General features: G+C 41.0%; 1 protein-coding gene across 1 annotated transcript; it reads left to right on the plus strand.

Annotated features, from left to right (window-relative positions):
- Positions 1–32210: 32210 nt before the first annotated feature.
- On the plus strand, positions 32211–59615 carry parp4 (poly (ADP-ribose) polymerase family, member 4). The gene is made up of 35 exons (XM_030429177.1): positions 32211–32352; positions 32784–32911; positions 33564–33798; positions 35775–35889; positions 36896–36974; positions 37070–37174; positions 37907–38065; positions 38666–38803; positions 38957–39121; positions 39933–40084; positions 40936–41067; positions 41454–41552; positions 41696–41879; positions 42291–42432; positions 43257–43399; positions 43622–43753; positions 44102–44188; positions 45974–46138; positions 46732–46778; positions 47041–47122; positions 47402–47539; positions 47655–47844; positions 48739–48809; positions 49936–50123; positions 50734–50833; positions 51318–51488; positions 51901–51981; positions 52110–52190; positions 52293–52388; positions 52532–52891; positions 55588–56690; positions 56940–57000; positions 57447–57549; positions 58645–58777; positions 59180–59615. The coding sequence occupies exons 2-35, from the start codon at positions 32786–32788 to the stop codon at positions 59385–59387; spliced, it is 5571 nt and encodes a 1856-aa protein (XP_030285037.1). The 5' UTR covers positions 32211–32352; positions 32784–32785; the 3' UTR covers positions 59388–59615.
- Positions 59616–67286: the final 7671 nt, after the last annotated feature.

The following is a 67286-nucleotide window of genomic DNA, read 5'->3' on the forward strand; positions in this document are numbered from 1 at the left end:
CTCTGTAGGGAGATTTAACTGAGATTTGTAGGTAATATTTGCTGTAAAGGCAAATCAAAGTTACAGACATAATAGCGTCTGCACACAGAGACCCTGGGGATCCACGGCTCCCAGATCAGTTTGTACCACTTTGATACCACTAGAAGAAGACAACCTGATTGTGTTTAGTCTGAGAATTTAGCCCAGTGTGTTCACTTTGAAGAGAAAGCAGACACCGAAATCGGAGAGGTTTCATGTTATGTACTGTGTATTTGTTAAACAGCGACAATCTATTTCCTTGTAAAACATACAGAAAGAAATGAGATTCCTTTGCCTTGACACTGATGAATCCAAAGTGTAATACAGTTTATTTTTATTTTATTATCTGAATGGTTTGTGAAATTATCAGAGGATTTGTAGTATGAGCCACGCTAACGGCAATGTGAAACGTCTCTACTATTACGGATGGATTGCTTTGAGATTTGGCACTGCTCTCCATGGTGCCCAGCCAGGAGAGGAATTCTAATGACTCTGGTGATCTCCTGACTTTTCTTTTAGCACCACCAGAAGGCCAGACGTTTTTTTTTTCATCCAGTGATAAAACCTCTCCAGATATCTAAACATCTAATCGATGATGATTTAGTCCACAAATTAATGCTTCCTTGACTACAATCCTGCCAGACACCTTCTTAAACTAATACCATTCCCATCATCCTCAGCTGCACTTGACTTTAGTGCAAATTAGCAAATGTAAGCATGTTACACCACAGGTGAAGAACATACTAAACAATTATGCTTGCTTAACCTCAGCATGTTAGCATCAGTGTACTGATGTTAGCACTTAGTTTACAGCACCTCTGTGCTCAGTCACATGTTGTATTCCGCATTCATTCCTCTGTATTCTGTAATGACTTTTATAAAAGCTTACAGAGGTGAATGAAATGGAGAAGTGCCACATCACACCATGCAGTGTAGGCAATAGTTCAAGCAATATGACCATGAAGTGTACTGAAGAAGTTTGAAAAATGTCTGTTGATATTTTAATATATTTTATTGGTCAAATGAAATAATATTTGTTCATGTTCATTAAGTCCATAAACAGAGGCTCCATGTTGCTATGGTGAACATCATAGTTCATATGTTGAGCTAACCTGTTGTGTCACTATGATCCCTTAAAGCCCCTGTACAGACTTTTCATTTAGTGTTGATTTTGGCGGCCCCGCTGGACGAAAGCGGTAGTGTTTTGCCGGAATGAAGACTGCATTTCCCATGAGCTCTAGCGCCCACTGTCGTGAAGACGTTTGTCTGGCCAGCGCCTGTAGATTTGTTTTGGAAACGTCGGAAAGACGACGGGACTTGCTTGGAAAACTTTTTTTTTTTTTTTTAGCAGCTATCTGCAGCGTGCATATGGAGGAGGTATTTATTATTAGGTATTATTTGTATTTCTACTTAATATAATATTCCGCCGGTGAAACAAAGTAATGCTGCTGTTGCGCTGCAATTTCCCAGCTATATATATTACCCACGGTGCTACAGAGCTAGCGTTACAGCAAAGTCACAGTGATTGTGATGGATGTTTTGTTCCAAGTAAGAAACTGAATCATTTATAATGACAGAGGATATTACTGATGCATCGTTGCAGGTCGGTTGGGCTGATACACACAGCTGAAATGGATGCGTGATCTAAGACGTTTGTTGTCGTTTTCATGAGTGTAGTATCAAGAGCTAATCTAGTGGTAACGTTAGCCAGCTTTGTTGTAACAACATAAATTCATGTATTGCTGTAAACTACGTCCCGCATTACATTTCATAAATTAAATAAAAATTACAAACCCGTCTAGGAGGAATCGGGCGAATTCTGGATCCGACTTGAATCCCTTCAAGCCCCGCAACTCTCTCCCCCTCTCGAAGGAATCGCCAATGTTTATCCGTGTTTTAGCCCTAGCTCGATCAGATTCCCTCTTGGCCTTTCGTTGGTCTTCGGTTCGAATTCTTTTCTTTTCTTTGTCTCATTATCAGCCATGAAAAAAGTTTTAGCTCGGTTAGCACTGGCTAGCGTAGCAACAAAACAGCTATGCCGTATCCTGAATGTCGTCAGTTCCGGTCTGACTGCCGTAAATCGTTTCGTCAGTGGTCCGACCCGACCAAGGCCTTTCAGAGGTATAGAATTAGACTACTTAGAAAAAGCGTATCTTCACGCTGATGGGCTCATTTGCTGTTGTAGGTAACAGAGACACATCAGCAGAAACCAGAGACTTTTCTATATCCAGTTAAAAACTCCGTACAGGGGCTTTAATGACACAAATATAGTACACAAAACTAAAGACAGAAATCAGGCAACAAACACAAACAAAACAGGGTCTCCAGAAACCCGAGCATGCCTGCAGCTGTCCAAGTAAGCCTTGCTGCTATAAGCAGTTGCATGGTAGATACACATCCATAGCTGCAGGGTAAAAAGGGATTTTTGTGGAAGTGTGTAGGAGGGCTGTTTAAAGGAGGTATGCTCTCGAGGTGAGGGGGTCGTGAAAGGCTGCAGTATTTCTTCTTTTAGCACGTTCTTTTTAAAGCTTATGAAAAGGGACAGATCAGTGAAATGCTGAACACCACTCTCCAACATGCTGGATTTATCTCTGCTTCATCTCATCAGCCTGAGAGCGTCTGCGTGGTAAAGGCCGATATATATAAAAAGGACAGAGCTCTTCTCCGAGGTTCTGGTACTGAAAATAAATATTTCTAATATGGTTTAGTTTAATTCCCCATTTGCTGACCATATAATACACTTTGGTATGATATATTTCTTATCACCTCAGCTGTCATTGTGATTTATAAATAATATACTGTAGTTCTAAGTCAGCAAGGCGCTGCTGGTCTGGTTTGGAAAATACTGACCTTGGTATTTGATATTAACACCACATCAGTGCTGTATATAAGGGCCTAATAGGGCCCTGTCTGATGATGAATAGCACTCACTGTTCACTGGGCTGACCTATAACATGTTGGACACACTGGGGAGTCCAGAGAAGAGAAAGCTAACCTCCCAGCTCATTTACTGTAGCCTTAGGTTGCCTTCACACCTAACCTGTTTCGGTAAGCTTCAACTGAACTCTTACATTTCTCCATAGAGTTTTATTCAGTCTGATGTGTGTGACAACTCTGGTGTCGTTCGTTTGCGGTGTGAAAACAGAGAAGTAGTGTTGTGACGTTCACAAAGGAACCGTTTCTATTGAACGGCTCGTTAACATGAACGATGTGATCTGAGTCGCAGCTGGGAATCGTTCTTTTTTTAAATTTATTTATTTTTTTTTTTTATATATCACTGTGTGCTCCTCCTTTGCTCCTCCCCTGAGTGGGACAGAGAAGTTATATGGGGAGGGGTGCAGCCCAGCTGCAAGGTGCTTATTAGATATGCAAATGTAGCATGACGCCACCTGAGTTGTGCACGCTGCCTTTGCAAAAAAAAACAAAAAACAAACAAACACGTGACTGCCCTGCTCTAGAGCAGAGCAGCTGCAGCGGTCTTAATTAGGAGGAGGACAGTTTTGTTCCAAATCTCACCCCATCATACCTCCCAGTGATATTTCCAAGATAAAATGAGTTACCACCAGGCCGGCTTCTTAAAACTTAATACATTTAAAAATCAGTCAAATGAGCCAGTTTTTTGAACGGCTCTTTGAAAGGAACAGCTCACCAAGATCCGGCTCACCTCAAAGAGCCATAAATCCCATCTCTACAGAGAAGTACAACCACAACGCAGTGTGTATGATAATGGATGACTGTGCATGTTTACCCCTTGTGGTTCATTTGTGATAAGTCAGACGAATTTAAAGGCAACACTGCATCATTTTCTTTCCTTGGTTGAGCACAAGTGACCCAAACTACAGGTGTGAAAGGCCCATTTAACCACCATCGCTCAGGATTAATTGGATCGACTTCGTTCAGAACATTAGAACCACTGACAGGTAAAGTGAGTAACATTGATCATCTTGTTACAATCAGCTGTTCTGCTGGGAAATCTTGGGTCCTGGCTTTAATTTGAATGCCACTTGATGTGCATCACCCACACAAACTCCGTCACAAGCACATCCACATGTGGCAACGACACTCTGATGGTGGTGGCTCCCCCATAAAAGGCCCAGGAATGGCCAAAGAAACGTGACAAAGAGCTATAGTTGTCGACACGTCTTCCTAATTCCCCAATCCTAATCTGAATTAGCATCTGTAGGATGTGCCCCAGCCAGTCCGATCCACTGCCATGGGGGAGTTCTGTTGCCATGAGGGGATGTACTGGGTCTGTTTGGATGGGTGGTGCATGTCACCCCAAGGTTTCCCAGGAGAACATTACATTGTACATATTTGATCAATATTATTCACTTCACTGTGACGTCAGTGGTTTTAATGTTCTAGCTCAACAGTGTTCATTTCTTATTATTTGCCCACTGATCATTTAAGCAGACATGTTGCTCCCTGATCACAGCCGAAGAAAAAGTAAAAGCTACCCGTAAAAAATCCAGCCACCTGAGGTAGACTTTAAATTGATGATATTTGGGGGCACCATGAGGTTAAACTAAACCTGTCATTTATATTTACTCTGAGTGAGAATGTTCTTTACGAAACAGGAGGGACACACCAGTGAGTGCTTTGGTTTGAAAGAGATAAAAAAAAATCAGAGTGCTCTAATGTGTTCTACAGAGAAATCCAGGCTTAATCGATTCGACTGAACTGAAACACTGGGCGGCTTTCACACCAAACCACTGGGCTTTTTTTAGGGTCTGTTTATACAGTCTGGGCAGTGGAAGAACAAAAACAACTTGGTCAGGAGTGTTGCTTTTATTTCAGCCCGAGTTCAGATGAACTAAATATCTTGTGGTAATCAATGCATATCGATCAATCCCCTGAAATGCTTTTATTTCAGGCGTAGTGTGGGCTAAATTGAACAGCGGTGTGTCATTAATGGAGAGAAAGGGGGGTGAATAGGACACTGAGCTGCACGAAGCTGCTTTGTTTTGCTACCTGACCTCTCTGAACTCATAGTGCTGTTCTGCTTAATGAAACCGGGAATGCAAGAGGGCATGTTTTTAAGGCTTACGGCTTGTGGTTCAATAACATTTTTCAAAACTGAACTCGGTATTGAGTTCACATATCAAGATTGAATCCCGCTGTTATTCGTTATTGTTGGCGGCGAGGCCACCAGCCAGGTTTGCTGTGGTTGTATTTTTGCCAAATCAAAGCTGATTTTGAAAAAAAGAAAAGGAAAAAAAGAAAACTCATGGCATTGGCATCAACTTATCAATTTCTTATATACAACAGAGTTTAGTCCTTCAGTGATCACACCCCTCGAACGCCACACACTCAAAAAAATAATCAAGCCTAAAACGGTGACTTTATGTATTTTAATTACATGTAAATTTTCCATCTAATTGTATTACATAAGTTCAGTGTAAAGTGTTGCATTAAATGCAGTGTTTTTATATCACATTGAGTTAATGTAAAATAAATTTAATAACTTGGTGAGATTTGATTAAATTGAATTAATGCAAACTTACACATAAACCTTATGTGTTTATTCAGTTACCGTTAAGGGGAACTTATACATAAAAGTGAACCACGCCTGGTTACTCAGTATTGGATAGCATTACAAGCATATATATATATATATATATATATATACATATATACATACATATATATATACATATATATATATACATATACATATATATATATATATATATATATATATATATGCTTGTTTAAAAGTATATAAATAAATATATATAATAATTGTATTGGATGAAACCACTACTTTTAAACAAGCATATATATCTCATCAAACACATGAATGAATTTATTGAGGAAAGGACAATTTGCCAGGAAGGTGCTATTCATTCAAAGACAGAGCTTTATTAGCACAAACACACAACTATGTACAAAGCATCGGAGCTGTGGGTAACTGCCGGCCTCCTGTATGAATTCGGTCCGTTTTGCAGACGTCTGTGGTGCGTCGCTCTGTACTTCGGAATCGCCTCTAATCTCGACTGCAGCGCGGCACAAATCTCGGTGAGCTCCTGGCTCCATCCAGACACCCCGCCGTCTTACTCCTCGGACATCAGGTCCATGGGTCGCACTTCCAAAGGTCCACCTCATCCTCAGCTAGCACTCTGTCTCGCTTCCAGCAGCTGTAAAAACAATCAATAAAGACGATCAGTACTGCGCGATGCACTGCCTATGGACACATCACATCTTTTAATGCACCTGAAAAATAGTCACATTGACCAAAAACGGATCTAATCTAATAAATCTTACCCTCTTTGAACTCCTCACAGCTTCCGCCTGCGATGCAAGATCTGGTTGTTTGTACCTGAAGCTCCTGCGTACTGTCTCTGAATGTCTTACAGGCAGCTGGAAAACAATTAAAAAAGAAAGGTATATATATTAAAAAAAATTTTTAAAAAAAACATGAGTCACAGTAAAATTAAACAAGGAAGGAGAAAACAGTAAACGTTACTTACACACGATGGCGTCATTATCGGCATCATGTAAATCTGGACCTCCGAACTAATAGGAGGTCACGGCCTCGTTGTGATGCGAGGTTAGTCTGTGAGAACAAAATGCACGCAGCGATAAACCTCCGTGTCCCTCGGCGGCAGCGAAGCGCCTCCGTCGGCGACACTCTCTGTGGCGACCCGACAAAGCTCCTCCCGTCAGCGCAGGCCTCCTCTCGACAATGGCCGGGCCGATAGCTTAGCTCCTAGTAGCCTAGCCTAGCTCCTGCTAACTAGCTTAGCCGAACTTGCTTCGTGTCCAATAAAACACTTCGACTGCGATGGAGAGTCCAATTCACACACTCACAGCACGTCGTCCGACAACAGCTCACAGTCCGTTAGTGATAAAACACGACACTGACGAAACACACAGTCCACTGTTAGCTGCTCAACGCCATTAACTCTCCGCTCCTTCTTCCTCGTCACTCACGCTCCGGTCTACACGGAAGTCTAAAAATTCTTACAGGTCATGAACTCTCACACGTAATAACAATTACTTTAACTTCTTTTTAACATTCAGAACCCATGAAATTTAAATTCACACATTTTAAACAGAAATTATTTATACATTTTAATATCTTATTTATCTCAAAATATTTCATGCAAATTTGAACTTATTAACAACTGGTGTTTTGCCTTTAACTTATTCCCAGGAGAGAAAGAAAAAACTAAATGTGTGTATCCTTTTTACACAACATTGGCCGTTGCTAATGACATACACAGTAATTAATGTAGTACACTTTCATTAAATAAATCAATTCAAGCAAAAATGTAGTCTATAATTAGGCTATACTGAGCCTCATCTATTTATACCAGAGATTTTCTTAAAATCAAGTTAATACCTTTTGGAAAAAGGTCACCTGGGGTAAAACTCCCCCTGCTACCCTGATTTGCATTTGTATAGCTCATAGCATCTTCATTTACATGTTAAAGCGTCCCCTAGAATCAGGGGGAGGGGGGTCATGGGGGGACAACTGCCAAGCAAGGCCCACGTCAATTTCCAACAATTCACGGAATTTTTCGGTGTTGCCTGAAAATTGCCGCGTGCAGTCGTAAACCTGAACTTCCACGACAATCTACAGTGCCGCACAGTGACGAAAATCCCACTTTTCATGCAGTGTGTTGTGTCCTTGGCCAAGACACTTCACCCCCCTTGCCTCGTGTGAATGTGTATGACTGCTGTATGTCTGAGGTGGTGGTCGGAGGCGCTGAATGGCAGCCATGCTTCCGTCAGTCTGCCCCAGGGCCCAAGTACTAGCTGTGGCTACTATCGTAGTTTACCACCACTAGTATGACTGTGGGTAAATGAATGGAACCTGGAACCCTGTCAGGCGCTTTGGGTGTCTTGAAAAGTGCCATACAAATCCAATCCATTATTAGTAAGTCCCAAATTATGAACACTTTAAATGCAATTGTTCCATTAACAATTCCAACAGGGTGCACACATCCCAAAAAAACCTGTTGGATCAAAAAATAAATAAAAAGGGTAATGTGAATTTGAGTTTTTGCGGATAGCTTAGGTTGAGTGTGTAAATCAGGCTGAAAAGCATGGCACATCCAAAAGAGACACTTTGCAGATTGTGTAGCAGTTCCACACCCTCGATGACCATTCCAAAATCCTCTGGCTTGTCCACTGCATCAGCACCATCTTTGCTAATCACATAAAGCCCCATGGTGGTCTGTGCAATCCCTCTCTCAGCTTCCTCATGATTGGCAGTCTAATGGTGAAAAACATATTTACCAGTCTGAAACTGAAAACATTACAAGTTAATTACTGAAAGCTCACAGTAAAATGCCATTACTAACCAAGTACTCTTTAATGACAGTGTCGCTGTCTTCATTGAGGTAGACACACAGACCTCTAAGGATGCAGTCAAGGTCCTCACTCTGCAAAAGAAGGCATAATATAAAAGGCCCCACTTTTCAAAACATTTTCCAGGACATTGTTCATAGCCCTCTTATTTTCACCCCTGTAGTTACTTTATTGACACTTCACTAAAGATTGCCCCATACAAGATGTGAGCTACTTTGTTGATTTGGCCTTATGATGTTGTACCTGGAAGTAATGGAAATATATTACAAGGTTAGTTTCCAACCAGAATGAGAAACAGGGATGTGTGTGTGATTGTGTAACTGTCTTAATATGATATTAAGTTAACATTAAGTTCTTACATTTACTATATTAAAGAAATTCTAACGTTGTCATAGTCTGGACATAGTTTGGCTTGCCTGCTGTAGAACAAGCCAGCGAGTGAAGTACATTTACTCTAGTATTGTACTTAAATACAAATTTGAGGTACTTGTACATATTTATATACTTATTGTCTGCTACTTTATACTTCTACTCTACTATATCTTAGTAGGAAGTATTGCTTTAGTTCAAGTTACTTTGCAGATTCAGATTAACAATACAAAATATGATTAATAAATATTCTAAAGACATTATTGGTCCCCAGGAGTAAATTCACAAGCTACCCAGCAGTGTCTTAAGTAAAGTATAATATATATATATATATATATGTGTATGTATACATATATATATATATACACATTTCTAATTAGCTCCACATTTACCAGCTGCAACATTTAAGCGATGATCACATTAATACATCAGTACATGCACTGCTATAAGTCCCCGCGGGTAACGTTAACCTGCTAACGTTTCACAACTAGCATGACTAACGTTATGTTCACCAGTGTCGAAGCAGTGCTGCTAGCTTCGTCTTCATCACATTTAAACTTAGCATACTTCATAAATAACATTACTTACCTTCTAGCTTTCACTCCACATTTGTCCCGCTCAGACCCGCTGAATGTGTTCTGGTCCTGCTCAGTATGCCAAGTCCGGGGTCAGGGTTCAGACTCAGAGTAGCCTTCACATCTGTTGACTACTGTGACGAAATGACATTTCCTTTTACTCTCGCACATGCGCATAGCTGCCTTTTGGGATCGAGTCCATACATCCGTGATCAAGTCAAATAAGGTTTACTCAATTTGTTAACATTCAGTTTAAACTAACCATTTTTACTTTATGTTTATTTGTTTGAATAAATAAACTTTACATTTTCATATTTCAGTTACATTTTAATTAAACGTATTGCTTTATGTTTATTGGGGGCAAGAATAATTTTTTTGAGTGCAGGAGGCCTCCTGTAAACCACAAGCTGAGGAAGACTCTTGCCCTCTGAACTCACTGATGTACCCCTTTACTACTTTGTATCAAAAGCGATCATCTCAAATCTCATCCACTGTTCAACTGGCTACGTCAGGCTGTAACTGGCCAACAGTACACATGGACTTGTATTATTATATCATATTGCTAGATTATGTGTTCATTATAATTAATATCTAATGGGAGACAATGACATGTCTGGTCAGCTAGCTTGTCTTGTTCTTAACAAAAGGCTCTATAAGCTGAGCGGAGTAGTTCATCAGCTGTTGAACGACTAAGGTTCATCCTTTTTTACTTGAGTTGTGAAAGTTTCCATTGCGTAAGAACCTAATAGGATGGTAATGATTGTTCAAGCTATTAGTCAAACCCTTAGCTGTTCCCAGGCAAACAGCGTCATAGCTTGAAAACTTTACATTTTAATCACAAAACGTACAAAAAGAAGATCAGATGGTCTTAATTTCAGCTTCTTTGGTAAAAGCGAGTTAATGCTGTGTGAGGTGATGTGGAGACAACCGCCTCCGCTCTGGGCTCCACATCATCCAATAATTCCTGATAACAGACACCTCATCAGACATTATCCTTTATACATTTATTTTTTTTTGTCAAGTTCTTCAAAGAAATGGAATTGGTACACAATTACGCTATATTGATATTTTTTTCCAATATTTATGGTGGTTGCTATGGAGAAATAAGTTGATACAACAAATGCTAAATGTTCTTTAACATCTTTAACTTGTTTTGTGTTTTGTCTAACCTTGTCAAATGATTAACACTGCGAGACTAGGAAGCTGGAGAAAGAGTCTGTGTAAACATAACTGTGCAAGAGTGTCCAAAGAGAACAGTTTCACTTAATGAATATAGAAAAGGTAACCAGATGAAGTGATACAAAAAGAGCTTAAAGCCCAAACATCTGCCATAAATACAATGTCAGCTGAAACACAACCACTTGCTGGGAGCAGGGCACAGGGAGTCTGTGTGTGAGACAACTAACCACTCTGATGTCTGACTAGCACACCACTGACTCAAACAGTGTTAGCCCCTGATCACACACAGACATGTCGCTGTAGGCGCAGCCGCTTCAAAGACACCTTGGAAAAGCGTGTTTTGGGCAGAACAGCGTGGTGCGCCTGTGGAGCCAGGCTGCATGTGCACCTGGGAAACTGTATGGTAATTAACAGAAAAAGCAAGTTTAGTCCGGTCAAAGTCCAGGCGTTTTTATGTCATCTGCACAGTTAAAGAAACAAGTTTCCCTGTACAACGATATTGTTCCAGTGATTTCCACTCTGAATGCTGTTTTACAATGAAAAACATAAGTTATAAGTTATAAAAAAGGATAAAAACTATAAGAATTTATACATACCAGTGTTTCCCACAGAATCACACTTTAATAGTGGTGGTCGCTGTCCAGCTGGGGTGCCATAGAGTTTTAGCGCCGAGCTAACCTGGATGATGATAAAAAAATTAAACGGGCGGCTCTTCTAGACTCTCCAAATGTGATTGGACCAAGATGCCCAAATTCTGACAGTAAAACGGGTAATTTCAGGGGTTTTGTGAGGCTTTTATTACAGTTTTACAGACATGTCTTTCACAATGTTAGCTTTTTGGAAAAAGTCCCCAGTGCATCACATGACGATGTAGTTACTCTGCTTGGCCACGCCCAAAACTAGCTTCAAGGCCTGGCGCTCTTTGCAGGGGAAGTTACGGTAAAGCTGACTGCATTAAATAGTCCTCCTCATCTTCTTTGTTGGTTTTCCGGGTGCTGGTTGGGTGTCTCGTCTGGTCTATAGGCTCTGACATGACTTTGCGATGCATTAATGAATTATGCAACGTAGCCACACACTGTGGTATTAGCTAGCTAGCTAACTGTTACTGCGTTGTGTTCTTGTTTCTGTTGTATGGCAGGTGGCGACCAGAATCAAGGTGCAAGGTTGATGTGTTTTTTTACAAAATGTCACTATTTATTCTTTTTAAATATCAACATTTTTGTCAATACCAGCTTTTTTGCAACACCCTAAACTGATACATTCAGTATTTTGCAGTTGGGTAGATTTGTTAATTACTAACACCTCCATGCCATTGTATTTTGATTTTAGATCTATTTCCTGTTGCATATGAATCTTATTTCTAGTAAACAGGGTTGACCCTGAAGGCGAGTTCTGACAGACAGTGAACCGGATTAGCTATAAGCTAGCTGGAAACATTCACACCTACTGTGTGTCTGGTTGTTTGTTTTCTCCCCAGTTTTTCTCCATACGTTTATGAAGCAGATTCCAAAACCCCTAGGATAAGAGCTCAAGGTATATCATTTCACAGACACGTTTTTCATATCAGTTTGCCTAGCCTGGGGAAATCCACATCTAATCGCATCTTTCCATTGAATTTGTATGCAGTCACGCCACTGGTGAAATCGGCTTCGCGTTTTGTCTGAACAGCAAGTATAAATGGGACATGGATGGCATCTTTTAAGACAACTTAGATTTACAATTATTCATCCTCTCAAATCAAAAAAAGTGGCACAAACAAGCTTAAAAAGTCACTTATTAAGTAAGCACAATAGAAAAAAGAGAAATGAAAACAAACGTAGTGATGTGAAGCAGTTGATACAAAGTCGAGCCAGTTTCAGAATAATTTGTCACTTTAAGAAAACCTTCTGAGTGTGTGTTGGTCAGTCTGGTTTGTACAGTGCAGTGGCATGTGGTCAAGTCCGAGCCAAACTGTTCTAAGACATGGATATGCAGCATGCAAGTTCACTTATAACATTAAAAGACTGCCATATTAACAAAGAAGCATTCCAAATAGAAGCTGTGGAAATGTAAATCAATCTAACGGCTGAGAAATTGCATCAGTGGCGTGACCACAGGATGGTGCATGGTGAGAGCAGCATGAAATTAGATTTCATGGAGGCAGCGCCAGTGAAAGTGACCGACTTCAGTCAGAATATCTGGCAGAAAAATACGAGAAACATTCACCTTACAGGACATCTTTTGGAGGCTTCTGCGTCACGGGCTGTTAGTCATGAAAGGAAACAGGAATGTACAAAAGTGCTCATGTATTAAAGTTCAGTACTCAAAATTGACCTTAAGTACTGTGGAAGAAAAGAAAGTATCCCCAGTATATCGTACTGTTAAAGCTTGTCACTGGAAGGAAAGACAGACAGAAAACAGAAAGAAAGAAAGAAAGAAAGAAAAAGAGAAAGAGCGTGTGCATATAGGTCTTAAATTACACTTAGTTAGGTCTCAAATATGTGCGTTTATTTACCACTTCCTTCATCACCTTTTTTTGTTTTTGTTTTAGGGAAATGTGTTGGTGAGATTCACAGTCAGCTCCGTGTGTTGTTCTTCTTTCTGAGGTATCCAGGAACATAAGTGGCAGTTTGCCAACAGCCCAGTCGGAAATTATCGCTGCACACTTTGCCAGTTCCGGAAAGACGTCGACAGCGGAATCTGCTACAACTATGGGAAAGTGTAAATTTAACAAGTGTTGGTGTCACACACAAAATTGGAAAAACACCAGTTTGCTTCTAAAAGTCTCCTGCGAAGTCACGCTATCACACAATTTTGTACGCCTTTGTCACAAGTTTTGCTCGACCCAAACTCTGCGCTGCCTCTGCCGTCTCGCAGTCAGGCGACATTCAAACCATCTTCGGCTGAACTCCGACGTTGACAGCAGAGGTGCTTTGGATGTTGAACACCGTTGCCGAACATTTTGGCAACAGATATGGATGTAAAACGTCGTACCCCTCTCTCCTCCAGTTTGATGTGAGGGGAGGTGACAACCCCTCCTTTCCTTTCCTTTCCTTTCCTGCAGTCTCTCGTCTTCCACTGTTGAATAAACTGAGTGGAACTTCTCACACACACACACACACACACACACGCATACCAGGGTTATTACAGTTAACTAAATTAAATTAAATTCCCAGATAAAAACTAAACTAAAACTACTTAATCACTTGTTAAATTAATTAAAACTAAACTGAAATAAATAAAAACTGAAAAACTAAATTTAAATAAAAATAAATGAAATTTAAAAACTCTAATAACCCTGACACACGCTCACTCACTCACTCACTCACTCCATTCTTCATTGTTTGAGTTGCTCTGTGAATGGCAATAAATTTGGTTATTTTTGAAAGTAGTTCTGGGACCGCATTTTTTCCTCACCTTTTCGTACTCCGTGTAGGTCTTGAATTTAGATAAAAATTATCCTAAAAAGGTCTTAAAATGTGTTAAATTTGACTTGTTCAAACCTGCAGAAACTCTGGAGAGAAGAGGGGAAAGGCAGAGAGAGAACCAGAGTCTGCTGGGTGCTGAGTGTAGTGAGAGGCTCAACTGAAATCAAACGCACAGATACAGACCCTCTCAGAGCTTAGGGCTAATGTGCAGTAAATCAACTGGCTGTATGGGGCGAGTAAACACTCGTAACATGAGCAAGATGAAAAGAAGACAAATGTTGCCATGGTCAACTCGTGCTAGTAACAGGAAGCAAAAATGAGCTTCCCGGGTGGTAAATACACAACTAAACAGCCACCATTGCTGATGAAAATCTGTCTGACTAATAAAACACACTGTTGGTTGCACTGTGAGTTAACTTGTGTATTTCACTGGTTTGTACATTATTGGAAACATTTGGGTTAATGTAAGTACACAACTCAACAAAACACATAACAAAACAAAAGGTTTTCAAAGAAGAAATCTTACATTTTAAATCTTCAGACTCTTCATGACCTGACTCTACCCTTATGAACCTCGGCGCAGTTCCTCTGCAGCGCTGTTCTGTCTCCTGCAGAGTCAGACTGAAAACTAAAGGGGACAGAGCTTTTGCTATCAGAGGCCCGAAGCTGTGGAACGACATGCCTGAGGAAATAAGGCTGCCTGAGCCAGCGTCTACTTTCATGTCTGTTATATAAACATACATTTAATGAAAAGCATAATGTGGATTTTATTTGAGCTCCCTTTTTATTTTATTGGTTTCTCGTTTATTATTTAAATTTTGTTATTTTTTTCCCTTCATTTATTTTTACGTAGATTCTATTATTTCATTTCATTTCATTACTCTGTCTGTGAAGCACTTTGCACTTTGTTTTGATAAGTGTTCAGTAAATAGATGTATGTCTACTATTTTCAATTGAAAGAACGTATCAGTTAAATCAATAATTCCTCGCTGAGGTTTCAAGGCGGGGTGGGGGGTAGTTTCCTCCTCAACACCTCAAGGCGAGATTATCTGGTCATGCAGCTATTCAAGGTCCATTTAGGTTTCAACAACATGATGTAGTCTCTTCATGCTGCACACAAAAAAAAGGAGAGGTGTTGAGGATGAGTTCAGGAGCCCGACAGCCTGAGGAAAGACGCTGCCCCATCGTCTGGTGATACGGCGGTGTAACTTCTGTATCTTTTGCTCACTTTTAATGGAGGTAGATCACCATGATAACCCATTCTGCTCGGCCAACCTGCTCCAGGCCAGGTTAACGTCACATGGTCAAAGCAGAATAGCCAATAGCCCTACTACTTACTGATCAGATCACTGGAATAACATTCGTACAGGGACAGAAGAGTTTGAAATAAAGCTGCAAAGAATAAAGAGAATTGCATGCTTGTATTTTGGTTGGATCGATTTGCTCTTTCCCGACTGTTCATGTGTCACTCTGGTTTTAAAACAGTGTCTAACAGAATGATACTTTATCCTACTTAGTACATATTGATGATAATTGCTGCATTTTAACGGCACTAACTCGTTTTCCTTCTAGACAGGAAGTCTGACAGTGTCTCTGCTTACATAATCTTATTCCATCACTGCAGCTCTAAATAAGACATTAGGCAACTTTGTGATGATAATTGGAAATACAAAGTATGCTCTCTGTAGTCTTTTATTAGAAAAAGAAACACACACACTGTTAATGAGCTCCTATGATTCTGAATCAAGCATTTGGATCAGATAGACCTCATCAGACATGAACTACTTTTCGTCTCCCCTCTCCTCGTTTCTGCGTTGGCAGCAGAAACGCTCTTTTAACTTTAATGTTCGCATCACATGTTCATAATTTATTCATCATCAATCAAAAAAAGAACTCACCCTATATACATGTATATTAACTACCCTACTTAATTAAAACCTTAGCCTTACTTTAAAGGTCCAATCTGTAGACAGTTGGTTATTGAGTTTCACGCCCAGCTGGTCAGATGTTGGCGCATTTGGCGGGTTGGTCGGGAGGGCCACCTACCCAAAGCGTGACTATTTGACAAGATGAGAATGAGACTCATTAATCAACTCTCTACAAATTGGACCTACAGTATTTCCACAGCTTCGTATTCTATTTTAGTTATGTGGATCTGTTGCTGACATTTCACCTTAAACACTTTTTACTGTCACTAGAAGGAGTAGAAGCTAACAGTCAGAATGACACAGACACTGTCTGATTTCTTTGTGGTTCCCTGAGATGTAAATCATGTGCTTGCAGGTGCTAGCAGCAGATGTTTGTGAACACAGTGTCTTCAACCAACTACTGAACAAGTAGCTTCAATATCCCCTGTCTCCTTAAACAAATCGCGTTGTCTGTCAGGAGAAACGTATCATAAAATGTATCTCTGCAAATGGCCACAGCAAATTTTAAATCATCCTTGCCTTCTTGTAAATTCGGAATTAAATGCTATACACAAATCATTTTATTTTCTTGTAAAAAGTTTCAGTTTGTACCTTTTTGTCTTTCAAGTGCATCTCACACAGCTTACCACACTGATTCAACTGATTTCACCATTTAAACTAAATCTATGGAAGAAAACTTTGTACTTTACATGTCACATTTTACAAATGCTTTGCATAGTTACTTATCCAGGCTAATTCTGTGTTGCCTATGGAGAAAGTGTCCAGACTCCCTTTAAACATCATTAAATTTAAGAGTTGTTACATCGGGAGAAGTTCTCTAAACTTTGCGAAACGCTGTCTGCAACAAACTTTTAACTGCTTTGGCCTTGTTGTTAATTTGGCAAACATTATACATGAAGGTATTTCTCTCTTTGTGTAGAAATCATTGTATCTGTTTGTTCAAGTGATGTGTTCATTTAGATACAGAGCCGCAAGATGAGCTCAGATTACAAGTGGTCACTAGAGATGCATGCTGAGACGCATGTTAATGCCAGGTGTGAACTGAAAGAATCAAGCCGTCTGCCTTCGATCAGATCACTTGGGGCATATGTTAAACATCAGGTCTGAATTCCCTCTGTCTAATTTTTGGTTGTGAGAAAAGTGTAAATACTTACTGTTGTTGATATAATCTCCGTGCTTCCTGTTAACTACAGATATCGACAGTCTGTAAATGAATTGGATGCCCATTGCCAACATTTATGAAGTGAATTGCATTCACACCCACAGGCTAAGCAAACGGTATCGAGTTCTGTTTATTATGTCAGGAGCCATTAATTTGCTGCCAGCTTTATATTGAATATGTTATCAGAAACCTGGCAAGCGAGTGAGAGCAAAGACAAAATGAGCCAATTTAATACTGTTTGGCAGAAGGAGTGGAGATTTCACTGCCCGCTGGATTTTTGTCTGACTGGGAATCTCTCAAATACATTTGCTCGACCTCATTCTCCTGAGGTGTTTGCACCTGTACCTGCATTTTTATCTACATAGCCTCCATTACTGCTCCGTGATGCAGAACTGTAATGGGCGATAATTTTGTGTTTTCCGACAAGGACGCTCATTGTCTGTTAACATGCTCCGTTTCCAAGTCAAAAACACTTTTCATTTGTAAACAACAGCCATGATTTCAGCTTCGCAGTCACGTACACATTCCTTCCATTTCCGCCCCAGCTGAAGGTGGAGGAAGGTTAGTTAAATGCCAGCATTTCAGTAAACACTTTCTTGAGTAATCTGCAACATGCTGCCATTTCAGTCATTTGTGCCAAACATTTTTTGTGTTGCAACGTGTTCCAAAGATTAACCATCAGTCGAATAGCGAGGGAAGCGACTTGAACATTCCTTTTCTCAGCTGAATGCTTACTACTCACTCCTGCTTTTTATTGCAGCTTCTTACTTATCTGAATGATTTCTTGCACAAAAGATTTCTGCCAGTCAACCATTTGTTCTTAAAGAAATAGAGAGAGGCTGAAGACTCGCTGTGACTTTGTCTTGAATTGTTAATCATATTTTGCAAATATGAGAACTTGAAAGTGTAAGCCACCCAGGGCTCACAGAGAGTAGCTACGTTTTGTAGGAGAGGTTAAAGGTGACGGACACAATAAGCAGATTGAGCCACTTTAGCTTGGAACTTACTGACGTTTCAGTGTTTATTTGTAACAAGAGGTTAAGAATTCCTTTGTGTTCCTTTAAGATCAACTTTGCTCCTCGAGGTAATCAGTTCAGCTAGCTTCAGTCAGACAGGGTAATGTCAAGACAGATTTCTCAGGGCAACAGGTGATCTCGGTCCAGTTCCCTTGGGTAACGACATATCTTGTTCACTGGGGACTTGCCATCTCCTTCGTAAAGGAGAATCCACATTTAAAATCTAAGGATTTCCCAAAAACCTATACTGTATGGAAACAAGGCTTTTACTTTATGCAGTCGTGAAATTCCAGAACCTCATTGCCATGATGAATAGCATATCAAAATCCTCAAAATACTACTGCAACAGACTGGTAATGAAATTAATGAATTTTGTGTTTAACGGTACAACTTCTCTCAAATGGAGTTTTTTTTTATCCCTGTTTTACACCAACATGAGTCATATTATAGTTTCATTAACCATGAAATATCATTGTTTTTAAATATTTTACACATGAACTGAATAACTTTACATCATACCTCACAATTTTATATTCAAGGTTATTGTTTTAGTGCACACATCCAGGCAGTCCTCTTCAGCACACAACATATTATCATTAACAGTGCATAACAGGGCAGACACGCTGCAGCTTTAAACAGTATGAAACTAGCAAAAGTACAACAGTGAATGGATGAACATTCAGAATAAATGGATTTAACTTAGACTCATATTTCATATTTTCTATCAGGTTATTAATGTAGAAATAAGCTGCTTAACTGAAGATTTAATGCTGTCATACTGTTCTCTGTGGAAAAAATACCAGCTTTCTACCGCACCTCGTGTAGGTGCAATGTATAAGAACTGGCCACCTGTTGAGTTGCTACTCAAAACCAATTAAGTGCAGCACACCACCATCTGCCAACTGCTGCTAATTGTAGCTGTCATTAGGTAGTAAGCTCAGTTAGCCATGCAGCTAGTGGTAAGGACTGGGAGCTCAGCGGCCAGGGGGATGTTAGCTTTTCCCTGGCTGGAGCTTTTGACTGTAATGGGCTGTCTCTGCAACAATACACAGAAATCCTCAAAGCATTAGTAATAGAAATAACATTAGACCACATTCTAAGTATTATAAACAAAAGCTGCAACACACACACATACAAACTTCTATATAATATATTTTAAGCATTGTCTGTAATTAATACTTCTTCTTCCTGAAAAACACTATATAAGGACCAAGTAATCTTTACAGTAGCAGCCTTAAATGTGCAGCATGCATCTTCACTAAAATGTGGACTGTGTAGAGGAGACTGGGGTAAGATGAGCCATTGTTCATATTTAGGATCACTACATCAAGGCAATCATAGTTTTGTCGCTAACTAATATATCTGCATATATTTCAGGATGTTGTGCCTCCCTTCAAATAAACAGAATGAGTGTAAACATAACTGTTTCGATAATATAGCATGTCCAAAAAAAGTGGTCTTGTGGCACAACTTACCCTGTGTATGGGGTAAGTTGAGCATAGGAGCGGGGTAAGTTGAGCCATATCCCTACTCCCCCCCACCCTCCTCAACTTACCCTTTTGCTCAACTTACCCCAGTCTCCTCTAACAGCCTTCATGGCTTTCAAATGATTCTCTACACAAAAATGTTCTAGGAACTAAACCAGAAGGTTTTCCCTATGAACTACACCTCTGCTTCCTGCATCTGTCAGTGACGGTTGTGGGCTTGCTTTGTTCCATATTTCCTCTTGATGGAGGCAACTGCAAAAAGACCTATCTCACATAGGTAGGATGTGGCAAAACATATATATATATGTTTTAAACATTGTTTGTTATTTATACAGAACTGTGGCTTCAGAATGGCATCTTACAGAGAAAACTGAGTTAGGAACACTGTGGTCTCTGCTCATTACCCATCGTTGTACCGGTGAAGCCGAGGGCTAGACATGCCTCATCATATTTTCGTGTCCTTGTTTTGTTTTGTAGTAAATACGGCACCTGCTTTACATTTACCTGGGAGTGCTGTCATAAACATGTCCATGCTTTGCTTGTGGTGCAGAACCATGTCTCATATAGCTCAAACACCAAAAATGAAGTACAAATCTCTTGTCTGAAATAGTTTTTCCCATTATTCTGTGTTAAGTGCATGGCTTATAAAGCATACGATCATTTGTAACAGTAAATAAATTAACTCGAGTTTAATTAATTGTAAATCTGCTATTCATTAATGATCATTATTTTCAAAGTGTTACAGAGGACCTTAAGATCACCGTTGGTGCTAAAATGTTTCTTGTAGTTCTTTTATTCATACTTTTTTAGCTGGAAACAGGTAATATAAAAATGTCAAATACAAATTTGTGTTCCAAAATAGTATTTTTCCTCTTTGCTGTATAAAAATAGAAATAAAAAAAACACATCAATTGCAACTTTATAAAAACCATCTAAATTATGTTTATTGTTGAACTACACAGAACTGTATTTATTTAAGTATCATATACCTCAATTGTAGCTTTAAATAAACAATTGCTTTATAAATGGTTTATGAAACATTTCATTGGTTGTTAGCAGTCAAAAAACTATTAACTATAGTATAAATGTACCATTTATTAATGATGGTAATTTAAAGATATACATCAGGACTCTGACATCAAATTTGGTGCTCAAATGTTCCTTGCCATTTTTTATTTTCTTTTTCTTTTTTTGTTAGAAATGTGTTTCTACAATGTCAAATATAGAGTATCAGTTTTTTTATACTGTTGTTCCCTTTTTTGATGTGTTAAAACAGAGGAATTGAAAATGACCTTCCACCATCCCATCCCATTCTGTTTGAAAGAGAGGGGAACAAGAACACAAACAAAAAACTAAATTAAATAAATAAAAGATAAAGGCTACACAAAAAGTCAAATGGAATGAAATAGGGAAGGGAAGTAATATGGACGTCCAAGGTGCCCACGTCAAAGAATGGATGCACTGAGAATCCGATGGGGTCCAGAGAGGTAAGTATATTTACATATCAGATTATAGGCTGCCATCTTTTGTAGAAGGAGGCAAATGAACCTCTTAAGAAATATTTAACCTTTCCTGACAACAGGAAGATATTAAATCAGTGTGTGGTAGGAGGCGGATTGGGGCTGCTCCACTGTAACAGAATACATCTACAGGCTATGAGTGAGGCAAAGGCTCCCAGCTTCCCAATTACACCGCGAAAAAGGCCACACGTGAGGATGATAGAAGGTCATAGAAAATTGAGATCATACTGTGTGCCTTAGGGAGATAAAGCCCCTTAACAAAGCCATACCTTTAATGGGAAAATAAATCAGGAATTTAGGCAAAATACCAATGGGGACATGATGTAAAAGTGTTTGACCGCAGTCAGGAGTGTCAAACAAATTACACTGTAAGTCATTCAAACAGCTTGTGGCAGCTGTGAGCTTTACTGAAAAGATCCATCTACTCTACAGATTATGTAGAAATTGTGAAAAGAAGTCATGTTTCAAGTTATTCGGTGGCTTATTCTTGATTCAATCCATGAATGAACCATTGACAGTGAAGCTGTTGCCATTTATAATTCCCAGTGATCTCTAAATCATGAAAATTCATTTAAAGAGGTCAAAGCTTCTGCAAAGTTTGGACGTGTGAGATATTCCAAGTTCTCCGCGGGATGGGGCTTGCTTGAAGTCGAGAACAAGGAGAAATTGACATCACAAAAAGCAGACCTCGAACTGGACTCGCACCACGGATAATATACATGTTAATCAGTGTGCAGACTCCACTGTGGCAAATGTAGATCATACTGCTCATACATTATATATACTCAAAATCAGACACTTACACAGATGTGCGCCTTTTTTCAGACACTGTGCTCTTCTGCACGAGCCAAAGTTTAAGTATTGGAGAATCTGTAGGTTTTGCTTTACATCGTCTGCCTCGACTGGACACTGTGTCTGTTTTGATCTGGCACTTGTGTTTGAAAATGGAAATGGCTGTCAACAGGGATTTAAAACTGAACCTGCAGCACTTGTTTCCAGCCTTCACAACGACCCCCCACTTCTAAACATAAAAGGTTTCCCTTTTAGTCGCGCCACCTCTCCTGTCTCTTTCTCTCTGAGAGCAGAGCAAGAACAAAAATATTAATGCTGACTGTTATGATCATTGTACTGTGCAAAGCAATCTGCTGCAGGCCTAGAGAAAGCAGAAATAAACACGGAGCCTGTTTGTCTTTCTATATACGTCTGTATGGAGTCTGGAGAAATCTGTTAGGCGGGTCCTGGGGCCAACATTTGCTGCAGGGGGGAGGAGAGGGCAACGTGTGGATACCCCATCTCCTCCTTAAAACAAGCCACACAGTAGACTGCAGTCGGCAGCTCCACTATAGCCCACAGTCCCAGAGATCAAACAGTCCTCCTATGCTGGAATAACAGTGATTAAACACAACTTATTGCATTACTTCTGCATCATCTGAGCACAATATAAATGAATAAAGCTCTCAGAGCGTGTCTCTCTTTTTTCGCTGTACTGGATTTGAACAGGGATAAAAGCTCTCAGCTACCAAGCTTGCTTACTCACAGTTAGTGCACACAGGTCAGCACCATCACCACTTGGTCAACAGTGCAGGTTCGGTGTCAGAGTTCACCAACATCAATCACACAAAAATTCGCACAAGAGCGACTTTGCTGTGACAGCAATGGTGTAACCAGCCCTAATAATGAAAAAGCTACCTCAGTGGACATGAAGTGGTGCAAATTTCCTTTTTTTAAATTTCTCAATTAATCAAGTCACTTAAATGTGACTGCATGCATGGACTTTTGAGATATTCATAAAGCTAGATTGCCAGGATAGTTGCCCACTTTGCCCACTTTATAATCCCGCCTGTCTGTGTGGATTGGCTACGTGTAACGACTCGTGTTTCACTCGCAAGCATATTTGGGCTTTTCATAACATGTTTGAAGAGAAGCCGGAACACGGGTTAATGCATTCACTTTGCAGGTGATGTACAAAGAACAACAGTGCTGGAATCCATCCTGTTTAGTCACTGACAGAGGACAGAAGCTGCTGCTGATGGGCTGCTGTCCCTACATAGCCTGTATCACAAGGTGGCTGCACATTCATAAGATGTAATGTATTAGTACTTTGTATCAAATCAGACAGAAACTAAAAGTCATATGTTTTTTGCGGTTAACGAACACAGATAAACCCTAATCATAAACCATACACCTGAATCATGCTGTAATTAAAAACTGCATATATTGCCTTACTCTACCTAAAATGTACAATACTTGGATACAATTAGACACGATTATACTCAAATCCTGATATACTTTTACACACTACTAAGCAATTAAATTAGAAATCAAACGTCAGATAAGATCCAAAATATATTAAAGCAGCACTATGTAGAAGTTGGTACTCTGTGTGATTTGGCGCCCTCCACAGTTCCTGAGTGCAACCACACTTTCGTTAATACAATTTGTTTGACGTAAAGTAAGTGCTAACTAGAAACAGAACCCATTACTTCATAACAATGTTATGTGCTAAAAATGAAATGCTGTGATCCCGCCCTCTGACTGAAGTGACATAGTGATAGGGGGGCGGAGTGACAGAGACACCATTCACCCTGTAACAAAACACTGCACCATAAGGATTTTGGAGGTATTTTAAGGTTACATGACATAATGTTGCTTTAACAAGACGCTATTTTAACCTTACTTCCAATTAATGCTGTAATGAGACACCACATAAAAATGAATCTACAGTGGCTTAATTAGCCAACACAGGCTGTAATTAGACAAATGTAATGCCATATTAATAATGGATAGACTAAACACAGGGCTCAGATGAGGATGATGCATTAATTTGGGTTTTATTTAACATAGTTTCACTTATAACAAGATAATTTATCGCTAATTACAATACAACTGTACTGTAAAATAAAGTCAAAGAACATCAAAGTCTCTTGTAGCCTGGATCCTCTCCAGCGGAGGTTGTAGGCGGCCTAATACTTGCTGATCCGCTCCCATGTAAGTTGCATCAGACATCAGATCAGATCATTTAATGTCATGTCAGGACCCCGACAACAGAAACATTAGGGTATAGATGCTACCAGGACATTGCAGTTTAAATGGAGCAAGACGGTGAATATGTTACATTACCTGCTAAACATCAGCATGCTAGCCTTGTCATTGTGCTCAAAGTTAGCATGCTGATGTCGGCACTCAAAGCACTGCAGTGCCTGAGCACGTCTCACGTAGCTGCGCTACCATGGCTGCTAATGCTTGTTAGTATGCTAATATGAAACCTCATCATACCAAAACACTATTTGCAACTAACACTTTTTTCTCTTGTTTTCACTTGGCTAGATAAGCAATAGATGCTTTAATGCAAGCTGTGCAAATTTGTTATTTAATCAAATTATGACTTAACTTAATGTAACCCAGTATGTTTTTGTTTACTTTCTGTTATAGTTTTTTTTCCTTTGGGGCACATTAAATAGGTGAAAAGCTCTGAAAGTGTGCTCACGAAGAAGGCAGGTATCTTGATGCACACACACCACATGCCTTGCTTCCTCATATTGCTCTCCCACTCATATATGTATGTGTCTCACATTGATATTTGGGCAGCCACCGTCATCAACCACCCTGCAGGCCACCGCAGGCGTCATAGATTTTCAGTCGTGTGACATTAACCTCACACTGCTGCTAAAGGATCCCCCCCCACCCCCCACCTTCGCACTCTCATCCAAGCTCAGCTAAGCCACAAGAGGAGGAAGAGGAGAAGGAGGAGGACGAGGAGGAGAAACCGAGAAAGAGAGAGAGGAGATAGATGGAGGGAATCCATCCATCCAATTCAGCTGATGTGACATACTGTTCAATAAGAGGAATTGGAGGAGTAAATAACATCAGTGGAAGAGAGGAAGACTGCACACAGGTAGCAGTGAACACAGGATGAATAAAAGGAGGCGGCAGGGAAGAATGTTGAAGGGGGAAGAAAGGATTGATGAGGGAGGAGGAGCTTAAGATGCGTTACCTTTTCTGCATGAATGGAATCAATCAGGAGGACAACTGTGTGGTGTGTGAGGTGATGACTTCTATTCAGGGAAATTCTGACCATGCGTGGATCCCAGAAGGAGGAATGTGAGTGGGATAAAATCCTCACACTAACTGTGTTTGCTGTGTCTGTGGTCAGAGTGCTTTGCTGTCCACTGTAGGAACCAGAGCTCCTCCTCCTGGTGGTTTGGGGTACTGCAGGACGCTGTGAGGTGCAGGCAATATGTCAAATTCAGACAAGAGAACACACATACTACAGTGTGGGCATGTTGCCATATGTGCAAGAAGAGGGTATGGAACCCATGAATTCCTGTTGAGAGGTTTTGCAGACACAAAGACTTCTAGGATGTAGTGAGCACGGCAGTAATATGCAGGTAAACAGAAGAATTAGCTCAGTTATCAATCAATCAAACTGTTTTTGTGGAGTATCTTTATAAACACAGACACAAACACACACACAGACACACACAGACACAACACACACAGACACACGCACAGACCCACACACATATAGATTAAAAGTGTGCGATCTACTATTATATACTACACACCGTGTGTTCACTACAGTTAAAGGTACAATTATCCATCATATGGCCCGCCCACATCATAACAGGCCTGTCTCTGTAAGGATGTGGAGGATGCACTCATCTGCTGCTCTCATCGAGCGGACCGTGTTCTGAGCACAGTACTCCAGCAGGACACTGAGAGGTGGATCATGTGTTTGTATTATTGATGCTTGGTGTTCAAATGCAGTCAAAGTGGATGGACAGTGTTCTGCTGATGTTGAACTTTTCATTTGAAGATACCAAACAATATCATCTCCGCCACCTCGTTGCTGCTGTTTACATTCCAACACAAGTTCAGTAAGTGCACCACAGAATTATTTCCTGGGTGCACATTTGTTCGTGCATTTATCAACACGAGGTGTTGTTTATCAGTCATTTCTGTGTATGGACACCTGTGAGGGCATCATCCCACAAAATATAAAGTTTTTCACAAGAAGTACTCTGAAAAACTCTGTTTCCGTGGCAACACCTGAGAGTGTGACTAATAGCTGTACTAATCATTACAATCCCATAAGATTCTAAAGGAATGGAAATGTTGCATATGGTTGATAAACAGTAAATATAATTTCAAGACAAGCTAGGTAACCAGCCATGTCACTGTCCCCAAATCATTAAAAATGTTCACAAACAAATGAGTGGCCAGCTTCAGCCTGAAGTAGCGAGTCAAACAGTGAACAAGATGTGGGAGGATCTCTTGATACAGTGCGCTCAGAGGGACATGAAGCAGGCTGTTGTGGGGAGTAAACGCACACTGAGTCAGCTTACCCAGCTTTTTAAAATCAAACTGTGTTACAAGAGCCATCCTGCAGTGATCAGAGGTTGATGCACTGAAGGATTACAGTTTGCGTGGTAAATATGATATTTATATTTTTTGGTTATTTTATTTATATCAAATGTCCAGGTGTCTGCAGCCAGCTGACATCAGTGCCACTCATTTCAGATGCAAAGGATATAGTTCATTAATTCAGGACGGTGAACAGTTTCACAACTTGAGGAGTTCCAGAGGTTTTCTCATATCAAAAGTAAATTGACACCCTCCAGCCAATCAGAATTGAATATTCACCCTGACCATGGTAAAAAAAAATGTATATATGTTGTTTGTGTATGTAACATAAAAGGGTTTACAAAAGTGAATTTTGTTATGCAACCTTTTGTTGCATTGTGACAAATAAATCACATTGATACATTGTCTTTATGTACTATTTTTATCCTTTCCTAATGTATTGCCTTGCTTGACTTTATTTGTTCTTTGTCCACCACTCAGTTATCCCCCCAGCTGCCCCAGGTGATGGTGGTGGTCTGGTTAAGCAGATCAGCTAAGATTGTAAGTGTTAATTGGTGAATAACACACACCTGAACCTTTTTTAGGCCTCATACTTATTCAGTGTCATACACACATACTTAAGTTTAGCTTTCAGGAGCTTCAAAGAGTCCAGTAATGTCCATAAAACCTTCTAAGTTAAAGCTAAGAGAGGAAGACTTTATGATTATCTGCTATCCTGCAGCACAATTCATCCAAGTACTGTACTTAAGTACAATTTTGAGGTACTTCCAATTTCCTCTCCACTACATTTATTCAGTGCCTTTAGTAGGGTCTTTGATATTCCGATTATTCAGTGTTGATAAGTTATTCCTTGTAACATGTAACCAATTAGATGCTGTTGTGGGCGGGACACTGAGTGAGACCAGAGTGGTGACTACAGACCAAGATCAAATGCTGAATTAGAGATTAATTAGTGCATTTTAGAATATAAAGGACACATAAAGAATTGATACCAGTTATCAATATAATGCTGAACATCGCCTGATCATTTGCCCAGGCCGATAACGCAACATGTGAAAACATGCAGCAACATGCAGCCTATGATTTGCAATATGAGATAATATCCTTTTGCATTAATTATGACACATTAAACTGTTCCATATTTGAATTAGGGTGCAGGGGGCAGCTGTGGCTCAGGAGGTAGTGCGGGTCATCAAGTAATCCGAAGGCCAGTGCTTGCTGCACGTCGAATGCTTGGGCAAGACACTGAGCCCCAAACTGCTCCTGATGAGCAGGTCAACATCTTGCATGGCAGATTGTGACATCGGTGTATGAATGTGAGTTTAAATGGGTGAATGTAACGAGTGTTGTGAGACCAGTGATCTATCTATATGTGTTGTATTAATACAAGTCCATCAACAATTTGCAACCCATGCATGTGAGGCCTGGATCACTGGTACATTTTTCCACACTGGGACAGGCAGTCACTTGTGTAAAAGCCATGTAAATCTCTTTCATTATACAAGCCCCTGGTTAGCACTTTGCAGGCATATCAGACAAATAGGCTGTTTCAAGGACAAGTAGTGCTTAATAAACTGGACAAATAATTCAAACAGCAATATAGAAACTGGTAGGCAGCCACTGTAAATACTTTAAAATGGATGTCATGTGTGCTCTCCATCTGGTCTCCAGTCAATAAACAGGCAGCAGACTTCTGAATCAATTGTAACAGATTTATGACTGTGGCGGTGGTGCACACTCGACAGCGAAGATATTAAATGATATATTACGACTGGACAATGAATGTTGTGACGGTGTTCCTTCAGTGAATACATGCAGGTAACTGCTGTACCGACTCAAAGGGAAACATAATGAGAAGGCAGACTCATCTCTCTGTTTAGCCCTCGCGCTGAATAATGCTGACTCATTCACCGTGGCACTTCTGCAAGGCTACTGAAAGACAGTCTGGATGGTGAGGTGGAGGAGGGGGGGTATCAAAGCTCTGATCTACAATCAACTTTCTCTGAAGTGATACTCCAATTAAATGCATAAACACACACAATGACTCAGATAAGATGCTGTCTCCAACTGCTGGAACGAGAAAAAAGTTTGCCACAAGAGGCACAGAGAGACTTGAAAGGTTGCTGCCATTAGTGAGTGATAGGGCATGACTGGGCATAAACCGATGTATTATTCATTATATGTAGGAAAACACCCACAGGCTGTCTAACGAAAATATATTTTCTTTTTGATTTGGCAAGATTTGTCTAAATAATGCTGGGAATACAATAATTCTACAGCCCATGCTCCATTGTTCCCTTTTTATCTCTGGGTTTGTGAGAGATTCAAAATATTCACAGTTTTATCAGTGATCCACTGATCTCTCTCCAGCTTTTCAGAAGCTTTGGGTGTTTCTGCTACCTGATGATGCAAGTTCTGGCAGGCAGAAATGGCAGCTGTGAAAATCCCCACAGGGATGCTGCGTGTGTGTGTTTGTGAGGCTGTGTGTTATTCACATTGTGGGGACATGAATCCATTTACAGTCACATTGTGTGGACCCGCCTTCAGTGCATGGACAAAATGCAAGTCCCCATAACGTTGATTGTTAACTTTTAGGGTGAAATATTGTTTTTTTTGTGTGTGTGTGTGTGTGTGTGTGTGTGTGTGTGTGTGTGTGTGTGTGTGTGTGTGTGTGTGTGAGCAATATAAGTATATTGCTGACATTGTGGGATCATAAATCTGTTTACACCGTCACATTGTGGTGACCTGCCTTTCTTATAGGGACAAATCACAAGTCCTCAGAATGTTAATCACTAGGTTTTAGGGTGAGGAGAGTTGGTTTATGGGAGTGAGTGTCTGTGTATATCTTGCTTTCTGTATTTGTGGAGTCCCAAAACTGGGAACCTACTCATGATATGGGGTCCTACAGCTTTATGGGGACCATAATGCCTAACCCCACAATGTACCTCGTTAAATTCGGGTCAAGGTTAGAAAGTGTCAGGGTTAGGCAAGCAATGGAAATGGTTAGGGCAAGGAAAAGGCTCCAGGAAATTAATGTAAATCTATGTAATGCCCCCACAAGTGATGTAAACAACAGTGTGTGTGTGTGTGTGTGTGTGTGTGTGTGTGTTTGTGTGTGTGTGTGTGTGTGTGTGTGTGTGCGTGTGTGATATCTTATTGCAATGAGCTTGCATATCCTGCTGTTCTCTCTGTGAGTCCGTCGATGTGTTTTCTTCCCAGCATGATGCATATGGTTATCATCCAGTTTGTCATCCAGAAATGTTCTTGGACGCAGCGACTCCCAGATCTTCAGTAGCTCACACTGTCAGTACTTGCCAAGCTGGTGGTGTTAAATTTCCCTGCCAAGTCGTATCCTACAGCCGTACTGTATTCGGATGTGAAACATCAGCATATATTAACACTAGTTACAGTTTCTGTTTTCAGTGCTGCCGTGTTGTACTTTGCGTCTCAGCTAATGCAATTAGCTGACTCAACCAGACAAATTCACTTGGGATAGAACAGTAATTGTGTTAAAAGACAGCAACTGGGCTTGTTCTGGGTATCAATGAGACTTTTACATCCTCTGGATCTGAGTAATCATCACACTGTCCTCTAGAGAAACAGTGCAGCACTGTTGAAACCATCTGTTTACCACATCCTTTCTGTTGCTTGATATAACACAGGTGACCCCCACAATATCCGAAATTTGTCAGAGAATATATAAGAAGTTGTGACTTTGTTCATAATGTCAAGATTTAAAAAAAGTTTTTTTTTCATGAGAAAGACTATGATCTGTCGTGCCTGAAGACTTCTGATACATATTAAACTCCATAGCATTGCTTGACCCCCTGATGATTATGATATTTTTATTTGCTGCTTTTGGTCATGGTTTCTATCATGGATCTGTTAGAGGCTTATCTGTTCATCCCAGAGACTGCCTGGCTGCTTTCCAGCTCCTCCTGGGGGATCCCAAGGCGCTCCCAGGAAAGATGGGATATATAGTCCCTCCAACGAGTTCTGGGTTTGCCTCAGTTGGTCATGCCTGGTACACCTCCCAGGAGGCGTCCAAACAAGATGCTGAACCCCTTAGCTGGCTCCTTTCGACACGAAGAAGCAGTGGCTGTACTCCAAGCTCCCTACGGATGACTGAACTACTCACCCTATCTCTAAGGCTGAGCCCAGCCACCCCCATTTCATTTCGGGTTCTTGCTATTTCGCTCACTTTCCACAGTTCATGGCCATAGGTGAAGGTCGGATTGTAGATGGACTAGTAAATTGGTAAATCTTTTCACCACAATGGCCAGGAGCAGCACCCACAGTACCGCTTACACCACACTTGTCACCACCTCCTGTCCATGTCATGCACCATATCCCCATAACCTGTGAACAGGACTCCAAGATCCTTATTATTATTATTATTATTATTATTATTATTATTATTATTATTATTAATATAATTATTGATGTTGTTGTTGTTGTCATTAGTATTATTTTATTATTATTGTTGTTGTTGTTGTTGTTGTTATTATTATCATTATTATTGTCTTGGCCTTTATATGGCATTATATATATAGGACAGGGCCTAAGGTCGAACTCAAACCTGGGCTACTGCAGCGAGGACAAAGCCTCGGTACATGTGACGCCTGCTCTACCAATTGAGCTAAGATTATGATTAGATTTTTAGATTTGAGAGGACCTTCAATTTGAAAATGTGTGTTTCAACTACCTCTCTCAGATCATTTTAATCATTTCCTTTTTATTTAATTCTAGGATAGATCTTTGGGCTAAAAGTCATCGAAAAGTTTAATGAAACGTCTGATTAATTTAGGAACAGTGTTAAAGGGCCTTGTATAAGCTGTATTAACTGTTTTTCAATGTACTCACAATATGTTTAAATACTTAAGAAGGCTGTGGTGAACAAGGCAGGGCTGCAAATGAAATTTAACCCAAATAATTCCTTCCTTCCTTATTGTTTATGTTTGTAGTGCTACTTTTCATCCAGAGGAGGGCGGCATGGCCCTCTGACTGTGCTGTAAACAGAGCAGCCCATGTGGATAACTGGAAATTTGCTTTGAACCAGGAAGACAGCCTCAGAGGAACTCTGTCAAGCTACAGTAGCTGACAGTGAGACCATTTCCATGGCTTAGAATATCATTTCAATGTAAAAGTACGTGTACGTGTTTTTGATAACTACGTTCATGTTTAAAATATAAAGGGGGGTTACGCAGCAATATTAACCAGATGAGTAGGCTTAAAGAAGCTTTGTGGATTTTTACCTAGTTTTAGGTCTGTATTAAGCAATATAGTCATGTAGACTTTTATTAAAATTACTCCCAAAAACCCCAACTCTGCAATACCAAGTTTCATTAATCGTTTTTTAGATACTAAACAACCGAAAATGTCACAACAAATGCCCAGCCCCAAATGTGTCATTTGGTAGTGTTTGCAGTGGCTTTTTTTGTTTGTTTGTTTGTTTTTGTTTTTTCGGGGGGTGGCATAACAAGATAAAGTTTCTTACCTTAAATGTTAAACTGTTCTTTTAAGTTGCAATGAAATTGCATTTTGCAAAGCTGGAGAGAGCTGAAGCTCTTTCCACATGTGGACCACATGGGACCCTAGTTCAGAAAAACTTGAATTTGATCCCACTTGAATTGTGACATGAATAACACATATGATGTAAGTCTATTTAAAAAGTGTTTCTGAACTAAGGCTTTAGAGGGAAACCAGAAAGGGCATGACTTTAGCTCTGGCCAGAGTTGCAAAATGCAATTTCGTATTTTCTTGCGGAAACAAACGAAATACTTTTTACAAAGAAATGGATTTTGATGTTATCGCTTCTCCGTCACAAGCTTTATTTTGAAAACGCGCCCACCGGAAGAGAAAGCTGTTCTGCTGCTAGTTTCACGCTAAGCTTCTGAACAGCGGTGACAACTCCGATCTGTTCCCATACTTTACCTGACAGGAACTCACGTCATCCTGGAGCTCATTTCAGACAACAGCTGCAGAAGCATCGCCTGGATGTTAACAGCAGGGTAACCCCTCAGTTTGTTCATTTAACCACATTGTCTCATTTAATAATTTAACTTGTATTTGTAAAACGCTACGTTACAGAGAGCTAAGCCTGTCTGAAGAAAAGTTAGGACGTTAAAAGTTGACCTGAGACGACATCTTGGGACACTTTCACTGCGCTGGTCTTGTCATTTAATTCTGACAGTTTTGTTTCCTCATGTATTATAATTCGTAGTCGCTGACTGAACTTCTGGCGCTGTCAGTCCTGTTTGTGCACCTTTTTTCAGCCTTGGCTCGACGGGAAATTCCTTCCGCATTTGCTTCCCAGCAATCCACCCTATCTGTGTGTGTGTGTGTGGGCGTGTCACCGTGCAGACTGCAGCCGTGTGCTCAATAGAAATAGAAATGGTGACAGTAAGTGCGTGACGGTCCTCCCTGTGTCCTCTCCTTGCAGGCATGGCGGTGTTTGAGAACTGCTCCGTCCTGCTGGAGCTGAAGAATGTGCCTTTCAAGCAGAAGAAGAGGTTGAAGTCGGCAATAACAGACCATGGAGGAAACATTTGCTTTACGGTCCATCAACAGGTCAGATGATACTCCATTGTAGGTGGTGTCTCAGAAACAGGCTGGACTGGTGTCACCCTTTTCTTTTATTAAGAATGTAGTATCTGTATGCAAATATGATTCATGTACTACTTTTATGAGTATGTTTTATGCTTGTTTTATCGAGTCTTTATTAACTTTTAATTTCATCTGTTGGTTTGGTCTTTTAACATGTAAAAACAAGAATAACATTTTGGGAATAGTCAGGGTGTGCAGGAAAATTGCGGGCACAGCCCTAAATGACCTCTCCGAGCTGCACAAAGAAAGGTCAGTGACTAAAGCTAGACTGATCCTGGCATACCCAGATCACCCCTTGCACAGTGAGTTCCGGTTGCTTCCTTCCCGACGCAGATACGTGCACCAGAGATGTAACACCAACAGATGGAGAGATTCATTTGTCCCTGCAGTGATCAGGCTTTTAAATGACATATGTTGAATGTTTTGTTTTTGTTTTCTTTCTCTTTTTGGATGTGGTTGCTGTTTGCTACTTGCTGCAAAACAAATTGCCCCTAGGGGATAATAAAGACTCTTGAACCTTGAACCTAGGTGCAGTTTGGGTGGTACAACCAATCATCAATCATTCTGAGGTGTTGATCACAACTTGCTCTCTAATTGCTTCCTACATTTCCCACAGTGCTCTCTGATAGTGACCAGCGATGTCTCCAACCTGAGCGCCAACAGGCTGCGTAGCATCCAAAAATACCAAACGCCCGTGGTGGGAGTGGATTATGTGATCGGCTGTGTGGAGAGGGGAGCTCTTCTGCCTGTGGATAGATACAGGCTGGATGTGCCCTCTCCCTCCGCTTCTTCACTTCCTCCTCCTGTCTTCTGGTGGATGCAGCAGAGTGGAAGTCCACCCTCACATCAAGGTATTACCCTTTAATTAGACGTATGTGGATGTGACTCATGACGTTTTAACTTCATGATTACCTTCATAAACTCACCTTCGTCAGAGGTAAAAACAGAACATGTACGTGTAGTCCGCTGCATGTAGTTCAACACTGCAGAATGGGGAAAGGATTGAATTGAATTTTGTTATATGAAGTTGGGAATGAGGTTAGGATGGGAATGAAAATTCTATGACAGGTCATAACTTCTTTAAACATAGGCGAACATTTTCACACGTCATCATAGTTTGAATTGGTACATGAGATTGTTATAATGCCCATTACAAATACACAGCAGAAGCATCAGTTGAACATTACAATTACTGGTGACAAAAATGTCTTCTTAACAAGTCACATTGATGTAAATAATTTTTTTTTTTTATTTTTGCCTCTGCTCGTGGCAGAATGAGTTTGACATTGAATTTGATGTGACCCACTTCTGCAATATGTAAAGCATTTTGTTGAAAAAAAAAAAAGACTACAATTATTAAACGAATGTGGAGAAGTATCAGCTTTGACGTTCTGACGAGTATGTGTTGTGTTGCAGAGATATCTGCTGAAGTTATAATGCTAACCAGTTAGCCTTGCCATGCCCCCGTCGAGCCCCCAGGGAGAGCACCAGGCTTTGAAGCCAATCTGACATAGTGGCAAAAGTGTAAATACAATGTTATGTGATGCACTGGAGTATAAAGGACCTTTACCCCAGAGGCTTACATTGGGAAATAAGTGGCTGTAAAATGGTGCCGCAACCCTGTTTCACTATCATAATTTAATCTATTCAGTCAGATAACATTCGGAATGTCTAGAAGAGCTGTACAATTAAATCGTTTTATTGTTTCTGCTAAAGTTAGAAGGTGGAAGGCTCTAGTGCTCATGCTGAATGGGCCCCACAACATGGAAGACTCTCATAGAAATAAATGGGGCTCCACCTCCGACACTATCCAGATTTTCCCTCTTGGGTACATGGTCCCAGTCCAAAGCTCCTGGCTAGCGGTGTAAACACCAACACTTCCTTGGTGCCACTGGCTCCAAGTCTAACAAGGAATGGCAGATCTGGTTAGCAGCAGTTAGAGGTTACTCTGGTGGTCTGCTGCCCCGTGTTTCTATTATGTATGAATTCTAATGGTGCATATTGCACCTTTTACTGACAGAAAAAATGCTTACGGATTTTCGGTAATAAAGTGTTTCGCATTTCTTGTTTGTCTGATGTACATGGAAGAAGAGTACGCTTGTTAGCAATTGGCAGCAATAGTTGCTATAGTTAAACAGGCATGGACCAGGGCTATGCAGATCTGAATTAGATGCAGTTAATCAGCACGAGAGTTGAAGATTCGTACTTTTGAGTAAGTTACTGCTTTAGTGATCCCCGTTTGACAATTCTGAATTGTGACTGCAGCAGTAAACTGAAGGATCGTGATGGTGAAGGCCCCTGCACGCCTCACGCTGATAATTATACAGGCACTTTGTTTGTGTTAATGTATCAAACTATGACATTAAATCATGGATTGTAGGTTTGTACATTGTTAGGGAAACATTCACTTTGGACTCCTCCCAGTTCCAGCACAGTGACTCATGATTCCTCTCAGTCATTGCCTTTATTTGCACAGACACAGGTCATGTTTTCTTACCTCGTAATCACTCAGTCAGTTCAACAGTGCTGTCCTCCCTTTTCTGTTTCTACATTGACGAATGGACACTCTGGTGAAATCACAGTTTAGACTCACTCAGCTGGTTTAACTATGTAGTCTTGCGGTCTGAGAAAGGCTGTGTTTGCTCATCAGGTGTGTGCATTACTGGACTTTGTTATCCATTCTCATGTGTATATTTTGGATTCCATCTGTCACCTTGCCTCTGTGTACCCAGGTTTAAATGCATACCAGTTCTAATGCCTCTATTGCAGAACATGTGACATGAAGGTGTGTCATTCATGTGTATGTATTATGTCTTGCGCACTGTAGAGTCCAAAGTACCAACAAGCAAAGCGGCTGCTGAGCCGTCCAAAACCCCCATCAATCCTGAGAGTCAGAGTGCAGAGAGTCCACAGAGCAGCAAACATGTCCAGGGGAAGTTCAGGTATGAACGCTGACCATCCTCATGTTAGCCTGGACACTCACAGTAGGGTTACATTAACACTGAGGGGTTCATGATGAGAGATAATGATGAGAACACCTATGGCGTCATAAACAGGGTGTTACTGTTTTCCTAGTTACAATAAACAGGTGAGGCCGTCATCAAACAGATTGGCAGCATTTTCCTGTTGGTCATACTGATAAAAACATTATTTTATTATTATTATTTTCTCTTTCAGTTATGCTTACTGATTGCTAAGCACCAGTTAACCATGCATAATGAATCACCGCTACCACAGCACTATTTAACACATAACATTTGCCTGCTTTTGTATCTGACTGTATGTCTGGCTCGCACATTTTGTGTTTTGAATTATGACAAGTGTGCAGTGTTTTGTGTTCAGTTGTGTCTTTCCCAACACCTGCATTAAACCACCAGCAGATGGCACTGTTACCCTTTATAGATAGGCTCATTCCAATATCCAGAGCAACTTGATTTTATGGAGCCTTTCACTGAGTAACAGATAACATGTTATAGCCTACATAACTAGTTAAATGTCTCATTTAAACTACCTGCCGAAAAATGTCTCCCAGTCCATCTATCAAAAAGTGAGAAAGTTGTAGTCACCCATTCACTGTGTTTGTCCTGCACTCACAGTGCCTCAGTAATACAAAACCCACTCCATTAGTGCTTCAGTCCTTCAGGTAAAGATTTGCCGCTCTCATACATTAATAGGAAGTGCATGCACTGCATCCTTAGTGTCCAGCCCTCCATAACAAAAATGTTATTGCAGAATTTCCAAATGTTCTTCCCCCACATCATTCAAAGATGCTCTCCCCACACACCTCAGTAGAATAACCTCTCCTCACACACCTCTGTCACATGGTGGAAGCAACTAGAAACTAAGGCAGCATTTTGCTCATTAACGTTTCTGCGGAAAAATGATTCCAAAATAGATTCTATAAAATGTCACGGATATTTGTATTTTGTTAATTGTTACATTTCACAGGATTTATACTGAAACGGATTCTGACCTTCCACCGTATCCGGATCATTTTCAAGTGGCCAAGTTTTCAATCTTTGAAAAGGTAAAGCTGCAATTTATTGGTAGCCTGCTACGACTGCTATCACAGTCGCACAGAAGTGACTATTACCAATAATGATGATACACATTTCTCCCAAGATAAAGAGCAACACGTGGTGTGTGCTGGAGCTGCAGAGTCTCAGAGGGGAGAATGGATTGCAGTACCGTGTGGTCAGGTACTGGAAGGAAGATATATTATCCAAGGTATGAAGGTTCATGTGTATTACTGCTTTTACTGCATTTGAACTCACAGCGGACTTTACCTGCTTCTTTGCAATTTGGCAGTTTGATCACTTTTGCAAGCTTGATATTGACAACAAACAAAAAGTCATTTCAGTCACTGCTGTTAATAATGTTGTACACTGTATGCGTATATCGGTCATATCACTGTTCTCACTTCCTGCCTGTTCCTCCTCGGTGTTTGTGCTGTTTACTTGCTTTTGATGTAATAATTGACTGTTCCCTTTTCTTCTAGGTGTTTATTGATAGACCAGTAATTTCACTTCTGCTTCTGCCTTTCTGTTATTATTCTTATGTTGCTTTAAAAACTCACAGATTAAAAAGGCTCGTTGCCCAACCTTTAACAAATCTGCTCTTCTGATCAGTTTCTAATATTTATTTGCTTATGTCTTTTAACAGGCTGTCTGTTATACTACTCTGTAGAAATAAACTGAAGTTAAAATGTGTTTGAAGTCATGTTAATCCAGTGTGAAGTTAGAGAGTCCTCTTTATCAGTTATGAAAAGCTTTTGAGACAACACTTAGACAAAAATAAAAGAGTAAACTGTTCAGTGAAACCAGAACCCCCCCACGTTCTCATCTGAGAGGTCAGAATTTTGAGCTCCGTCAGAGTAACAGCTAATCAAATTTGGGACTCAAGTCAGACGTGAGAAAAAGAACAAGTCATTAAAACATATCACTGTGGTCGCTCAAACAGAAGGCGGCGGTGAGGGACAAGCTGGTGTATCTGTCCACATCAGAGGAAGCTGTGGAGGTCTACAAGGATCTCAGAGACACCCTGCAGGCTTCTGGTCTTCAGCTGAGGAGCAGCCTCCCTCCTCAGGCCAGGCACCTGGGCTCTGCCCCCCTCCAGCAGGTCCGACACACTCACTGCACATTACACTCGACACATTTTACCAGCAGTACCAGCAGCAGTAAAGCAGGAGAAATTTTGACAAGGGTGCTGTACTTTCAGAACACAGAGCCTTCATTTGTTGCCAGTCATTGTGGACTTGCACAGTTTTATTGTCAAATTAAATGTTGAACGCCTGAACATGCAGAACCAGCATGTGCTAAACTTGATTTCTAGCAAACCTCTAGTTTTTTAAAATTACGTTGTTTTTGTTTTTTTGCCCAGTCAATTAATTTAGCAGCTTGTTCCCTGAATATGACACGATACCAGAATACATTTAAGGTTAATAATGACCCATTATACAGGTCTGCCCAAAGTGAGCCACACAGGGGCAGCCATAAGATTAATTTTGGGTTTGGGGTTAGGGTTAGGGTTAGGGTAACCTCAGATCCTAGTATCATCTTTGTATCATAACAGTCTAATCAAATAGGTGTTTGCTTTGGCCTGTGACCCACCATGGAGTTTCAGTTTGTCCCTCCAAAGGGAAACTTTCTGCTGGACGTTTGTGTAGCTCAAACTGAAGAGCTGATCCTTTTGTTTACATGTGACTTGTTTGACTGACAGCTGCTGCTGGAGAAGAAGCTGAACACAGGAAGCGTATCACAGGAAGTGGGCACATTTGTGGAGCTGCTGTGGACTGAGGCCCTCGGCTGCCTGAGCAACATCCTCGGGGTTTCAGTCGACAAGCTCAGCCTAAATGATGTAAGGATTTCTTTGTTTGTTGACAAACTTCTGAAAACATGAGCTGTCTCATCGATGTGTTATGTTGTTTCACCGTCCTGGAGAGACATTTAAATCAGGAATTGCACTTTCTCTCCATGCTGTGTGTGTGTGTGTTTGTGTGTGTGTGTTTAGGTGAGCAGGGTGGAGGGCTTGCTGCTTCAGGCTCAGAGGAAGCTGAAGGAGGCGAATCATACTGAGGTGGTGTGTCTCCTGGATGAGGTTCACACCCTGCTGCCACTCAAAATACGCTCACCTCCAAATGCCAAGTCCATTTCCCAGTTACTGGACCTCTGTCAGGTAACACTGTACATACACACATGCACAACCCCATGGATATAATCACACACTAAAAGACACGCTACAGACATAAAGAACTGAACCTGTGTTGACAAGTTCTTTATGCGCTCATAAGCAGGTCCTGTCCTAAATGTATGCCACTCACTAAATATATGCATATTTTGGGTAGCATGTTGCACAGTGCAATCCCCAAAGGAAATCAAGAATCAATCACAGCTTTAAAAGATTAAACCAAAGCTGTGGATGGCAGTGAAACACGGCAAAATAACTTAGAATGAAATAACATCCTTGCACAAACATTCTGATGTCTGTCTGTGACATTTGATTGCATGTCGCACACATGATGAACTGTGTATACTTTCCATTCAGTATATTTGTCTGTCAGATAAACAAAGATAAATATACTTGAGCAAACACTAAAGGGTGAAATTGGATCAGATTGAATTCTGATATTGTCACACTACCGCACTGTTACATACTGTTTTCTTTTTGGTGAAACAAGCAGTTCGTTCTTCAGCATTTGGAGCTTTTTTCTAAAAGAGAATCCATAGATAGATGTGCATGTGTCTTCACTGCATTTGTTATATGTTAGTTAACCTACTGTTATTAAAATAATATGAATCTTTTTGTGTTTTAAACAATTCTAGTGTTTAACACAGTGTGGCACTTGAGCTCTCGATTGTCTCGATTGTTTTAGCCCCTACATACACTCTGAAATACATTTCATTAAGTGATGTCCATATTCTCAAGTCAGCGCTGTCCCCTTTGCATATCGAGGCTAACGTGAACACGACTTTTTCTCTATGTCAAGTTAATCAGAGATGTTCTGAACGTGAGTGAGATGACGTTGAGGAGCCCCGTGCCTTCCTGTCTGGGGAAGTACCGCGCTCTGAGGTGCAGCATTGAGACTGTTCCCCACAGCAGCTCCGAGTTTCAGGCAGTGAGCGCTCTGCTGCAGGGCAGGTAGAGTACATCCTCTGCAATGCTTGTGTGTCTTATGATCTGGAGGGAAGAAGAACCCATAAACAGTGCTTCTAAACCCCAAAAGACACACATCTGTTCATAAAACCTGCTAAAGATATAAATGTGTTTTTTATTTATTTATTAACTGTCACAAATCTACCAGAAAGTAGATTCACACAGTCTAATTAAGAGGCTCATCGTTCCTGATTAAGAGAATCCCCCCTTTTGTTGCTTTTCCCTGATATATTAAAACATTTTATGTAATATAGCATCACTGTGCTACAGTGCTACAAAATGCTACAGACGTCATACAGAAATGACTGCTGGTTAATAATAGGGGTGGATATGTTTTTAACGGTGATTGTCAGTAATCGAGGAGACCATTCACTCATATATGGAACTGATATAGGGAATGTGAAGTACAATCTACTCAAGTACTGTACTGTATTGTACTTAATTACAGTTTTGAGGTGCCTTGCCTTTTTTACATTTTACTCCACACATTTATTTTCTAACTTATGTAACTACTTGCATTGCAGATTCAGATTGTTAATATAAAATAACACTCAACTAATACATTGTTTTATGATTATTAGTAAGGAGTGGTGTCTGACTATAGACAATAACGCATTTTTAAATTGATTTAATTTATTGGTGGTCAGATCAAAATAAAACAACAAAAAAACAAAAAACAACAACACATATTCCAATTATAATAATCTTCCCGGCGACTATTCAATAAATTCCTAAAAAGAATGAATCAGCATTGAAGTCCATTCAGCTTGATGAACTCTGACAAAGTATTTGGTGTGTGTTTTAAACCTCACCTCTCATGTGTCCATGCTTTGCAGCAAGGTGCAGATCAAACAGGTTCTGCGTGTCAGCAGAGGCGTGGAGCTACAGACATTTAAGAGTGATCTGGGGAACATTAAGCCCCTCCTCCATTCCTCCAGCCCCAGCAACTTTGTAGGACTCCTGTCTCGGTGAGATCACGTCTGTCTGCAGTTAGGCAATGCACCACCAGAGGAACATGATATATATTGGTTTGTAGCAGTTTTCCTGGTTAAGGCCAAGTCACATTTCGAGCCGTACCCCTCTATTAATACATCCTCTGCTTTTTGGATCAGAGGTTGTATAAATGTACTGTTTGTAGTGACAACTGTATACAACAGCTCACTCCTCAACATACACACAATTTAAACAAGTTAATCAATAATCTGCATAGTCATCCTTTTCTTTGTTCTGTTCTGTAAAATATGATCTTGCAGACAGCCAGGTGCAGCATAGTGCAGGTCTATATCTTCAACATTTAAAAATAATCTGTTTTAGACTTTTGTTTTGTAACTCAGTATTTTCATTTTCTCTTCAGCGGTCTGCTGTTGCCTCGTGTTGGAGTGGAGCATCATGGGATAGACAGAACAGACATTGGTAATCTGGGTAGTGGAATCTACTTTGGTGATGCTGTTGGGTATGTAGAGCATCTAGGTTTGACTAGCTTTATTCTATGAAAATTTGATGATGATGCTACACCAGTGAGCCAGTCGACAACTCTTTCATCCAGATGTCATCTTTAGTAAGCCTGACTTCTGACTCCATGTTTTCCATCAACAGCACCAGTTTGAAATACTCTAAGCCCAGTGTGACAGACGGTTCTCGGCTGCTATTGGTGTGTGATGTGGCGTTGGGACATTGCCGGGACGTCTACAAGAGAGATCCAACACTGACCCAGGCTCCTGAGGGACACCACAGCGTGCACGGGGTCCACCGCACCCCAAACACTCCCTCTGAGTTTGAGGTAGGTGTGTTTGTGTGTGACACACATAGACAGACAGACAAAGTAAAAATGCACATACCTCAAAAGTCTCTATTGTGATTTTCTTACGCAGATGAAAACCAATTTGATTGGTTAACATGATCACAACGAGCATGTGGGTACAGATAAAATAAAATGTATCCTTGTTCTAAAAGCATATTTTACCTGCTGAAAAAAATGAACAGGGGTGAGTTTATGAGTTGACTTATTAGTTGCCATATCTATATTTGCAAAAGACTTTGAAAAAAACACACACAGTCACACTTTTAATATGGAAGTATTCTGTCAAACATATGATTATATTTTAACATCACTCAGCCCTATTATGTCTACATATTTGTGTCCATGTCCACACTAATATGTATATTGTATGTTATATGTATTTTATGCCAGGATGATGAGTACGTGGTGTACAGTCCTGATCAGGTGAAACTCAAGTATGTAGTTCAGTTCAGCATGGAGGGAGACCAGCTGAAGGAGTTCAGTCCTGACGTCGTCACCTCAGCGGAGCCATGTCTGCCCTCTTCTGACCAAGGTGAGTACTTTAAAAACATACTTCAAAGTATCATGGTGGGAGCTGTGGCATTCCCTCTGCTCAAAAGGTAGAAAAACAGACATCTACCAGAATGCACTGCAGTCTAAGAAACCCTCCTGCTGATGGATGACTTACTGCAAGTTGGGTAGTGCTTGGTTTTGGCTTGGAGTCCGTTTTGAAACAGGAAACAGTAAAGCGGTCAGCTAGTACCAAATAATATCACATGCTAAACAGCTAAACAGTTACTCAAATGTGTTTCATATTGATCTGAGCTTTTTCAGTCTTACAATAAGGAACTATATGACAATGACTTCTGGTTTACGACCTTCCTATATTGCAGCTAAATCGTATGTTAAAATATAAGAAGATTTCTGAAAACATTTTAAGTGAATAATAGACGGAGCAGTAACATAATTTTGGTTTATGATTTATCAGCACTGCGTAGTTCAGACAGTTTGATTAAAATGTAGTGAGACTATATAGAGAGTATCTTTACATTTTACACATGTTGTAAATTATGTAACCCCGAGAAGCTTTATTTATTCCAGATAGAATCTACTTTATACTGTATGGAGCCTGAAAGATAAAGAATAAATATAATTATACTGAATACACAATGCATAAATTGTAAATATGAAGTGCGTTGAGACACAAATTAGCAATCTTATAAAAAGTACTGTCAGCTTACGCAGTGTTTTGAGTCTTGTAGTGACTTTCTGCATTATTTTAAAAGAGTATGTTATGTTTTAACATTGAGAATTACTTTAGTAACACACACTCTTTGGCTTTATTGTGTGTGTGTTGTGTTTGGTGTGTGTGTGTAGAGCTCAGTTCAGAGGAGAAAGGGGTTGAAAGCATTAACAACCCTCTGGATGGAGTGACGGCTGGACTGTTGGACAGCTCTGGTCAGCAGATCCCTCTGCAGGCCGTCCATGTGAAGTGCAAACTGATGGACCTGCTTTCTCAGGTGATACAAAATAAAACGGCTCATTCAAGTCTTTACGTTTTTGCTGTGATTACATCCTGGTGATCTAATGGTTGATTTAATTTGATATCGTCCTCCTAAAGTTCATCAGACAAGTTGATGTAGATATTTCACAGCCTGCTGAGTTTACTGGTTCATATCTCACTGACAGTACATGTCCGTCTTCTGTCCATAAAGTCTCTCCTCTCTGTTGTCCTCTTTCAGGTCGTCATTTTCCAAAAATACACCAACATGAGCTCTGTGCCCATTGAAGCCAAGTATGTCTTCCCACTGGATGATTCTGCAGCAGTATGTGGATTTGAAGCTTTCATCAATGGGAAACATGTGGTGGGACAGGTAACCTAACACAACTTTTTACTAAAAAAAACTTTTTTCCTCCAGTTACCGTATTTCGTTACTATGTTGTGTTATATTTTTTAGGATGTTGTTTGTTTATTAGTCTTCGTTATTCTCAGCAGTTTGCTGCTACACTATATAAAATGTCATTTCCTGTAAATGAAACTAAAGAAAACAGAAAAGTTCAATTTGATATTCTAACAGAAGACTCAAAAAACATTTTTAGACAATTTTTAGATAGTCATTGTATAATGCCAGACAGCAAATTTCACAGGATACAACGAATTAATATTATGGATTATTTGCATAACCTGTCTAACCTGTTTTTTGTGTCTGTTTGGATCTCAGGTGAAGGAGAAAGAGACTGCTCGCAAAGAGTACAAGCAGGCTATTGAGAAAGGCCACGGAGCCTATCTCATGGACCAGGACGCTCCTGTACGTCCACGATCAGCACTCAACCAAACACACATCATCATGCTGATTCAAACTCTCAAGTCTATATCATAACCCATTTCCAATGACATTAAATCATTAAAAGTCTATATATATATATATATATATATATATAATCCTATATATAATGACTGTCCAATTCAGTCAGTTGGTAGGTGAGAGGCAGATTGTTTTAGGACTTTGAGGTATATGGTGATATTTGTTGTCTCATGGCTTAACGATGGCTTAACAGTAGAAATCGTGTGCTCCATTCACCTACTAACCTAAAATGATCTATATAGACACCTGGTGCCCATCTGCAATCAGTGACACCAACCAAACTCCCCCCAGTGGTCAAAACAAACGCACACACACAAATGGCTCCTACGCTATATAAAAGATATATAAAAGTATAGAGTTGCCAAGTGGGAACGGTGGGTTCCGGAAGTGTTTTTCTCCTTTCTGTGTGGGGCACATTTAATCTACTCATTCATTTTGATGATTGTATAGAATGAAATCTTCACATTTAAGAACAGAGTTGTGTATAGTTACTTTGGAAAGTAGTTAATTAGGTTACAATGTTACCATCCATTAGTGTTTTACAAGATTGTTTTGAGGAACGCGTTAGAGTACTCATGCGTTACCAAGATTAAAAGCCGTTTGCAGCGCCTCGCACATGCTGCAACTTAACTGACACACACACAGCCTCCTTTAAATGCATCGAGAAGTCGTGTTTTTTTGCGGTTGACAGAGGCTTTTCACCAACGCAGAGTGTGAATTTTACTGTTATGTTGTTCTTGTCCTTTTCGCTGGCAAATTGAAAATAATGTGCGTACTTCCACGAGGCAAAAGCTGTCCTCTCTGCCATCTTGCCGGGGGTTCGAAAACACTCACTCACTCACTCACTCACACACACACACACACACACACACAGGTAACGTAGGTCAGCAGCAGGGCACAGACGCATCACAGCGCTGCACCTCCGCTGACACATCCGCAGGTGGCACAGTACTGTCTGACAAAAAGCAGGCTGCAGTCGGGATTTTCCTTTCTTTATCCGGAGAAATTCTTAAAATAACTGATTACTTTTTTAAAAAATAACGAAGTTACTGATTGCTTGACGTACGAAACTAACGCGTTACGTTACACGTTACACGAAAAAAGTAATTAGAGTACTCTAACGCGTTACTTTGTAACGCGTTACCCACAACACTGTTTAAGAAGCAGAGACCAACACATGTTTGACAACTTTGTTTAAAAAAATGACTCAAAGGATTAATCATTTATCAAAACAGTTGGCAACAGTGTTCTTTCGATTGATTCATCTATTAATTGATCGTTGCAGCGCTTATTCTGTATTTTGTCTTTCCTTTTTTACTTTCAGCAATATCCCCAATGTTGCTTAACACGGAATGGGACTGTATGATGTAACAATTGCATAAGTTTGGCTGTAGACACGAATTTGACAAGAACTAAAATTCACTGATGGTTGCTGCGATAGTTAATAAAACGCAGCACATTACTTGCTGACTTCAACCAAAGTTGACACCACAATCGAATATGAACTGATTCAAGATGCAGGTTATGCAACATTGATCAGTTTTCCTAACGACATAATCTTTAGCCTACTATCCAATCTGTAGAAGAGTTCATACTGGGAGAATGTGACATTGTCCATGGGAAGATGAATGGGAATTTTACACTGGAGTCAGGGGTACCAAAAATAGCCCCCCACTACGCAACTCTATTTGTAGACTTGTTTTGATGTTATTTTTGTGCTCACTGCAGGATGTGTTCACCATCAGTGTGGGCAATCTGCCTCCCGGTGCGACTGTCCTCATTAAAGTTACCTTTGTGTCTGAGCTGATCGTCAGGGACGGGAGTATTCTCTTCTCCCTGCCCGGGAGTGTGGCTCCATGGCAGGAGAGTGCAGCACTCAACCAGACCACACAGGTAAGGAGAGCCTGGACAGAAGGTGTGACAAAACCTAAATGCAATCCCACCTCAGAGTATTGTTTCCTATTCTGCAGGCTGTCAATAGTGTGATAACTGGCAAAACGTCCCTACAGTAGAGAAAGAGGAAAAAGTAAATCAAAGGGCAAGTCTACTGTTCTACAGTTTAGACAGTGCTTTTATTTGCATCATCGGGATTTGTTTAATTTCTCCATCTGAAATTTCTTTCGGTGTTTCACATGCAGTTTTTAGTTATAGATTATTATGAGATAGCAACACATATGAATGGCGGGACTTTCCTGCAGTGTTTGGTCTTTAGTTTGAATTTCTTGTACTTTCACTCATATTTTTGCATGGAGGATTCATCACGGGAGAAATCCAAGTGTCCCTGTTCATCTGTTTCTATGTCTGTTTATTTATTTATGTTTCCGCATCAGGCTTGTGTGGCTAGTGGTGAATTGTCCCTACCTGCAGAGGGTAGAGGGAATACAAGGATATTGGATCTGATAGTATGTGAGGGACTCTGCATCGAAAGTCCACTGATGATCGATTTTTTTTCGTATACCTTTTGTGTATTATCCATCACTCAACAGGTCACTGTGGAGAAAGTGTGTGTGACCGATGAGGCAGCCAGCAAGAGGTGAGCTGTGATATGTGTTCTTACTGTTTCCTGAAATCTGACTTCAGTGCTGAATGTTCAATAGTGTACTGTGGTAGATGATCCACAAATAATTAATCACAATTTGTTAACCGGCTACTTTTACTAAAGTAAAACATTTGTATAGAAAAGCATGTTTTCTCTCTCGTGTCTGCCTTTGTAGTCTTCCTTATGTTGCTTATTATGCACACTCAGATGCGTGCGGTTAGAGGGTTTGTTCAGTGTTGTTTTTTATTTTCCTCAGAGAGTTCACCCTGGACATGTCAGTTGAGATGCCGTATGAGATCACCAGCCTGGAGTGCATCACTCACCAAATCAAGATTAAGGTAATCTGGATGTTAAAACAGTGTGCATTGAGAAGTCCATCAGCAGAGACTTTGTGATTAACAAAATTGGATGATTTCTGTCTGCTTCCTTTGACTGCACAATTAAATTATACATTTTTGTTATGACATCTGGGATTTAGATCGGTCATTATGTCTGATGATATTTAGGAAGAGCTGAGTTTTGAAAGCTATGTTTGTTAGTTTAATCTGTTTAAAAAAAGCATAAATATGAGTGAACATTTCCCCTTTTTTTACTCTCGTCTGTGTGTGATCCCACAGAGAACCGACTGTAAGGCAGTGGTGAGTGTGCTGCCAGGAGAGGTTATGGGTCCGGATGGTTTCCAGCTGTCAGTCACTCTATCTGAGGTCCACCTGCCCAGGATGTGGGTGGAGAAACACCCGAGCAACGACAGCCAGGTCTGTCTGTCGCATGATTATGATTCTTTATGAATAAAATTGATTTGATCTAAATTTGAACCATCTCTCTCTCTCTCTCTCTCTCTCTCTTTCTATTTCTCTCTCTCTCCTCTAGGCCTGCATGTTAGTTTTCTATCCAGACTTTGACGTCAACTCTAGTTCAGCATCTGATGAGGTCGTCCTGTTGCTTGACACATCTGAGTCTATGAAGGGAGAGTCTCTCCGCATGGCGCAGAGAATCGCCCTGCAGGTCCTCAAAACCCTCGACAAGAAGCTCAGAGTCAATGTCATTTTGTTTGGCACAGGTCAGTTTTTACAGCTATGACTAAAGAAGGCACAGGCGTAGTGAAACTGTCTCACCATTAACAAGGAAGATACAGTCAAAGTGACAGATGGGGAAAGGATTTAATTTGACTGCATGAATAATAAAGACAAAAAATCATAAAAAAAAACTGAAGGAGATCCTTCATGCATTATGGAGTGAGCTGCATGACACAGTCCATGAGTAAAGGAATTAAACCAGCCCTTCTTTGGTGATCTCCTGTACAAGAACGTTATCTGAGGTTAGCTGAGTATTTCATAAAACCTGTGAAATTAAGATTATTCTCACCAATTTAAGTATCAGTAATCCTCTGATTTGGTAAAAATGATTCCTAAATGTACAGAGTAAGATCTGAAAATATTCCAGCGCTCAACATCGATTTTGCTGCTTCTGATGCCTGACTGTCTCTCGCTCTCCTCTGACGCTTCATGTCTCTGTCTGCCATTTCTTCTCATCCTTGGATTTAATGTTCTGTTCAGAGCTGCTGTAAATCTCCTCTGTACTTTATCCTCTTCTTCAGTTTGACATGTGTTGGTCTAAGAGGCTGAGTTTTTTATCCAGCTGTGTTCACCAGGAGACAGCTGAGCCTTGTTGCCCACAGAGACTCTTCCCTTGTGGTCCAAAGTGCTGGTCGAGCCAGAATTCCATTAGCTGATAGGTCAACGTAGCTCCACGACTAACCAAGCCAACTTCCTGATTGCCATTAGTCCTACAGCCAAAGAGAGCAACATTGAGCACCAGTTAGTGGTTATGCTGTCAACTGTAGTTTAGGAGATACCTTTTAATAGGTGGCCATATTTTACAAGTTACACTTTTAAACCTGAACACAGAGGTTAGTTGTCACTAACCTGACTATAACTGTGTTTTTGTCTGTCAGACCACTCAGACGCTTTCCTGACAGCTCAACCGCTTGTTGAAGGTCGGCAAGCAGCAGAAAGCTTCATCAGGGTGAGTTGTGACGAACACATTCTTTATATTGTAGTTTAACCTTGAAGACATTGTTGTAAGGAATATTCGTGCTGCAGAGCCTTGATGCAAGCATGCATGTGTTCAACTGTATAACCATTTTTATAAAATCTTTAACTATAAAATGTACCGTGTACTATATTCTGAAAATAATGTGATCTTATGAGAAAGAGAAATATCAACCATTAGTATGTCATATTATATATATGTTGTGATTGCATTTCATCACCATATAATAATTAATTGGAAATGTTGGCAAATTCAGATTACAACATACTGTATAATGCTATATTATATTGAAAACATATCTTCTATTAAAAATCATTTCATACCTGGTCTGTGTGGACAGTTCATCCCAGAGGCATAATAAAGACTTAGAGGAACAGCTGTTAGATAATCGTTTGGTCTCTAACAGTAACGTTAAGTTGATGTGTTAGCTTGTAGTCAATCGTTCTCCAGTCTTTTTTGTCTATCTTGTTAACCTAGCTGCTTGTTAACCTAGATAGTACATATCCTATATTTCTCTGTCTCTGTTTTATTCACCAGCCACCTCCAGCGCTGTTCTGTGACTCTGTGCCTTAAAAACCTGAGACTGAAATACAACTCAAGTTATTTATTGCATTTAATAAATGCAAACAGGCAGCGCTGTTAAAGAACTGCAGCTCAGAAAGATAACCCGGTTGCACTCAAAATGATTGTCACATTTTCCAGCAGACCAACAGGAAAAGCCTGTGGGTCTGAATTCTGATTTGGAAGTGTTCACTCCGTATTCCCAGTGCAGATAAATAGCCTGAATTAGCTACGTTTGTCATGTAATGCATTTATAGTAGTTTGTTACCAAGTAAAGCCAGATATAAATGAACAGTGTGGAGCTCCTATGGAATTAGCTGAAACAACTGTATCAGTGTCAGTATTGCCACTGGTGCGCAGCCTTGCAGAGGAAGATATTGTCTAGCTGCCTGTTGTAACTTGTAGTTCTAAGTCGGAGGCTGACATGAACCATTTCTCCCACTTGGCTGCTTGAAATCAATGTTATAAACTATATTTATTGAATGCAACATATGCCTGTGTGTTCTCAAAGCTCTGCTCCTCTTCCTCCTCCTATCAGCGCTTTACCCCAGTAGGGGGCAGCACTGAGCTGTGGAGGCCCCTGCGTGCTCTCAGCCTGCTGCCTCCATCCCATGGTGTCAGGAACCTGCTGCTGCTGTCGGACGGCCACATCCAGAACGCAGAGCTCACCTTGCAGCTGCTCAGAGACAACGTTCAGCACAGCCGCCTCTTCACCTGCGGCCTCAGGTCTGAATGGGTTGAAGGGTCATAGCTCAAGGGGTGTGTCAGTATATTGACTCATTTAGTCAAATAAAGGTACACTCAGGATTTTGTTTAAATGCCAGAGATCACAAAATGGTCATTTTAGCTTTGCTCTGTAGCTCAGCTTTAAATCAAAACTATAAAAACAAAAGTTTCAGTTGCACACCGTGGATCGTCAGTCATCTGAGATTTTGCCTTCATTGTTAAACAACTACTGTAGCTTTGCTGATGGAAATCTTTCTATAACTAAGTTACATTAAGTCATGGTCGTTCCTTACAGACTCATCTGATGTTTGCACTAAAAACTTGTATCAACAAGAAACCAAATAAAATGCACCTCACCTTGAGTAGAATTATGCATCTCTCTGGGTTTAATACTTTTCAGAGACATTTAAATGAAGAAATGTTTCCTGGAATATTTCCAATACTCGTTGAAATGATTCAGATGGGTTAAAACTCTCTGAGTTCTAATGACAAAAAGCATATGCAGCATGTGTCTACAGTACAGGAGTAGCTACCATGCTCTGCACAGTTAGCTTCTTTTTGATGTTAGCATTATTAAATGGTGTGTGTTTGTGTTTCTTTGACATTTCAGCCCAACAGCCAATCGGCACATGTTACGGGCCCTTGCCCAGACAGGTGGCGGAGCCTTTGAATTTTTCGACACTAAAACCAAACACAACTGGGCAGAGAAGGTGAGACTGACTAGTGCTAATTAATCACAGGTAAAGGCAACGGTATATTCAGATTAAATGTTTTTCATCAAGTGTTGTGTGAGGTGGCAGAAATGAGGCAAGGTGGGTCACCATGTTTGGTTTTCAGGTTTTTCAACTTTTTTTTCACGCACTCATTTGTCACTGATTATGCAGATAAAAAAAAAAAAGTCAAAATATAAGACTTAAATACTTTTCCTGCATTGTTGCAATACCTTCAAATTTAATTTAGTGCCAGTTCAGTGAGATCCGTACATGACAGACCCAATGCATGACCATGATTATGTTTCCATCTGCTTGTCTCCATTTATGTCTCCATATATGCTGCCACATTGCACACATTATAAAGTAGATCAGTCCAATCTTAATGCATTTCAAGTGTCATAAAATGTGACACAAATAACCTTTCACATAGAGTGAAATAACCCTGATTCCTCTGTTTGCCGTTTTTCTGTGTTGGCTGCAGGTAACACGTCAGGTGAAGCGCATGGCGTCTCCCGGCTGCAGCTCAGTGTCAGTAAAGTGGCAGCAGTTCAACCCGATGGCCCCCCCTCCTGTACAAGCCCCCAAGCAGCTCCACGCTCTGTTCAATGACTCTCACACATTGGTTTATGGTTTGGTGCTGCACTGCACTCAGGTACATAGTTCACATTGATGATCGCAAACTGAATTACAGATGAACTTGTGCTTGGAGATGGTTTAATGTTTGTGTGAGTGTGTGTGTTATTCTCATTCTGAGTAAGGGCTGCAACAAACCTTTTTTTTTTTATCATTGATCAATTCATCTGCCTTTTGATTTATTAGACTGTAAAATATGAGAAACTTTTGAAAAACTGGCATCACAGTTTCCCACAGCTCTAGGTGGCATCTTCAAATTGCTTGTTTCGTTTTAACAAAAATCTAACATAAAACAATATTAGATTTAAAATGATATAAAAAAAATAGATAAATAAATAAAGCAAGCATCAAATCCTGGTATTTAAAAAGCTTTGAACTTGTATGTATTTTTGAATTTTTTTTTATGTTTAATGATTGAAATGACTCTGTAGGCCACACTGCTCGGAAATCTGAATGGTCAGGAACTCAAAACCATGGTGTCGACCACTGAGCTGCAGAAGACCAAGGGCACAGTAAGAACACACACATTCATACCTAACAGTCTCAACAGAACTGTAATACTGACTTACACAACACACACATCTTACCTCCTTCACTCTGCGCAGTCGGATGCTTATGTCGTGTTTTAATGTGTGCTCAGTTTCTCCACAAGCTCACAGCAAGGGCCCTCATAAGGGATTTCGAAGACGGAAGCCTGGACCCCAATGAAGCTGAACATGAGGTGTGTTTGTGTGTGTCACTGCGTGAGGCCAGAGGAAAGCCACCTCGATTTACACATGTGGTCTGAGCTCTGTGTGTTTAACGTGGCGTTCTTCTTTTCCAGGGCAAGAAAGCAGAGCTGAAGAGCTTCATCATCAAGTTGAGCAAAGAGTTCTCCATCCTGTCACAGTTCACCAGCTTTGTGGCCATTGAGGAGAGGGTTTGTGCAATTTTCAGTCTTTTTCACATTTATACTGTCTGCTCAAGGTCCAACCCATACACGCTCTCACTTTACAGCCTGGATCGAAAGGTTTTTAAGAGTCATATTTCGTCTGCCAACTTTACACATCTAATTTGTTTCAGGATTCAGAGCAGGCAGAGGGCTTCACAGACATCCCCAAGTTGATCGCAGAGGAAGATGTGGACTTCCTCCCCTACATCAGCTGGATTTCTCCTAAGCATCGTGGAAAATATCTAGATCATACAGAACTTGGAGAGCCAAAACAGATATCATCATCATCCTCTTCATCCTCAGATTCTTCGTCAGAGAGCTCACAAACATATATGCCTATAGATAGTCTGATGTCTCTAGAAGATTGTACTGTGGAGTGTGATTATGGAGAAGATGATGAAGATGATGAAATGGATGACCTGGGCTTCGGTCTTTTTGATAACGACGATGCAGAAGAGGAATGCGTGATGGATTTACAGTTTTCACCCACGGTAAGCCCCTCACGCACAAACTGCAGCTGGGCATTTGTTATTTTTGGATTGCATTTTTAGATGCAACTGTTTCTAATGCAAGGACAGTGTAAAACTTTCAACACATCCAAAATGAACAGCACATCCATGAAGTCACACGATATCCATGATATTGTGTAAAGTAAGAACCTGGTATCACCATCCATCCTGAGTAATCAAGTCACAAGTGCACAGCTTTAAACCTGTCAGCTCACACCTAGCATTAGGTTAATTATCTGCATCTGCCACCTGGGATCACGTCTTACTGTCCCACTCTATCAAATATAACTCAAATACACTCAAATATAACCCATATGTCACCTGAATAGCTCCGTTTTTCACACAAAGAAAGAAATATCGTTTGCCAAACTGAGGAGGTGCAAATAGTTAAGATGTTGTTAAAGTCAGCTTTTCACCCAAAACATGATGTTTCTCCTATCCTAACTCAACAACTCACAAAGGAAGTGCTTTTTGTAAGAAAAATAATTTTGTGTCTTCTTCCCAACTCATCAAAACTGGCACTTTGGGATTGCAGGACGGGTCAGCAACCATCAGTTTTTGACGAGTTTGGAAACCCAGAGCGTCATTATGTGGCCAGTTGGGAATGAGACTCAAAAATCAGCTTTCTTATCTCAACAGCACCTTGAAAGGGAATCCGGGGACTTTCTTTAAAGTCAGAGAAGTAGCCTATATTGGTTACTGTTTACACTGTTTTGAGAATTTTATATGTTTATCTCCAACACGATGCCTTCTGTCATAGATTTAGTGTAACTGGTGCCACTTTTTGTAGAAAGAAACAAACCACTTAATGTTTTGATTTAATGCTGACTTTACAAAAAGACATCTATGATTAAGAATTTGCTGTAGCTGTTTTGTCAAGCTTGTTTAAGTTAGTTAAGTTATTGTTTCTCCTCACTCAACAACTTGGAGTCTGTCTGTTTCAACAGAGCCAACCATTGAGATAGACCGCTATATCACCAATGTGTTGACAGACATCTGCTGCTAACATTAGCAGAGTAGGAGAGCCCGCAAATGTGACAGACATTGAATCAGACTGAACGCGATCCATTCTGCATATTGTGGCTTCTTCTTCCTCTTCTTGTTTCACAGAGCATGTCAGTTGAGTAGGCGGTCCTTCCGTGCGGCCCAGGACAGACGTGTGTATACACTGCTAAAAGAATGTGTTCTCAAGTGGACCAGGCCACCTCTGAATGTGGTTTGAGTGATAAGATCTTAAAAGCCCCCAAATTTCACCTCTGATCCGCAAGCAGAGGTAGAAACAAAACCGCAACGGAGGCAAGACGACCTCTATGTGTAAGGTTAACAGACTGGACACACTGGATGCTTGTGTATCACGTGATGGCTGCTTTGCTGGTCTGCTGCTGCTGCTGCTGCTGCTGCTCGCTCGCACGTACGTGTCCACACAGGCAGCATTGTCAGTATGATGTCAGATGACTGTCTACCAGTCGTTTTCAGGTCTACAGATTTTTTTTGGCAAGAATCAGTGTGTGGCAGTAAAAATAACCGGGAGATACTCAGAATCTCTAGATGAAGCGATGCAGCAGCCTCTCTTGACACGCACGTGAGAAGCGCTGCATCAAGTGTGGCCGGTTAACACGGACGCCAAAGCGAAAAGCGAGAGGTAATGCAAAGCAGCAGTGCTGCACAGCATCCGGTGTGTCCAGCCTGTAAGCCGGCTGCACAGGACGGGAGTGTGACAATGTGATGGTGTTCACAGTCTGACAAATTAAAAACAGATCCTTCATCAACAAATAAAAGAGAAATGTCCCAAACTTAAACCCACAAAGTAACATGACAACACCAAACAACAGTAATGTGGTAGCAGGTAGAGTCTCTTGCAACTTACATGAGGACAAAAATTCTCCGTCTGTCCCACCACACTCCGTCACACTGCCACCCGAAAAAACAGCCAGGCGGAAGTCTTTTTTCGGCTTGCAGAGTTACTGCTACCTGCAACTTATGTAGAAAATATCACCAACTTTAATGAGCAAAAGTCACCACCGCTTTCAGCCCTTCGCGACCAAGTCTCCAATGAACTCCTCCCCGAAGTAACAGCAACAGTGATTTAGAGCAAAAAAGGTAACTTTGTCACTTTATACGATGCATGCCGGTCAGGATCTCAATCATAACACTTTATAACAGCAGCCATATGATTATAAACAGTCGGCAGTATACATTTTAAGTTTTCAAGTTTAAAAAAAACACCAATCTCAACCTTATGCTGTGTACCTTCAAGTCTCTTTTGGCTCCGCAACACAGGCTTCCTGTATAAAATGACAAACTGGAGCGGATTCATGCCGGCGCTGCTTGGTTCAGGCTGAACAAACAAAGGTGGTGTAAAAGCGAGCCTTCGTTGCGTCACACCTGTACGTAGACCTGCCCGCTTGCGATGAGATCACTCCGGCCTCATGTTGATACCAAGTGTGAACAGTCTCTCACTCAGTTCTTTCTGCATGCACTTTACAAAACAAAATAGATTTCACCGTGAGAGCAGATGCAGGCTACTGTTGGGAAACCTCCTGAGAACTTGTTAAACAGTGTCAGAAGTTTTCTTGAATTCATCGAAAAGCTTTTCATGTTTGAACTACAATGATCTAGCAATGTGTGACCACAAAAGACCTTCTGACTCCTTTTCTTGTTTTTTCTCCCTTTTGTAGAGTGCCTTGCCTCCTCCACCCGCTCCTGTGGAGATTTGTCGTGGACGGATTTCTAGGCTCCAGATGAGCTCCTCTTTTCCTCTTTCTGCTCCTCCTCCTCTAACGAGTAACTCTTTACAAGCCCAAGCCCAAGCCTCTCCAGTCCTTCCTCCTCCCCTTCCTTACGCATGTATGGGACTCTCAGCTCGTCGTCGTCCTGCTCCTACTCCTCCTCCTCACACTCCTTCCTCTGCATTCTCATTTGGTCCTCCTCCTCCCCCTCCTCCTCATCCTCACTCTCTTTCCCCTGCATTCTCAATTGGTCCTCCTCCTCCTCCTCCTCCTCCTCCTCGTCCTCACACTCTTTCCTCTGCATTCTCAATTGACCCTCTTCCTCTTCCTCCTCCTCCTCGTCCTCACACTCTTTCCTCTGCATTCTCATTTGGTCCTCCACCTCCTCCTCATCCTCCTGGTCCTCCTGCTTCCTTTCCTTCTCAGGGAGTCGGATTTGGTGCTACTCTTCCTCCTATTTTGGGATTTTCTGCACCTTCGGATCAGCTTTTATTTGGCAGTGCTCCAACTTCAGCTCCACTATTTGGCAGTCACTCAGAGGAGAAACGAAGCCGACGGGTGTCTTGGGAGCAACAGTTTGCAGTTGGTGGTCTATTTACCCGGAATTTTGGACGCAAGAATAAAGAATCGAGGCATACAGATACTTGGGGTTATCCAGAGTTAGCTGATGAGTCTCATGTCACAGAAAGAGGATCAGAACAGCCTTTCTCAGCCTCAGGCATAGTTGGGTCCACAGCTGTCTCTGATGGGCTCCCCAGACTTAAAGAGCGGTTTCTGGCACGTTGGTTAGGTCAGGAACGGATGGTTTGCTGGGGTGTCATTGGCTCTGACGTTGTAGAGGGATCTCCTGAGAGATTAGAAGCCCCTTCTCCCAAAACACACAACATGCTGGGTGATATTGATATTGATTCAATTTCTGGGACACTGGGTGGAAGTGAACCTGCCGCTGATGGAGGCGAACATATCTTCATGGGGAGGAAACTATTGAGACATAGCCTTTCAATGAAAAGGCGTCCTCTGTCTCTGTCTTCAATGTTACAACAACGCACTAAGTGAGTCCCAAAACAGTTACACATGTTTAATGTATTGAGTTACAAAGCCCAGATTATTGCTGTATTACTAATTCATGTGTATGCTATTAGTTATTTGTGTATTTGCATCTTTACATGTCGAAGAAAGAGGAATCAGCATAAGTCTGTTTTAAGTTTTTGTATTAACTGTGTGTGTGTGTGTGTGTGTGTGTGTTTTATGAACGATTTTGTCGATATTCACTGTGTGTTTCTGCTCTGATCGCATTTCAGGTCAGCGGATCCTGAAGTACTGAAGCTCAGATGGTCCAAGATCTTCCAGATGCAGCATTCAGTAAGATATGATTTCATTGGGTCTCCATGAATGTTGCCCCTGAACAAATGAAGCTAAATGTATATTGTGCATGCTGGTGTACAAGTTAGAATGCTTGCTATGAGAAAAGTTCAGTATCAATTTTGATCCTATGATTCTTTTTTTGTAACTTGAATTTGAATATTGGTTTTTCTCAAAGATCACTAGCTGTCAGGGAATCTGTATCGCACTTTGTTAAAACACTGATGCCATTTCTTAAAGACAGTTTCTTTGAGCAGAGCCACTTTGGTTTGCTGGTTTCAAAGTTTATTTTTGTCTACTTCCAGTTTATTTTGTGGATGCTTTTATCCGAAGAAACTTCCAGCACTGTTTCTTGTTTTTTGTTTTAAGGAAACTACATGCTGAGAGTTCTTGGGGAAGTTCTTACCACTTTGTATGGGAAATGATCAAGTGTCTGTGATTTGCAGGAGGGCTTCTGGGAGTTAACCACAGAGCTGGGAGAATGCATCAATGTCGATGTAGATCGCTTTGCCAACGTGTTCCTGAAAAGCAGGGGCATCCAATCTCTGGGTGAGAACTCTCAAGACCTGTTTTAGGCCGTCATAGTGGAGACAGCTTTGTCATTTCAGATCATGTTGAGCTATTTCTAACATCTCACTGGTACCTTTAGATGGACAGAAACATACACATCACCCCCTCAATAAATATTTGATAAACAGTATTTGAAATATGTGAATTAACAGAGATCATGTTAGTCTGAAAACAGTTACTGTTTGGGAGTTTCAAGTGCATCATATTGAACCTTCAGGTTTAAATGTTTTGTCTGTATTTATGAAGAGTTTCATGTTTTACATCATTAAAGCAGCAAGGAAGTTTTTTTTTTTTTTATTGATTCTGGCGGCCCCTGTGGACAAAGATGACAAGGGTGAAACAAAGTCAATTAAGTAAATTGTTACCTGTTAAAAACTCATTTTAATGCAAGATGCATTGAAAGATGACATGCTGCTCTACAGGTTGAATTAGCAAACTTCTTTACCTGTCGACTCTGTAAACATATAGTCATTCAAACCACAAGGCTGTGTTTTTTTAAGTAATTTAATAAAAAAAATACTGAAAAGTTTCATATTGAATGTAAAATCATAATTCAAAGAAAGAAGTTGTTACAGACAGCACAGATGAGTGGCAGCACTTCAACACTGCCACACAATAATGTGGGAAAACAGGTGAGCTACCATGCAGCGGCTCTGCATCATTGTCAGTATTGTCAGCCAGTAAGGAAGTGAAGGTCATCGTCATTTTTCCCAAATCACAAACACCATTTTCCAGCAGAATCTAGTCATGCAAATTGTTTTTATTTGATGTGTTCAAGTTTGGAGACCTCAGTGGGATCAAAACATGACGGTCATGTTGGCTGTCCAACACTTGGTCCAGACTGAAATCTAAACAGATGAACAGCTGGATATGGATTGCCCTTACATGTTGTTAAGACATTCATGGTCCCCAGAGGTTGATTCCCTACTGAATGTAGTGATTTTCTTCCATCATCATCACAGCATTAGTAGTTTACTTTTCAACCATTGGATGGATGGACACAGACAGATGTTGCCCTCAGGATTAATGGTGCAAACTTCGATCCGCTTCATGTTGTGCATGTGTGTGGTGTAGGTCTGAGGGCCCATGCAGACATCCTGAGGCTGGTGGCTACTCTTCTGGTGCTGCAGCTGATGAGAGTGGAGAAGATGGAGGAAGGCAAATTGCTCCGCACCCTCTTCTGCCTGGACGACTCCTCTCAGCCCAGGTCTGTCTAACACTGGACAAAACAATGTGAACATGGTGTGTTAACTTTAGGGGGTAGTTATGGAAACACGTCATTGAGCTAAAATTTGAGGACAAATGCTCAGCAATACTTACATGAAGTTCAATGAGATCTCACGTGTGGTGTTTAAAAAAAACCAAAATATGATGACTCAAGAAAAAAACATAAAGGCCTTGTATTGTCCCAACAGGAAATAACCTGCCCTGGAAGTACTAGCACTTTATTTATCCATGTCCTTAAAATGCCTTGTGTCTTTTATAAAACTTCTTAAAATCTGAAGTTTCATCTATGTAATTCTCTCTGCTCTGGATGATTGTGTAAACCTTGCTCTCTCGGTCCCCTCAGTGGCTGCCTCTTGTGCCAACGACTGACTCTTTGTTTCAGGCCTGAGCGGTGGGAGGAGGTGAAGAGAGCAGTGGACTGGGTCTGCTGGGCTGACCGGCAGTACCCATGTGTCTACAGCCGGCTGGAGTTCGGTCTGAGCTGGGAGTCCTCCACACGTCAGCTGCTGGGCTACGAAGGACTCCCTCCTTCCTCACCTCTGTGTGGTCTGAACCTGCGGAAGACCGCTGCCTCATTACTGGTCCACTGAGAAGACAAACAAAAAGCATAGCTGTTTGCCTTTTAGAGGCGATATGATGAAATCTTTAAACTAGAAATATTTCCAAACACATTTGCACTCCTTTCTTTGCCTTGTGTAAAGCACTTTGAACTGTCAGTGTGTTTACTTGCTCTTAAATAACTAAATTCAGTTCTCTACAGCTCTCTACAGTAAGCAGATTTCTTAAAGTTCCCATTAAAAACGTGTAGTGCACTGCTATTGGCTGGTTGTGTTTCCTGTGAAAACAGCAGCAAGGGAGGATCACGCCCCGAATATTGATTGATGTTTACCTTAGTTAACAGTGCCTAATATGCATGACTGACTCTGGTCAGACTAGCAGCTCCAAGTGAACATAGCTGACCCGGGACAGTACATGTCCACAGCATCTGTCACTGCCATGCTCACTATTCATTGTCCGTGTAAGCAGCCATTTCGTAATGCCTGCATCTAATTTGCATAAAGTTAAAGGAGAACTTCGGTCGATTTAAACATGCAGCTTCATTGCTCAAGCTACCCTTGACTTGCCAGTACCGAAGACGCGCACACATTTGGTCCAACCATTACAGAGCTCCTTGAACGGAGACTTAGCATTGACAGCTAACAGCATGGGGTCAGAACTTTACACTGTGTTTTAACCGTCTTAACATGCTCCACATCTCACACCAAAAGTTATGCAACAACAGCAGACACCTTAGCACACAGCACTGTAGCATGTATGACTCAAAATGAATAAAGTAGTTAAAACAGTGTGTTTGTGCATGCAGCTACTTACCTGTTTGTTGACATTCGTGTGTTCCGGTAGCTAGACCAAACTAGTCAATCTGTCGAGCGTGCACTTACTCCCTCACTGGCGGAGACGGAAACGTAATCCAGCATTTTCGTGTTTATGTTCATAATGTACATGTCCATGTTACAGCCTGTCATGAGCCATGAGCCTTACAATAGCCTGTTAAGCCTGTTAAGTGCACGCTCGACGGATTGACTAGTTTGGTCTAGCTACCGGAAGACGCGGATGTCAACAAACAGGTAAGTAGCTGCTTGCACAAACACACTGTTTTAACTACTTTTTTATTCATTTTTTCAGTCATACACGCTACAGTGCTGTGTTGTAAGGTGTCTGCTGTTGTTGCATAACATTCGGTGTGAGATGTGGAGCATGTTAAGACGCTTAAAACACAGTGTAAAGTTCTGACCCCATGCTGTTAGCTGTCAATGCTACATCTCCGTTCACGGAGCTCTGTAATGGTTGGACCAAATGTGTTCGCGTCTTCGGTACTGGCAAGTCAAGGGTAGCTTGAGCAATGAAGCTGCATGTTGAAATCGACCGAAGTTCTCCTTTAAGGTCTACGCTACTTTATGCAATGTCCAGTGCAACACTGTCTCTGAAAAACTTAAGAACTTACCGCTGTAGAGTTAGAATTAAGACAGATTCTGCAACTGCATGGCATATTTCTAACATAACATAACCTGTCTTCAGAAACACATTTCAATTACATGTATTCTTAATATATGCAAAAGTTTCCAAATGAGCCACCAGATTGGTCTGTTTTGAAATCCTGGAGGAGACAGGCCACAATTAATGTTCGTCCATCCAGGTGCAGCCAGGAGTGTTTGCGCGTTTGTAGGATGTTGTGGAAATTGAATTGAATGAATCGAGCATTTATTGGATGCAAAGTTAGTATACAAGTCTCAAGTAAGTCCAATTTAAATTAATTAAATTGTATTATATAATGTTATTGAGGTAACAGGAGCTGGTTACCTCTCTGAGAAGACAGAGGTGTGCAGCTTGTGACCTGCAGCTCTTTATCTATCAGCTCCTACTTGATCCATTACTCAAACCTGACCCTGAATTATGTCAGACTGATCTGCTGTCAGTAAATGCCAAAAATGATTGTTTTGTACTGTAGACACAAAGATGTGTGGGATGTGAGAAAAACACTTTGTCCTCATGGGAACTTTGTACATTTTAGAAACACAGTTTTCTTAATCGAGTTAAGGGGGAAAAGTTTATGGCTTCAACATAACTGTGTGTTAGCTCACATTTTAATTATCTTGATTCATCTTCAAAGTTATCTTTCATACTCTTAATGTTTTGTTTTTTTGGGTTTTTTTTTTGTTTTTTTAAAGATTTTTTTTTTTTTTTAAGATTTTTTGTGGCATAGACACCTTTATTAGCAGTAGACAGAGAGGAAACATGGGAGAGAGAGGGGGAGGTGACATGCAGCAAAGGACCTCCGGCCAGAATCGAACCGGGGTCGGCTGCGTTTTTTATGGCATGCGCTCTAACCACTCGACCGCCCTCTTAATGTTTTTAATAGCTTTATTAGCTTATCAAGGCCTTTTCTTTGTAAGGACCTCTTTGTTGTTGTGTTTCCTTGATGTCATTGTAAATGAAGATCGGCACTCAATAATCTCTCAAGTATAAATAAAGTTTGAATGAATAAATGAATGAACATATGCATGTCTGTGACAAAGCCTTCAGGCAGGGACGCTGTGACTGTGATCATGATAGGTAGCAATGCATCTTCACAATTTAGACCACAACTGAAACTGATACATTAGCCTCCAGAAGGCTAAATATGTCTCTGTGTGGTGCATCATTACTACTGTTCAAGTCACTCAGTAGTATTACCAAATAAGGTCATAGTAATGGAGGAATCTGATGACTGACCTGAGGCATGCATGTGTGTGTGTGTGTGGTGTGACTAAGGGCGTTTTCACACCTATAGTTCGTTTGCTCTGGTCCGAATCAGGGACCAACTTGTTACAATGTTGCATATTACCTCGAGTTTGGTATGTGTTCACACAGCAGCATTTACAAGTGGACCAAAATGTGTGATGCGCGAGGAAACTGCTCTCTAATTGGTCAAAATTTCGAAAACGAGGCAGCAATTCAGCTGAATTTAGCACCAAGCAGACAGGAAGTCAAGCACTGAAACAACAACAATATCACATCCGGTTACTTTTCAAAATAAAATACTCCGTGTTTACACCAGCACACAAATCTCAAAAAAGAGACAAACACAAGCTCTTCTGCTGATCCTTCGGTCGGGAACACTTCCTGTTGTTGTTTTTAATAACACAGATCTATAACTGCGGTCGCGAGTGATTATGTGATTTATGTGTCTACTGTACTGCGCCGTGTCCGACTCAATACACAACCGGGTGTTACCGGACGGCGGATGGCAGAGCAAAACACCTGATCGGCCGTAACGCAGCGGACACGTATCCAGTGGAAATTTGGGGTTAAGCACTGATGCTTCCTGCAGTTGGGTCGGATCGAGTTGGATCATGTTCTCACCACAAACGAACTGTACCAGAGTTTGTTCGGAACCGGACCGAGACCACCTCTTCAACAAGGTCTCGGTCCGGTTGTTTTGGTCCGCACCCGAGTGCGATTGATGTGTTCACACCTTCCAAAACGAACTGCATCAAGGGAATAAACGCTCCAGGGTTCGATTCAACCGAACTAAACAAGGCAGGTGTGAAAACGCCCCAACTGTGTTGTCTCTGAGGTGGGAGCTGATTGCAGTGGTGACCAGGAGGACCTGATTGTGGTTATTGGGAGCACTTGGTCTCAGTGCTCCCCAGGATATAAAAGGCCCAGCTTCTTGCCTGCCGCTCTCTCTCTCTCTCAGCCCCCGACCATGCTTGCACGTTTTTGGTTTTGTTAACTTTTGTTTACTTTACTACACAACACCCATCACCACACCATATCCATGCAACCACACGAACACTCCTGATAATACTGATTGAAACACACTCCTTTCCCTTCGTTTCAGATTACTGATTAACCATCTCAAACACTGTTTATTGAGTGCACATAAACCAAAAACCCTCCAATTAATGACCGACTGCTCTGTCTCTTGAGCCACAGCTGCCCCACAATATAACGAGCCCCTGCGATGATTGGTCTGTTATTACAGAATTTTATGTTTTATGTTGTGCTGCCAGGAAACCAGGATGAATACCCGGAAAATGTTGTGTGAATCAAGTGTGCTTTTGCAAGATTCAGCTCATGGAACTGAAACAAACTGTTGTTTAAAGATGAGGCTGCTACACCACTTCTCTTTTTTACAGCTGAAGAACTGTGACAATGAGGGTTGTGCCCCACAAGGTTTTGTGATCTAAAATATCTCCGCTACAGTATGTCTGCTGACTGACTGGAGTGTATCATTTTATGATAAATACATGTCATACACGCCTGCTACACAGTGACGTACATACTTACAGAGGTAAAGGGTTAACTCCAAACCAGGTGTTTCAGGCAGTACCATCTGTCGGTGTTGCTGGTTAAACCTGTGACGCTCACCATACTTTCGTCTGTTGTCTGATATCTGAGTGCAGTGAATAAAGAAAATGTAAAATTGGAAAACCTGACCATCTCCTCGACTTTTCTTCGGCATCATCCAGCCGCTCACCGGTCGCCCTCTCACAAGTGATGTCAGAAGTTGGGGCCTACACCAAAAAAAAAACCATGATGACAAGAAAAGGAAAGACGGATGGACAGCAGGAACCAGATGATGGAGCGTGCACATCAGCTGACACAGGTCCTGGGCCAGAGTCTACAGCAGAAGAGAAGCTGGAAGAACTGACAGATCTGCTGAAAAATCTTGTTCGATCTCAGACTGTAAAAGAACAAAAGATGGAGAAAGAGTCTGCTCGGCAAGAACAGCGATGGAAAAGCATGCAACATCAATTTTCACAAATACAGCAGCAAGTAAACCTGATGGGAGAAGAAAATAGATATGAGTATGGAAACCAAGCTGATGATGATGGTGATGGTGACGACGATTATGACGATGATGATGAAGTGCTAGGTGAGTTGACCAGCCAAAATTTCAGGCCAGGGAGAGCATTTCTAGCCCACAGGGAGCCCAAACTGCTTCCGTTGTCCGCAGAGGATGACATTGAACATTTTCTGACTACATTTGAAAGAATGGCCTATGTTTGTCGCTGGCCCAAAGATGGATGGGCCGTGCGCCTTGTTCCCTTACTCACTGGCAAAGCTCGTAGTGCCTATGTTCTGATGGACATTAAAGACTCTGAAGGAGTCACGTGTGACCGCTGACCGAGATGGCTGCCTGAAAATTACTCTCCCAGGAAATCACCCAATTTCGTCCTAATTCGACGGCATTCTTCGCTACATGAGGAATAAAACCGGGTGAAACTGTGGATAAGTACTGTGCAAACGACTTGGCCCACACTTAAAGTCGTGTGATTAAACAACGGAGATGGCATCGGGCTCCAAACCAAGGTCCGCTAAACAAGGCGTTAGCTATGCTAATATGGCTAGCGGCACTGCAGCTAACAAGATAGCATCCTTGACAATGGAAGCTAACACCCCAGCCGCCGCGACAGACGCGATGACAGTGCTTCAGGCAACTCTCCAAAAGGCCATGCAGGAAATGGCTCAAGTCAGCGATATTCTCAAGGACCTGCAGTCTGACGTTAAATCAGTTAAATCATCTCAGGCAAAGATGAAGACAGATGTCGCTGCTATCTATGAGAGGCTTGACCAGGCTGACTCGCGAATCATGGACCTGGAGACGGAGAACGCGCGGCTATCTAAAGAAGTCAAAGAGCGAGCCAAACAACATGAAGACCTGCAGAGAGCTGTGCAAGATGCGGCTAATAGAGACAGGCGTCTCAACCTGCGCCTGGTCGGGCTTAAGGAGAAACTGGAGAGTGGGGCGCCGCGGGAATATGTGAGACGGCTCATCTCCGAGGTACTGGGGGTACAACTGGCTGAAAACGAGCTCCAGCGAGTGCACCGCTCCTTGGCGCCGATGCCCAATGAGGGTCAACCACCGAGACCCATCATCATGCGCTTCCACAGCTATCTAGAGCGGGACCGAGTGCTGAACGCGGCGAGGGAGAGATACCGGGAGAGGAGAGAGATGAAGTGGCAAGGCGACAACATTTCGTTCTTTCCTGACATGACCAAAGAGGTGGTGGAAAAGAGACGAAAGTTTTCCGACGTCAGGAAGAAGCTTCATGAGCTGGATGTGCGCTTCACACTGGCCTACCCAGCAGAGATACGCTTTTCATGGAAAGTGCGCAGGGTGAGCTTCGTGGACCACCGTAAAGCCATGGAGCTTATCACGAAAGAAGCGGAGCCAGAGTGATCTAACCGCGGCAATGTGAAAAGGTGGGCAAAATATGTAGTCCCAAATACAACCCAGTGATTTAGGTGGTAGGCACTTGGTAAAACAGACAAGGCAGTGGACTTCTGTTTGAACTATGTATGGACACTTATTGGACACGATTACATGAGGGCTATTGAGTATAGACTGATGGCTCTGACTTGGAGGTTTACCACAGTTGTATTCATTTATTTTTATTAATTAATGATCCTTTGCCCCCCTGCCTCTTCATTTTGTCGAGGCTGCGGGTTATTTTAGTTAAAATGCACTGTATCTAATTGAAAAGGTAGACCTCCATAACAGTTGTCTGGCATTTTATTTTATTTATTTATTTATTTATTTTATTTATTTATTTTTTTTTATTTCTTCTATTTTTTTTGTGTACTCATTTATTAATTTGTATTTTTTTTTTTTTTTTTATTTATTTATTTATTTATTTATTTTTATTTATTTATCTTTTCCATCTACTTTCCAACTAAGGCATTTGGCCTAATTGCCTGTCTCTGATGAGATCACAGCTGGGATAATACAGTGCTGCAAATATCAACATGTAGTGTAGAATGCAGGATGTTGGCAGAAGGGGATTGGGGAGGTTTTGGGGGGCATTTCTTGGAAGCGCCACACGGACCAGTAATGGGGGGGTTCTTCTCATTGAAGAGTGAGAAGTGGGGAGTGACAGGGGGAGGGTTTTTTCTATTGTTCATGTTTTGTTACTGTTTCAGAGTTAGTTCATTTTGTTGTGATAATCAGTTAAGAATGTGTTCAAGCACCTGTACAGGAAGGGTAATTATTATGGGTTTGGGTTTGACAGCACAGAAACACTCTTATGATTTTGGTAGTCTCACCTGTCTTCCACCAGTTAGGGCACCTATAGGTAAAACACAAAATAAGGTAAATGGCTAAGTATGTTAGAATACTTTCTTGGAATATCAATGGAATTAAAGACCCGGCAAAGAGGAGGAAATGTTTAAGTTATCTAAAATCTCAACAGACTGATGTGGCATTTATCCAAGAGACCCACCTGGTTGACTCAGAGGTGGTTAAACTTAAAAGAGATTGGGTTGGGCAGATATTCCATAGCTCATTTAATAGTAAGAAGCGTGGGGTAGCAATTTTGGTGCATAAGAAACTGAATTTCGTATTATTAAAACAACATAAAGATGAGGACGGCAGACTCATATGTGTGGAGGCCATAGTTAACGGAATGAAGTTAAATCTATGCAATATATATGCCCCCAATGTGGAGGATGCACATTTTTTTCACAAAACGAATAAATTGCTAGGGGGCATTATTGATGGTACCTATAGTAAGACTGTGCCGAAGGACAGACAGGCACTACATTTACTTATGAAAAACCTAGGGCTAGTGGACATATGGAGATTAACTAATCCGAGAGAAAAGGAGTACACTTTTTACTCTCATAAACATAAATCCCACTCAAGATTGGATTATTTTTTAATCTCTAAAAGTATGGTTGAATCTATTATGGGATGCAGGATTGGCGTTATTGCTCTCACAGACCATGCAACAGTGGAACTCTGTTTGGCGGTGGAAATGGATTCCCTTAAAAGAAATAGGTGGAGACTCAATACATCTCTATACCAAGATCCAGCATTTGATGGGTTACTGTCTCAGGACCTCAAAAGCTTCTTCGAAATTAATGGTGGATCCACAGAGAAATTGGGCACAGTGTGGGAGGCATCAAAAGCTTTTATAAGGGGTAAGATAATAGCATACTCTTGT

Source organism: Sparus aurata, chromosome 9, assembly GCF_900880675.1.
Source record: "Sparus aurata chromosome 9, fSpaAur1.1, whole genome shotgun sequence".
In the NCBI taxonomy this organism is placed as follows: Eukaryota; Metazoa; Chordata; class Actinopteri; order Spariformes; family Sparidae; genus Sparus; species Sparus aurata.

Bases quoted from the DNA above. Each gene is read 5' to 3' on its own strand.
- parp4 (XM_030429177.1), top strand. From the start codon at position 32,786: ATGGCGGTGTTTGAGAACTGCTCCGTCCTGCTGGAGCTGAAGAATGTG. The intron at 38,066-38,665 runs GTCCGACACACT...TTTGACTGACAG, and splicing joins GCTCTGCCCCCCTCCAGCAG to CTGCTGCTGGAGAAGAAGCT. The intron at 51,982-52,109 runs GTAAGAACACAC...ATGTGTGCTCAG, and splicing joins TGCAGAAGACCAAGGGCACA to TTTCTCCACAAGCTCACAGC.